The 70,870-nt window shown below is 49.1% G+C and overlaps 1 protein-coding gene and 1 long non-coding RNA gene across 6 annotated transcripts; one reads left to right on the top strand and one right to left on the bottom strand.

Moving 5' to 3' along the window:
- Positions 1-31,551: 31,551 nt before the first annotated feature.
- Positions 31,552-46,544, top strand: TSKU (tsukushi, small leucine rich proteoglycan). Of its 5 annotated transcripts, none has more exons than XM_032259137.1 (4): positions 31,613-31,711; positions 35,571-35,699; positions 36,458-36,619; positions 44,002-46,544. In XM_032259137.1, exons 2-4 carry the CDS (start codon positions 35,588-35,590, stop codon positions 45,075-45,077), a joined length of 1,350 nt encoding a protein of 449 aa, XP_032115028.1. In that variant the 5' UTR covers positions 31,613-31,711; positions 35,571-35,587; the 3' UTR covers positions 45,078-46,544. The 5 variants fall into 5 exon arrangements, 4 of the variants coding, with proteins under 4 accessions (XP_032115030.1, XP_032115028.1, XP_032115027.1 ...); XM_032259136.1 differs by lacking the exon at positions 31,613-31,711 and adding an exon at positions 31,821-35,291; XM_032259138.1 differs by lacking the exons at positions 31,613-31,711; positions 36,458-36,619 and adding an exon at positions 31,821-35,291.
- Positions 46,545-57,846: 11,302 nt separating this feature from the next.
- On the bottom strand, positions 57,847-62,907 carry LOC116537098. Its single transcript, XR_004262952.1, has 2 exons — positions 62,575-62,907; positions 57,847-58,351 (listed from the first exon to the last, which is right to left on the bottom strand). It is a non-coding gene; the product is annotated as an uncharacterized LOC116537098 (long non-coding RNA).
- Between the last annotated feature and the right edge of the window lie 7,963 nt (positions 62,908-70,870).

Here is a 70,870-nt window from a genome sequence, read left to right on the forward strand (position 1 = left end):
CCACATGGCCCTTCTGTTCCAGGCAGCTTTCCTGGCTACTACATGGTCCTTGTGGTAGGCAGAAAAAATATCCCCCTTTCCCAAGATATATTCACTTCCTAATCCCCAGAACCTGTTAGTGCTGTTATTGCCTTATATGACAAAGAGGAATATTGCCTTTTAGAGCAAAATATGTGATTAAGACAAAGATCTTGACAACAACAGCTTGTCATGTGTTATCTGGATGGGTCCTAAATGCAATCGCATGTGCTCTTACAAGAGGCAAAGGGAGATCAGATGAACTCTCAGGGAAGGCCATGTAAAGATGGAATGAAGAAGGATGCAGGAAAGGTTCTCTCCTCGAGCCCCTGGAGGTAGCGTGGCTCTGCTGACACCGTCACTTCGGCTCCCTGAACTGATTTCAGCCTTCTGGGCTCCGGACAGGAGAAAACACATTTCTGTTGTTTTATGCCACTCAGTTTGTTGCAATTTGTTACCACAGGAAATTGATACAGCTGCACATTGGCATATAGTGATTGTTTCTGGGTGCGTGTAAACAAAGGAGGGGCACCTGGGATGGGGGCTCTCCATCACTCCCCACAATCCCCCCACAACCAAGGCTCTCCATCACTCCCCACAATCCCCTGGGGCCAGGACTCCCTCTCCTGTCCCAGACCCTCTCCAGGGGTATGGGACATATTGTGAAGCTCTCAGGCCCATCTGCCAGGACTTCTCTCAGGCATCTGTGCTCTGAGAGTCAGAGCCCTAGCAGGCTGTCAAGTGCCCTGGCCCCTCCCAGGCTCTGATGAGGGGGAGGGCACAAGTCCTGCCTGCTCTGGGAGTCCCCAGCACCCCTCAGTCTCCGTCTCAGTGTGGCTGGTTCCCACACACTATCTTCCTGGGACAAAACTGGGGAAGGCAGGTGGGGCATGACCCCTCCTTAGCACCCACAGTTCCTTGCAACTCTCCCTTCCCTTCATCAGAATATTTTCTGGCTGGTCTGGAAGCTGGGTTGTTTAACTTTTCACCACTTCTTCCAAATGCGTGGCTTACACTCAAACACGCAAAAACAAAGGCCTTTATTGTTGGGGTTCCACCATGGCATGAGGTCATGGTCCCTGATAGCCAGGGTGAGAGGGAAGGTCCTGGGTTAAAGAAACTCTGGAGGGTGCTGGGCGTGGTGACTCACACCTGTAATCCCAGCAGTTTGGGAGGCCAAGGCAGGCAGATCATGAGGTCAGGAGTTCGAGACCAGCCTGGCCAACATGGTGACACCCCGTCTCTACTAAAAATACAAAAAGTTAGCCAGCGGTGGTAGCAGGCGCCTGTAATCCCAGCTACTTGGGAGGCTGAGGCAGGAGAATCACTTAAACCTGGGAGGCAGAGGTGGCAGTGAGCCAAGACCACGCACTGTACTCCAGCCTGGACAACAGAACAAGACTCTGTCTCAAAAAAAAAAAAAAGAAAGAAACTCTGGAGGAGGAGAACAATATTTAATTGTTAAATCTTTTTTCTAACTATGCACACGCACACCACACACACACACACACACACAGACACAGACACACACACACACACAGACACACACACACACATACACACACACACAGACACACACACACACACACACACACACACACATACCTTTGTATATGATTGGAGAGAAATACTTATAGAAGTGCTTAGCTTTGGTTCACAAACATTTTCTTCATGATCCCATTCCTGTACATTTCCCGAAATACCTAATATTAACATGTATTATTTTTGTAATTGAGGAAAAATTGTTATTTTAAAGGATTCGTTTAAAGGACATAACATTTAAAACAAAATTTTTAAGTAGGCATGAAAGAAACAAGTGAAAGGATAAAGCTGGAATTGCCTAAAGACCAATGCGTTTGCCACGGGGCGAGCACACGCTTCGCTTCCCACCTCCCAGCAGCCCGTAAGCATGAGAAACGCAGCCACAGTGCTCATGAGATTGAAACAGACCAACTGCTCAGAAGGACTGCTATTCTTAGGCCCAAAAGCAGACAGACATTTCTGCCAAGGATCTGTTAGACACATAGTATTAGTCTACTTTTTAAAGAGGAAAGTGAAACTGAGTAGTGAGATGATTTGCCCAGAGATGCAGCTATAGAGAGGGGCAACTGGGATTGGCACCCGCAGAATAGCCACGAGGAGTGATCCTTTTAGAACCTGTCACTCCATGTCTCTTCCCTGCTGAAAATCTCCAATGGCGCAAGTCACTCACGGCAAAAGCCAAAGTCCTTACCATGGCCTATAAAGCCCCAGTGAACCCACGGTAACAAACGCCCTGACCTCATGCCCGAATGCTCTCCTGTTCCCCGCCTCCCACAACAAGCCAGGTGGCCTGCCTTAGAGCCTTTGTCCTGCCTGCTCCTTGGCTAGAAACATACTCCCCACACACATCTGGACAGTGAACTCCACGCCCTTCAAGGCCTGGCCCAACTGTCCTCCTAAGGAGGCCTGCACTGACCAACCAATTTAAAATTGTCACCCACCCCTTCGCCCCACACACCCTCTCACACTGCTCTATTTTTATCCATAGTGCTGTCATCTTCTAACATTCACTGGTTTGCTCTTTGTCATCTGCTCCCTCTGCTAGAAAACAAGCCCCACGGAGACAGGATTTGTCACTGATGTCACCTAAGTGCCATAGACAGAACCTGACACATAGTAGATGCTCACTAAGTTTTTGTTGAGTGATTGAGTGATGCACAGAGTATGCTCCCCACATTCCCTGGCACATGGGGACGCTCAGAGACTGCGGCCCTATTTAGCTTGTGAAGGTCAAGGTCGGGGCCACACCCCTTTGCATGTGTTAGGGTAGATGGGTCAGGTCCTGTGTTGGGTACTGGGGATCAAAATAACCTGGTGCTCAAGGACTTCCCTTTCTGATAGGCAACACGCGCCAACTAACGTAACAGAAAGCAAGACAATTGTTTCATTGGAGTAAAAGGTATCACCATAAGGAGATAATTTATATGCTACAATCATGCCGGGCACTTTTGTATAAGTTTTCTCACCAAATGCTCAAAGGACCCACAGGTAGGTACAAACAGCACCATATGCAAGCAAGTGAACTGAGGCTCATTGAGTCAGGGAACCTGCCCAAGCTCAGGTCAGTGTGGGTGTCATTCTGGCCTGGGGGATCTTGGGGAGTTGCAGTAGAGCTAGCTGAAGGCTAGGTGAGGAGTTAACAGAAAGAGAAGGCGGACCGCACAGCCCAGGTGGCAGGGATGGCGGAACCAAGGCACAGATGCAGTAACCTGTGAGATGTGCTTAAGGGCAGCCGGAATCAGGAAAGGGCAGGTCTGTCTGCTACGCTGCCTGGACCCACGCTCACGTGGGACAAGAGTCTGGTGCGCAGCCTGGGGAAGAATGTGCCCAGGCTCAGTGCCGAGATAGGGGTTAAGCCTGCAGTCCTGGAGCCAGCCTTCTCCTCGGCCTAGGCCCTCATTGGCAGGATTGGCCCTCTGTCCCTAGCCCCCTCGGGCCTGCTTCAGGCTGTAGCATCCCCAGGTTTGCATCGCTGGCTCCTCAGCAGTCACCCTAGCCACTTGGTCCAGAATCTGCAATAGTAAGTTGGGTATGCTGGCTCATACCTGTAATCTCAGTGCTTTGAGAGGCCGAAGCAGGAGGATCACTTGGGCCCAGGAGTTCAAGACCAGCCCAGGCAACAAAGTAAGAGACATCCATCTGAAAAAAATAATAATAATTTTCTGAGTGTGGTGGTATGTACTTGTAATCCTTGAGCTAAGGAGGTTGAGGCTTCAGTGAGCTATGATTGTACCACTGCAGTCGAGCCTGCGTGACAGAGGAAACCCTGTCTTTTAAAACAATGTGCAAAAAAATTTCCAGGCACCTTCACTCAGTCTGCTGTGGGCTTGAGGGCCGTGAAAAAGCAAGCCCAGACCTTTTTCCACGCTCCTTAGCTGTTTGGTCTTAAGTGGGGCCACTCTCTCAGCAATTTGTGACTCTTAATTTTTTTTTTAAGTCTTGCACTAGGATGATCATAATTTATATAAGGGTGAATGTGTATTGAGCACTGACTGTGCACTTTCACATTCTTTATTCAATTTCATTCTCCTGACAAGTTTGCAAATTAAGTTTTATGTCTCCATTTTCCTGAGAATCTGTGATATACGCAAAGCCACAGGTGATCAGTGATTGAGATTCAGTCATTCACCATTTCATTCCTCATTCCTTCATTTGTTCACTCTTTGTTTAGTTCTTTTAAGCATCTCCGTGGCCAGCCACAGAAGGCATGGATGGGATTTGAGCACGGATCCCCTGATTCCTGGCTTATTCCTTTGTCAGGCACTCAGATTCCCTCCCGAGCAACATTTATCATGAGCCTTCAGTGTTGCAGGTTTTATCCATGTCTTAACATGTAATTTCCCTAACAGTGTACCAGGAGGGAATGTGCTGTCCCGTTTTACGGGGAGACAACAGAAGCTGAGAAAAAAGAAGTCGTTTGTCTGAAGCCACCCATTGACGAGGGGCAGAGCCCAGGATCCAACAGGGCTGAATCTAACCTATTGATTCCCACCTCAGGGTTCACATTCCATCCCATTCTTCCTTTCTCTGCCTTGCCCTCTCATGCCTGGGTTCTCTTATTCCCTCGGGCTGGGTTCTGGGATCTCAACGGTCTCAGCGGAAGCAGCAGGATATCTAACAGTCCAGCTCCCAGCAGGCTCTGCGGGAGAAAGGCAGCAGAGGAAGGCAGTCCCCAGTGTGTGTGTGTTTGGGAGTGGGGGCATCAGTGCAGACCCTGTTCTGGGGGCTGCTCCCTGGCCAGGCGCTGGAGCAGTCAGGGACTGGAAGGGACTAGGCTACTTCATGAAGGTAGGGATGGGGCATCTCCAGGCCGGCAAAGCTCAAGTGACCTTGGCCATGGGGGTCACAGCCAGTTCCTTCTCTCCCTCAGGAAGGCAGCACTGGGATGTTGTGGGTGCAGTACACTCCCCTGACTGTCCTGGGCACACACCCGACAGAGGTGTGTGGAGGAGGTGGGGTGGGAGAGGAGATTTAGGCTGGCCAGGGCTGGGGTGGGCCTGGTTTGGAGAAACGACCACCCATCAGCCAGGCTTGGGGAGGGGAAGGCCGGGAAGGAGGAGGCTGGAGAGGGGAGAGAAGGACGTAGAGAAACAAAGACAAGGAGAGAGGGCAGGAGTGGGAGACACAGGTACTGGGAGCAAGTAGAGACAGAGATGAGAAAGAAAAGGCAACAAAGACAAAGCCAGAGACGCACAACCACAGCCTGAAAGACAGAGCCACATGGATAAAAGGAGAGAACAGAGAGGGAAGCAAGGGGTCAGAGGGCCCCGACCACGCAGAGAAGGACGCGAGAGGGACATCCCTGGGGGAAGGGAGAGGCCTTGGGCAGCTCCTCCGCTGGACTGGGCTGCCTGCCTGCTGGACTCCGGGAAGGAGGCAGTGACCGCACCCATCTGGAAGCTGTCAGGTCCCTTGAGGATGAGGGCGTGAGGAGGAAGCCAGACATGAGCTACGTCTAGAGAGAGGAAGCAGCGGGACTTAAGAAAGGTGTGAGTGGGCAGAGGGGACAGGGAGGTTGCAGTAGCTGGGCTCTCCAGTCTGGAATTTTTCAGTGGGGAAAAGAGCAACGGTCTGGCAGTTTGGGGCTCTTCCGCAGAAGGGCTGGGCTGGGTGGTTGGTCAGAGAGAAGGCCAGCTCCCCAACCCCACCTCTGTACAGATGGAAAGCAGAGCCCTAGAGAGGGGAAGTGATGGGCCCAAGGTCACAGTTTTCAGGACTTCTCACTCATTCATTCATTTATGCACTCACAGATTCAGCAAACATCAGCTGAGCACCCACCAAATGCCCAGTACTGTGCTAGGTTCTAAGGGAACATAGATGAGCATTCGATGGTCTCTGCCCCGGACCCCACAGTCTGTGGGAAAGGCGGGCTCAACTACACAGTGTGCCAAGTGCCACCATGCAGGGAAGCTCAGAGCTGTGAAGGTCAGTCTGAGGGTTCAAAGCCAACTCCCTGAAGATGGATGCCAGGGCTAAACTGAACCAACCAGGAGGAGCAGGGAGGGAGGGCATGCCAGGCCAGAAAGGCCAAATGACCAAAGTGGTCACACTGGTGGGGGGAGTCACAAAATTCACTTTACTCTCCAGTGCACAGGGAAGCTGTGATTTTATGTGTTACTAATCTGACTTTCCTCCCAAACTCCTCCCTAACCCTGGGTTAGCAGGAAGAAGTTACATATTGCCATCTAATTTGGTTGAAAGTTTGGTCTGATCTGATAATTTAAACTGTCTAGGTAAAGTCAGTCTGTCTTGTATAAAAGCACCCTGTCCCTCAGGTTGCTTCCCCTTCTGCCTGCCTCCCAGCTGTGTGGGAGCGTCAGGGGTGCGTGGGGAGAGGGGCCTTAGTGAGAGCAGCCAGGCAGGCAGATTGTCCTGAACAGGACCACTTTGGAAGAAGAATTGTCTTAGGCCACTCATAAAATACACTAACACTAATGACAGCTGATGAGCTAAAAAAAAAAATCACAAAAATGTTTTACGAAAGTTTACGAATTTGTGTTGGGCGGCATTCAAAGCCCATGGCCCATGGGCCACAGGTTGGACAAGCTTGTAACAGAGTCTGTCAGATGGCCTCTAAAAAGGCTATGCCAGTTTATATGACCAACTCTCATCAACATTGGCTATCATCAATATTTTTCAAGATTTGTCAATGTTATGGGTGAAAACTAATTTCTGATTTGTGTTCCTTTTATTTATTCACTTATTTATTTATCTGTTTATTTATTTAGTAGAGATGAAGTCTCATCATGTTGCTCAGGCTGGCCTTAAACGCATGGGCTCAAGCAATCCTCCCACATTGGCCTTCTAAAGTGCTGGGATTACAGGCATGAGCCACCATGCCCTGCTCGTATTCCTTTTAAACTTCCATTCCCCTGATGACCAGCAAGGAGGGCATCTTTGCATGTATAAATGCTTTTTATTTCTTTTGTGATTTTTCTATTCAAACACTTTGCCCAGTTTTCTATTTGGTCCATCATTTCTTATTGCTGTTTCTATTTTCCGGACATTGATCTCTTCCTATATATGTGGCAAATATTTCTCTTGATTTGTCATGTATGTCTTAACATTCTGTCTCTTATTACAAGAAAAGTTCCTAATTGATATGTGGTCAAATGTAGCTTAACTTAATTCTTTAGGGCCACTGTGTTTTTTTTCTAAATTAAAATTAAAGTTTGCTCAGATCACCAGCCTTACCTCTCCTGGGGTGAGACCATGTGAGTTGTCTCCCACACAGTGGGAAAGGGACTTATTTCCACTTTCCCAGTCCGTGAGGCAGCACCGGTGTCCCAGGAACCCTTGTGGCCATCACTCCTAGCCACCAGCAGCACCGCATGGAAACTTGGCCCTGCCAGCTGAAGCAGGGCCCTCTGCCAGGCCATCGAGGTCCCCTGGGGAATCATCCCACTACCTCCATGCCAAACTCAGATAAGGGTGCACTTGGGCTCCTTGCCTGGCAGCTCTGCCTGCATGGCCCCTGGCCGTGGGTGGTCCTGGCCGGGTGGAGGCTGGCGCCACCATTCTCTCAACGATAAGACTTTCTGTTCCCTCTTCTTCTCTAGGTCGGCTCAGGGGCCTGGCAGCTTTTCCTTTCAGCCCACAAAACACTTTAATTACACTCTAATTACACTCCCATTCCTGCCCACACTGCTGTCCCCACCCAGGCATGGCTTTTCTCCACGCTTCCTTGCCCACCCCATTCAAAGGGTGGCTGTGTTTCCCACGAGTTGAGAAGAACACAAATCCTCCTGCAGCAGCCTCGCCCCTTGTCAGCCCCTCGTACCCTGACAGCTTAAGCATATGGTGCTGCAGCAATTAGGGGGAATCTCGTTCTCATTTTTCATTCCCAGGCAACCCCAGAGTCCAAGATGCAGGTTGCTTCCAGAGTCTACTTTCTCAAGAACCCTGACCCAACCCTGTTCCTCCAGGGGCCCCTCACTCTCCTAGGACTGTGGGGGCAGGGCCTCCCCTGCAGCAACATTATAAGGAAGACCACATTCAGGAATTCCAAGGTCATTTTCTGTCTATTACGCTTCTCATTAAATAAAATAAAATACAATTTAATTTCTTATGGGCCCCCCTTCTTGGAGGGCACCCATTGCTCATCTGAATTTTAGAGAACCACTAAAGTACATGTAACCATTCAGAACAGCACTCATCCTAAGAAAGAAAGTGCTCTCTAAGAAGCCACTACGCCTGAAATGCCACCATATGTATACACCATTCCACCATGGAAAACGTTGCCTTTTCAGGCTCTTCCTGTGAAATGCAGGCATATTTAGCTCCTCATGCTATCATATGAATGAGCCTATCACTGGGTTCCCTTGTGACAAGAAAGCCCATGGCAACCAGACGGCCCAGGTTTCCCAGGGACATCCTGATCCTAAATATTAAAACATTGCATTAACCAATATCTATATCACTGAAGTGTGTGCTCCCTATACAGCATCCTGTTCTTTTCAAGGAAATGATTTGTTGACTGTGTGACTGCATATGGCTTCATTTCTACGTGTTGCTGACCCCAACCCTGTCACAGGCTATGAGCTCGTGCTGGAGGTATAAGAGATACAAGATACCTTCAAGTACAAAAGACAGCACCTTCAAGATGGCGTTCTCAGCCATGGGGGCGGGGTGGCAGGTGAGCGACACATAGCCAGCAGAGGAGCAGACACCGGAACAGAGGTTCCAGCCGAGCGCTATGGAGCCAGCTGAGGTGGTAACTCATGGTCTGGGGAGCTGAGAATGCCCTGAGGCATCTCTGGGTGTAGCCATGTGGAATAGACTGGCAAGGGTATTGTAGACAGAAGGAACAGCTGTGCTAAAGCCCAGAGGCTGGAAACAGCATCTCGCTTTCAGGTGGCAAACACCTTGGTACTGTGAGGGCTGGAAAAGGGGTGGGTGGAGTGAGGGGAGGGCGGCAAGGCAGCGGCCAGGTCACGAAGGGTCTTGTATTTACCAGTCTAGAAAGGAGTTTGTAGGTTTCATCTTGAATGCAGTCAAGACTCATCGAAGATTTTATTTATTGCTTTAGTTTAGCTTTTTATTGAAGTATAATACACATACAGAAAAATTCACCTATCATAAGTATGCCTCTTGGTAAATTTTCACAGGGAATATCCCTATGGAACCAACATCCAGATCAAAATCTTTAAGGCGTCCAGCACCCAGAAGCCCCCACAGCTCCCTGCCAGTTGCTATGTGCCCCCAAGGCTGACCACTATCCTGCCTCCTAGGACCACAGGTTTGTTTTGCCTGGTTTTTGAACTGTATAAAAGCAGGTGTACATTATGAACTCTGTTGTGTCTTTTCTGTTGTTCGACAGGACGTCTGTGAGATTCCTCAATATTGCAGCTATCTCAGTAGCTTGTAACACTCCATTGTGTGAATCCGCCACTCTCTGTTGATGGGCATTGGGTGGTCTCCAATTCCTGGCTATTATGCATAGTGCTATGAATGTTCTTGCATATGCTTTTAGGACGCATTTATACACATGTCCGTTGGGTATATTCGCAAGAGTAGACTTGCTGGGTTGGACAGGGTGTGCATGTTCAACTTGAATACGAGACGCCAAATCATTCCCTCAAGTGTTTGTAGATGGAGGGTTTTGAGCAGGGAGGTGGTAGGAGCCGGCCTGGGTCTCGACAGTCCCTCTCTGCACAGGCTGAGTGTAAGGGGCACAGGGACATCCCAGTGAAGCTCTCCCAAGGCTAGTGAGAGGTGGATCTGGGGCTGGGGAGCCAGGGAGCTTGGCAGCATGGCTCTAGTCTGGAGGGGGTGGAGAGCTTGTGGAATGAGGAAGGCAGGGTCTAGGGTGAGGATGGAAAAGGAGGAGCCCTCAGAGGCAACTAGAGGTGCAGCCTAGAGAAGAGGGAAGACCTGGCAAGGGAAGAGGAGGCAAGTCACATGGGTGCCAAGGGGAGCATCTGAAGGCAGAGGCAGGCCTAGAGCACCAGAAGCACTAAGAGGGCCAATGAGTCAAGACTGAGCAGGAGGTGTTCACTAGATTTGACAAGGGGGCTATGGGAACCTGAAGGAAAGCATGGTCAATGGGTTTGGTGTATGTGCCAGGCAACAACAGGACAAAGTAAGGAAGAGACGGGGGATGAGCTTTAGGAATTCAGCACTGAGGTTGGAAGCATGGTTTGGTGCTACTGAAGTCAGCCCACCTGACTCCCTCCCCAGCACCCTCCCATCCCCCAGGTGCAGCAGGAGCAGTTCTGCCATTCCCACTAACAAAGGCCTCCCATGGCCAGTGCATCGTGGAGGAGGAGAGTAGGGTGGAGACTCAAGGAGATTAAAAGGGCCAGGCAATTCTCTCTACTCTTCCATTGTTTATCTGAAGCTTAAGGGTGATTAGAGAGTATAGAAATGGGAGTAGCTTCACGGGATAAGAATGAAAACAAAGAACTCCCCAAGGACTGTTTCCAACACAAAGCGACTTTGGTCACTGTCCAGGTCCTTTCTTCCCTGGGGACACCCTGCCCTTTACCCTCCCTGGGTGTGGCTCTCTCATACCAAGAAGACCTACATCCTAACCCTAAGGATGCCAACCACAGCAGAGGATGCAGCCAGCCTTGTGTTAAATGGTTCCCACACAGCTTCTCATTTAATTCTTATTACAGTCTGAGGAAGATAGAATTGCGTATCATTACCCCTATTTTATAGGTGAGAAAACTGAGACTCAGGGAAGTAAAATGACTTGCTCAAGATTACCCCACCCAGAAGGCTGCAGACACTGACCCCAAAGCCTATGTGCTTCTGCCAGCAAGTCAGCCTCCCCAGCACCCAGGCTCTTAGAATCTGGGAGTCATAATGTGGCCACCTTCTCTATCCTTTGGGAAAACCCAGATCTACCTCTTTTCTCTCCACTTCCCTAACGAAGGACTTTGTTTTGTATTAGGGAACGATGGTGCCACCGCAAGAGGGTAGAATTTTCTACCAGCTGCACAACCATGGGCAAGTCATTCCTGCTCTCCCAGCTTGTTTTCTCCCCTGTAAAATGGGGATAATAATTTAACCTCTCAGGGCAAAGGTGAAGAGTAACTGAGCTGTACATCAGGGCCCGAGTGCAGGTGTCTAAGAGTCAGCGGTCTACCCCTGAGTTCTGTTCCTTCCCCACTCCTGTTTCCATGCTTTGTCCTCCCCTCTCCCTTTCTCACCAGAGACATGGCCCTCTGCATTGACAGATCCAGGGATGGTCTTTGCTGTGAGATCTGAGTAAGGTCTCATGTTTGCTTTGGGTCACCTAGATCTCCCCAGCTTCTGACAGCTTCTGCTCACCTTTCAGCCTGAGGAGCTCCTTCCCCAAGACACCAACAAACCCTGCAAAAAAAAAAAAAGATGAAAAACAAAAACAAGGCCGAGAGTCTGTTGGCTCAGAGCCACTGAACTGGCCTACCAATAGGCTAACTGTTGGGATCCTCATTGGAGTGCACACCCTGACTCAGAGGCTAATAAGTGTGTAGCACTTGCTGGGTCTTCATTCAAACTTACCTGACTTAATTTCATGAAGTTCCTTGTGTGGGCACACACATGCACACATCCTCACACAGAAGCCCTGCTCACACTTGCACTCCCAGCCCAGGCCACAGTCACACATGCCCATAGCCAAGAATATACGGCCCAACTCAACCTGCTAGCCAGTGAGCTGGGGGGTGTAGGGGCAGCAGGTGAGCAAGATGCAGAACTCTGTTAAGTGGGAAATATCATGGTCCTGCACACATAGGGGTCTGTTTTTAGCCCCCACTCCAAAAGAAGAGTGAAGCTTCCAGCCAGAAGGGGCTAGATCTCTTTCTGTCATGGGAGGTAGCATCCACTGGAGAAGGTGATGCTACCCAGAACTTTGCCTGGGCTCCAAACTAGGAGCTGGGGGCTCCCCAGGTCTAGAAATCCCCAGTAGGATTGTCTCACTCTACCCACACTCCACAACGCTGGTCATTCTCAACCCTGTTTCTTGGAAGGAGAAATTGGCTCATGATCAGAAGTTCCAGAATTCACTACAGGAAGTGGCCATTGAATGAGAGGAAAGACCCCTGGTTAAATGAGCCAAGAATTCTACATTCTGATTCCCACTCCAATGGGCATGGGATGTAGGGTTAGACAGACCTGGGTTCAACTCCAGTTCTGCTGTTTAAAAGCTGTCTTGTTTCTGGCGAGTTACTTACTTCACTGAGCCCTGGTTTCTTCTTTTGGGAAAGGGATTATAGTATCTGCCTCAACAGGTTCTTGTGAGAGGAATCGGTAGGGCTGATACTCAGCAGGCATGCCAAGATTCTAACTTACTGCTTGGTAAATAGCCATGACTCAGAGCCCCTTGAGTGACCCTGCTACGCAGCCCAACATCCCGCTACCTTCCCACCATGATTCAGCAGCCAAAGGGTTAATATCTAGCCCCTCAGAAGGTCCCCAAGATCCTGGCAACCCTTCTGATTCGTTGGTGCCCATACTGAACTAAACGGGTGCCAGTAAATGCTCTGTAAACTACAAAGTGCTGGTTAACCCCCGATCCACGTTTCCAGCTCCAGTCTGTCTCCTGGAGGCTCTTCACCCACCTCCTGGCCCCTCCACCTGCGTACCTCATGCACATGGCACTCTCATGACTCCCAAGCTGAATCAAGTTTCTCCAGTTAAACTCATCCCAGGGATTGCCTCCACCTCTGCCCAGCTGCTCCAGGCAGACAAGCCTGGGAGACCCCTTTGTTACCCAGTCTCTTCTCTATCTGGCAATCCTGTTTCCTCTATGTCCCCCAGCTCTGTCCCTCCTTCCTGCCCCCACCTACCTGGTGCCTTCATCATTTCTCTGCTAAATCACAACCACAACCTTCTCACTGGCCTCTGGAGCCCAGTGTGTCCTTCCACATCATTTTCACACTATAGACAGAATCGCCTTCCAAAAGCGGAGTCTCTCATTGGGCCCTCAGTGAAATGTCAGCCAACATTGACATCCCTCAGTAATGATTGTTGGAGGTTTGGTTCCTGGGGAAGGACACTCTGAGATGAAGATTTGCTTGCAGGAAGTGTATTGGGGGAGTACTTTCAAGGTCTATACCTGGCAGGAAGTGACTGAAGCAGAACTGTGCAGAGGGATAGATTGGGTTGCAGTGCAGACCCCGCAAAGGCCTCAGCCAGCCCTTCAGGAAGCCATGGAGCTGGAAAGACTCTTCATCGTTGTCCCAAGTTGGGGCAAGGGGCCTGGGTCTTTATACCCCCATGTGAACCAGCCTCTGGATGCAGGCTGGCCCTGGAGGGACCATGGCATTAGGTGAGGCAGCGATGGCGGTGGTGGGAGGAGTCTCAACTGCAGGCTGCCTGCCATCAGCACTCTCAGCGGCTGAGGGGTGGGGGTAGGAGGCACAGGCATCAGCAGCACATCACAGTGCCTGCTACAGAGATGTCTTGGCTCAAGCAGATCCTCAGGAATGTTTGCCACATGATGAAAAGAATAACTCTTCATTGCCTTCGGGACATATTTTGAATGTCTGGTGTCTCACACAGGCTCCTCATGATCTGCCCCAACATCCTCTCCATTCTGCCTTCCTCTCCCCCCACCCCACTCGCACACAACTTTCTAACCATATTGTGCTTCTTGCAGTTTCCCAAGCTCACCATGCGATTTCACACCTCTCTGCTTTTGCACGTGTTATTTCATCTTCCTGGACTGCTTTAAATGGAAAAAAAGAAATCCTATTCTCTTCTTCCAGCCAATTCCTGCTCCTGTATCAAGACTCCATCTAAGCTCTGCCTCCCCTAGGAAACCTTCTATTAATTCCTCCAAGGTTGGTGCTCCCACCTCACGCAGAGCACAGCCATTGGGTGCTAATCTGCCCCCTCACTCCTCCAGGCTGAGATCCACAGGGCCTGGTTACTCTGTTACTTAGGATGCATTTGTGCTGGAAGAAGAAGTCTTGGGGGAGGGCAAGGGAGAAGCAATGGCCAGTGTGAAGCCTGGAAGCATGGAAGTACCCAGTGTGTGGGAGAAGGCTGCGCAGCATCTCTGACTGTTCAACACAACGGTGTCGTCATCCTTCTCCCCTCACTGCCATCATCACCATCATCATTCTTGTCATCAAGGCCACACTTTTGAGTGTTGACTATGTACCAGGCTCTGTGCCAAGGGTTTTAGACACACTTCCCTTTAATCCTTATTTTATCCTCACTATTAATAACCTCTAAAAGTAAGTACTATTATTATCACTATTTTACACATAAGAAACCAAAGTTCAGGCAGGTTAAGAGCTCTGCCCAAGGTCACACAGCTGGTTAATGATCTGTGTGAACCAAGAACATTCTCTGTTCACCACCCCGTCAGGGAGCTGGGCCACGCTGATCTCATCCCTTTCTAAGCCTCCCACCCATCACTGTCTGCCTGTCTAAGGAAACTCCTTTCTAAATGAAAGGACACAGCACTGAGAAAATGTGGGGTGGGTCCAGCTGGAGCAGCCGGGAGACCTGGGAGGGGTGGGGAGAACGTTCAGACCACATTTGCCCTTCTAGATCTGACTGAGACAGGGTTTGATTCAGCTCCAGCTACTGTATATTGCTTAGAGATTTTGTTTCCTCTTCGTACCTGCAAATAGGGAATCTGAAGTCCCAAAAGGGAAGGGCCCCATCCAAGGTCACACTGACCATCAGGGGTCAACTGAACCTACAGCTTAGACTCTGGGCTCCCAGCCTAGGGCCTTGCTGACTGCTAGGCTAACTGCAGCAAAGGCTATTTTTAAGGAATAATTTGAGGGTGTTGGGAAGAGTTCCTCCTCTCCACACAAGGGTGTACCTCCCCAGGCTGCCAGTGATACCTGGAATCCCTCCAGAACGCACAGGTCATGAACCCTGGGTTCAGGCCCACCGTCTCCTCTCCATCGTCCCTGGGACCCTCCTGCCCAGGCTCCCTCGCCATAGGAAATGCACAAATAGCCAGGCGCTGGCTCTGAGGGGCCTGTGGAAGGAGGCTGGCCCCAAATCTGGCCATGCTGGGGACAGAGAGACAAAGAGGGAGAAGAGCCGAGTGAGAGGCTTGTAGCCATATTGATTTTAATCAGGCTCCATGCATGCTAACTGTGTGACCTCTGGGAAGATATCTGATTGCTGTGGGCCTCAGTTTTCTCAGCTACAACCTGGGGATGAGAGTTACTGTCTGGCAGGGTTGTTGCAGGGATTCAGAGAAGTAGATATTGATGGGATTTGTTTAGGCAGCAGGGCTGGGTGCCCACAAGGGGCTATCGGTGGCAGCTGGGATTATTCTTGAGTCTGGAGTTGGACAGAGCTCCTGGAATTTATGCTTCTCCAGTCCTTGCTGGACGAAGCTGATTCATCCCTGACCCTGGAGTCCAGCATGAGGCCTGGCCAGGATGCCCAGTACCTAAGGTCTATGGAACTGTATGGAGTTCTGTGCTGGCAGAACTGATCCCAGCAGTTGGGCGATGTAGGAAGAAAGGTACAGTGTGAGGGAGACCTTCCTGCTACCTGAAGGTGGAAGGACACCATGGAGCTGTGGGGAGTTCTCTGAAAGTTTTCAAGCAGAAGCTGGGTGGATATTGAGCAATAATGCCATCACCGAGAATCACGTAGATTCATTGAAGTTATGCGCCTGGGGAGAATGTCTAAGTTGGAAGGCCTCTCACAGGTCCTAAAGTCCAATCCCTCAACATATACACGAGGAGACAGGCCCAAAAAGGGAACAGACCTGCCTAAGATGAGCCACTGCCAGATCCAGGATGAGGAGTAGGACTCCTGTCTCTGCAGAGAGAGGACTGGTGCTATCATAACCATTTTATAAAAGGGAAGGCTGAGGTCTGGGGAGAGGTACATCTTGCTGAGGTCACGAAGAGTGAGAGACCAGAATCTATCTCTCTGATTTTATGGTTGCCCCGTGGCTGCCTGGCTGGAGCAGGACCAGAAGCTCGATTCTACTCCCAGAAAGGCTGGAATGAATCCTTCCTGGGCCCTTCCTGGGGCCATTGAGCGGTGTCTCCTGGCTGGAAAAGATACCAAAGCTCACATTAGCTCTGACATCTTCGAAAGCACCAGGTCCCAGAGGAGGGGCCTGCCAGGTGCTGACAGCCTGCCCACTGTGCATCTGAGGAGGAACCTGGGCTCAGAAAAGGAGGTGGCTGCTCCAAGATCCCATGGCCACCGTGGCCAGGAGCTGGACTCTCTCAGGAGAGGGACAGAAACAGAGAGAGACGGAGACAGAGACGCCAGCTCAGACAGGAGAATGTGCTCACCTGGCAAAGTGGGAGCAGTAAGGAGGAAACATCTCCATCACTTGGCAAATGCAGGCAGCCCCTGCGCAGCCCGAGCTCTCAACAGTCAGGGAGCCTTTGAGCACTCGGAGAGAAACAGCCTGGATTTGCTGCGTTCCGGGAGAGCCCCACTGTTCTCCGAGGAAGGAGGGTTCCCACCACCAGCCTCTACCTTCCCAGTCACTGCATTCAGTGAGAACAGCAGACACTTCTAACTCCACACAGCCTTCCTGCCTTCCTGCCTTTGCAAGTGCTGCTCTCTCTGCCTGGATGCAGAACCTCCCTTGTCCCCCTGACTTTTCCTTGCCTTGTCCTTCTCAGATGATGCTTCTCTGAGGCTTCCCAGGTTGCCTGAGCCAGCCTGGCCTACTCCCTGAAGCAGATCAGATGCCATCTGCCCTGGCCTCCCCAGCCAGAGTGCCTCTTTCCCTCTGTCACAGTGCAGGTCACATCCTTGGTCACTGTGTCTGTGTCTGCCTCTGGCACCAGAGGGGAAGCCTCTATCAAGCAGGGTTGGGCTCTAACCTAAGGTAACATCCCCAATTGCAGCAAAGGGCTGACTGCAGAGGATCCACGACTTTCAGCCCTCCCTCCCTTCCTTCCTTTCTTCCTGCCACAAATACTGACTAAACTCCTGTGGTGTGCCAGGCACTGTTCTAGGTGCAGGAGCTAGAGCAGTCAACAACACAAAGCAGTGAGTGAACAAAGTCCCTGCTGTGTGACCGCCATTCTAGGAGGGGATGAGGAAGCAGATAATAGTGAAAATGTAATCAAGAATCAAGAGAAGTTTGGGTGGTGACAGGTGCTATAAAGAAAGTAAAACCTCGGGGCGTGGTGGCTCACGCCTGTAATCCTAGCACTTTGGGAGGCTGAGGTGGGCAGATCACGAGGTCAGGAGTTTGAGACCAGCCTGACCAACATGGTGAAACCCCATTTCTACTAAAAATACAAAAAATAGCCTGGCGTGGTGGCACACACCTGTAATCCCAGCTATTCAGGAGGCTGAGGCAAGAGAATCACTTGAACCCGGGAGGCAGAGGTTACAGTGAGCCGAGATTGTGCCACTGCACTCCAGCCTGGGCAACAGAGTGAGACTTTGTCTCAAAACAACAACAACAAAAGAAAGTAAAACCATTTTTATTGAACTCAGAACTTCAGACAGGGAAACCAGGGGTTGAGACATGTACAGTGGGCAGGAAGTGGGGCATGTTAAGCTCCAGACCCTCCAGACCCCTCTGTTACCTTCTATCTCAAGGGCTGCCACGCACTGGGGGAGGCAGACACGTGGGAAGAAAGCCTTGGGGTTCCTTCCCCTGGAAGTGCCAGACGTTTCTCCCACCCACAGATGTACTTTCTGGCTCTCCAGGAATTTGATTCAGCAACAGTAACTTAGCAGTTGCTTGTGAAAGTCACAAGAACAGCCTTGAGAGTTCCAGGGGTGGAGATGGCTTCTACCTCTCACTGAGCCTCCCAGCAGCCTGGTGAGGTGGGCATGATTAGTTCCCCATTGAAGGAGGGCCCACGGTCCCATGTTGGTCACTGGCCTGGCTGAGATTTGAGCCCGGGTCAGTTGACTGCTGGGCCCATGGGCCCCCCGCCACTCCGCATAGCCTCCCAAAGCCTTGGAGGGCAAGCAAGTGGTCCAGCCACAGCCAGAGCCTGGACACCAAGGTCCTAAGCCCAGCACAGGTGAACTGAATGGGAGTCCCTCAACTCCTCTGGGCCTCAGTTTCTCTCCGAGGGTAGCTGTGAGCATCAGATAAAGTGCAGCATGCACACACTGTGGAAAATGCCCCAATGTACCTGTAGCCCCTGCACCCCGAGGCTCCTCCCCTCCAGCCCTCTGTGCCTGGCCAAGTTGGTCAGTCACTCACGGCAGGTGTGCTGCTGAACATAGGCAGAGGTGAAGCAGCTATGAACTATGCTCACCTCACAGTCTGGCACAGAAAGCTGTGAACTCTGCTCAACTCTAAGGATGGGGTGGGGCTGAGGGCAGGATTGCCCGTCTGGGAAAAGAGGAGGGCAGGATCTAGGGTCAGGTGTCCTGGGTCCACCTGCTGAGGCAGGATGACTCAGTAACATTCCCACTACTCTCCCCTGAGACAGCCAGCCTCTGTTCCCAAGCCTGGAGATGAGGCAAAGCCAGCATTTGCTGAGGGCCTACTATGTGCCCATGCTTTGTTGGGTGTTACTGAGTCTACTATGTGACGCACAGAAAGTTAAGTCACCAGCTTGATGTTGCATGAGTGTATTAGTTTGCTGGGGCTGCCATAACAAAGTACCAGAGACTCAGTGGCTTAAACACCAGACACGTGTTTCCTCGTAGTTCCAGAGGCTGGAAGTTGGAGATGGAGGTTTCAGCAGGGCTGGCTTCTGGAGGCCCCTGTCCTCGGCTATCGATGGCCATCTCCATGTTCACAGGGTGTTCTCTAAGTGTGTCTATGTCTAGATTTCGTCTCCTTATCAGGACAATGGTCATAGTGGATTAGGGCCCATCCTGCTGACCTCATCTTCATGAAATTATTATTCACCGTGAGCCTCTATGTAAGTGAAGCAATTCGGAACACAGGCTGTGAAACCAGAGGGCCTGGATTTGGGTGTCAGCTCCATCACTTACTAGCTCTGTGAACTGAGAAAGTTGCTGAATGTCTCCATGCCTCAGTTTCCCCCTCTGTAAAATGGGGCTGATAACAGTCGCGTCTTCCACATAGAATGACGAGGATTAAATGAGTTAAGGTGAGAACCCTATTTTGCCCATTGTGAGCTTCAGCTAAGTTGTTAACTTTACGCTTTATTTTCTGGGGCCACTGCCACACACATGCCAACAGCACAAAAACTAACTGCGTGTGGCAGCTCTGCCTCTCTCTCACTGTGCGGTCTCGGACAACCAGTTTCCCTCCCTGAGCTTCAGTAAATGTAGATGTAAAATGGGGGTAGGAGCTCCACCTCCCAGGGTCACTCCGAGCATCAGATGTGACCACAGCATAAACACTGGGGAGTGTTCTAGGAGTGATTCATCCCTGTGATGAGCCCAGAAATGAAAAGGAAAGCATGCCGGCGAAGCATCATGTTTCCATTCTGGTGCAAGGTCTGTCCTGCAGCTCCAAAAGGAGGACTTAGAGCTGGCTAGGGCGGGAGGCAAGGCCTCAGCTCAGTCATGAGCAGTTCACTGACCCTGGCTGCTAACCCGGGGCTGAAGCATCTCTTCTTTGCAAAATCGTTCCTGGAATGTCTTCTCAGGGAGCACAAAGCTGGTGAACTTTTTTCACCCCTGGCAGGGCATCTGGCTCTGGTCATGTGGTAGCCTTAGGCACAAGCTGACACAACTGTGCTCGGCCTGATCGTGCCCTTACCCTCTCTTCTCTCTTCTGCCCTCACCCACCTCCTCCTGCCCCCTCTATCCTCTGCTTTCCGTCTGTTCGACTAGACCACCCCACCTCTTCTCTTCACTGCCTGGTTTTGAGGACACACCCAGCTCCCGGGTCTGCCACTGGAGACCCCTAGGATTTCAGCCTTTGGGGAGAAGGGGGGGGGCATGTGAGCATTGGAGACAGCCAAAGCTAAAGCTTACAGGATGGAAAGTGCTGCTTTGTTTTGGGCCTGTCACCTAGTAGGGGTGACCATTGGCTGTGGCTGGAGGAGGCAGATGTGTGGTGGGCAGCGAGACTGGATAGGCAGATGGAACCTCACTTTGTGGTCCACAAGGACATGAAGAGGCGGAGGCTAGAAGGGGCTGGGTCAAAGCCCTTTTGGTCAGCATTTTTCATGGAACCAGGTCTCACTCGAAGGGTACAGCATGGCCCAACAGCATGGCACAGAGGACCTCCCAGAAAAGCAGAGGACAGGCCGGTGAGGGTGCTCAGGGGCTCTCAAGTCCAAGAGCCTGAGGTGCAACTCTGTCTTGCCACTCACAAGCCATACAGCCTTGGTCAAAGCATTCTTCCTCTCTGAACCTCAGTTTCCCCATCTATAAATCAGGCTAATAATTGCACCCACCTTGTTGTGAGTACTCACCAAGGTGGCAGTAGTGACATTTTGCACAGCCAACAGCAGAAGCTCTGTAAATATTAACCCCTTCCCCATCACCTGCAGGTCTCAGCCCGAAGGGCAGCTATGTGAACTGAGTCACCCCTGTTATTCGCCAAGGTTTACTAAACACCTGTCTCCATAATTATTGCTATAAGATATCGTTATCAATAAATACTAAGCAACTACTATGTATCCAGAATCACATTAATCACTTTACATAAATGATTTTGTTAAAGCCTTTCCACTAACTTGCAAGGTAACAAAACAGTGTTTCTTCATTTTACAGAAAAGTAAATAGTCTTTAAGGGACTCACCAGGAAGTGGCACAGCCAAGATTTAAACCATATCAGAGGTCACAGCTGGAGATAAGATCTGCAGTTCAGGAAGCAACTGAATTCCAGGGGAGCAAAATTCAGGGGAGCGGGGAGTGGTCCTAGAAAACTTCCCATTGTAAACTGTTAGTGGGATGTGAAATCAATTTATAGGGGCATGACCACCATTGCTATTCCTAATGGAACAGAACAGAGTAAATAGGAAAACACCAGTGCATCTTACACACAGCAAGGGTAAGTACTGTCTGCCAAACTTGTGTTTTATATATGCATGTTTCCCCAGTCGTGTGATAACATGCCTGCCTTACTATGGACTAACTTTTAAAACAAATCTGAAAATCTCTTAACTTCTCTTGCTCAGGGCCAGGACTGATTCTAATGTGCTCTGCGAGTAACCTTCTGTGGGGTAACATTCTAAAGTTCTGTTTGTCTTGGGACAGAAGGTAATAAATTGAGCACACAGCCCTTTGCACGCAATAATGTAATCACACACCAACTCAAGCATGATAACAAAGTTCCCTGGAGTTCACTGGCCCTCAGAACGTTTTGACCTAGTCAAGAGGCTTCTGGGTCATGGTAACATCTTCCCCAAGGTGGGGGGGGGCAGGGGGATGGTCAGAAGGACTTTGTCAGCTGAAATCATCCTGCAAATACGTTGGTATTAGTAAGATGTTCTTGCTTGGGTCATTTGCTGGCAAAAACAGAACTGCCCTGACTTCCAGTTGGGGGCTCTGTGTCTGGTATGGTGCTAAGACACAGGGAGATGAGCAAGGGAGAATCGGCAGGGTCTGTGTGATTGGCAAGAGCCGATAGGCTGAAGGGAGGGAGGGAGACCAGCAAAGGATGGACGGAGCGGGGAAGGGATGAGTCTGCAGGCCTGTGTGGGGACCGTGGGGAAGGCAAGAGTTGCCAGGCCTCTGGGAGGAGACCAACAGACTAACAGGAGGACACAAAGACCCCCAGCGCCTGTCCTCCCTCACCGTGTCCCCAACACCAGGACTCCCTCAGATGAGTACAGTATCTGACAATGGAGAGACCAGCTGTGGCTCCCACGAATGTGGCACTAAGGCCCGTCGCCTCAGCCCACCCACAAGACCCCATGTCCCGAGACTTGCTCCCCTTCTTTCAGACCCATCCCTCCCTGGGCTCCTCATCCCCTGTACCCAGCCACATTGAACCACTTATGGCTCCACATCCTCCAGTATGGTCTTTGATCATGCTTCTCCTTCTGCCTAGAAGGCCCTTAACTTCTTCTTCAAGCCCACATTCCCAGCCCTGTGCCCAGTAGGATTCTCTCAACCAGGCCTTCCCTCAGGACACTTTCCCTGATGGCTCTGGCCAGCACCGGGACCCTCTCTGCTCCAAATGCTCTGCACAGATTTCTAGCAGGCACCAAAACTCTTCAGGACCTAAGGTAGGTCTGTGTAAGTGTGCCCACCCCTACTGTAGGCTCCTGGAGCCCAGTGCAAGATTCAACATGTGTCAGAGGCTCGGCAGGTGAACATTTGTTGGATGGATGGATGGATGGATGGATGGGGAGTAAAGACAGTAGGACTCATGGATGGAATGATGGGATGGGTGAGAGGGAATACATAGCGATGTATGCCATGTGGAGAAGTAAACAGAGCTCTTGAGCAGGAGTCTAACAGCTTTCCTGTGACTGTGGACAAGTCACTCTCTCTCTCTGCACCTCATTCTCCCACCTGTAAAATGAAAAAGGTGTTGGGGTTAAATACCTGCTTTCCAATCCCCAAGGCTCTCCAGCTCCCATGCTGGTTTCATGGTGGCTGGAGCATCAAATCCTGTCAGCACATGCAAGTCAGCTTAGCTCCTGGATGCAGGAATAGGGACAGAGGTCTCAGGGTCAGAGGTTTCGGGTCAGAGGCAACCTGGAAGCAAAGCTAGGGAAGGGCAGTGCCTCTAGTGTAGACCTGGCCTCCTGGAAGGAGACCAGCTCTGGCAGCTGCTCAGGAGACAATTTGTTCCTGGCCTCATCCCACCACCACCAAACTAGGAAATTTGGAGGGAGGGCTTGGGAGATTTGACCTCACATCCTACAGCCTCTTTACAGGCCACAATCTCCCTCCCAGAGAGTGGACCAGAGATCCATGTGTGGCTCCAACTAAAGGAGCCTACCTCTCTACTGCGTCCCCTCCCCCAGCCAAGGGCCAAAGCCACCTTCCATTTTCATCTCTTTGTGCCTTCGAAGCCTCCCACATCCCACACTGTGCTCTCCTGGGCCCTACAATCTAGCTCTTGCCTCAGTTTTCCTGTCCAGTTTTTTTGTTGCTCAGCTTTTTTTAGTTGTGGTAACATGTCATATAAAATTTGCTGTCTTAACTATTTTAAGTGTGCAGTTCAGTGGTATTAAATACATTCATAATGTTATGCAACCACCACCACTACCATCCAGCTCCGGAATTCTTTCATCTTGTAAAACTGAAACTCTTTACCCATGAAGTATATGTCTATTAGATCTGCTTGGTCTATTCCTTACTTATCTTCTGTCTGGTTGTTCTATCCATTTTTGAGAGTAGAGTATTGAAATCTCCATTATTATAGAACTGTTTATGTCTTCCTTCAATTCTGTCAGTTTTTTGCTTATATTTTGATGGTCTGTTATTAGGCGTGTAAATGCTGATAATATCTTCTTGCTCTATTGAAACTTTTTTTTTTTTCCTAAGACAGGGTCTCACTCTGTCACCCAGGCTGGAGTGCAGTGGTATGATTTTGGTTCACTGCAACCTCCATTTCCTGGGCTTGAGTGATCTTCCAGCCTCAGCCTCTGGAGTAGCTGGAACTACAGGCATGAGCCACCATGCCCAGCTAATTTTTGTATTTTTTTGTAGAGACAGGATTTTGCCGTGTTGCCCAGGTTGGCCTCAAACTCCTGAGCTCAAAGCAATCCACCTGCCTTGGCCTCCCAAAGTGTTGGGATTACGGGCATGAGTCGCTGCACCCAGCTGAACCTCTTATATAATGTCCTTCTTTGTCTCTTGCAAACTTTGTGTAAAGTCTATTTTGTCTGATATTAATACAGTCAGTTCTGCTCTCTTTTGGTTACTATTTGCTTGAAATATATTTTTCCATCTTTTCACTTTCAATCTATTTGTGTTCTTACAAGTATCTAAAATGTCTCTTGCAGAGAAGATAGCTGAATTGCTCACTTTTATCCATTCTGCCTATCTCTGTCTTGATTAGAAGGTTTAGTTCATTTACAATTGAAGTAATTACCGATAAGGAGGCATTTGCTTCTATTATTTGCTGTTTGTCTTCTGTATGCCTTATAGAGGTTTTATTGTTGTTGTTGTTGTTTTGTTTTGTTTTTTTGAGATGGAGTTTTGCTCTTGTTGCCCAGGCTGGAGTGCAGTGGCATGATCTCAGCTCACTGCAACCTCTACCTCCTGGGTTCAAGCGATTCTCCTGCTTCAGCCTCCCTAGTAGCTGGGATTACAGGTGCCTGCCACAACTCCTGGTTAATTGTGTTTTTAGTTTGAACTCCTGACCTTAGGTGATCTACTCGCCTTGGCCTCCCAAAGTGCTGGGGTTACAGGCATGAGCCACTGCGCCTGGCCCATAGAAGTTTTGTATACTTTCTCCAACAGTGTCCTCTTTTGTGTTTTGTTTTGTTTTTTGTAATAAGACATTTCAATTCTTTTCTCATTTCCTTCTATATATTCCATAGCTTTTTCGTCATTGTTAACATGGGGATTATAGTTAACATCCTAAAGTTATAACACTCTAATTTGAATCTATACCAACTTCAATAACATACACAAACTCTGTTTATTTTATTTTTTAGAGACAGGATCTCACTATATTGACCAGACTGGTATTTAAATCCTGACCTCAAGCGATCCTCCCATCTCAGCCTCCCAAAGTGCTGGGATTAGAGGCGTGAGCCACTGTGCCCAGCCCACAAATTCTGTTTCTTTAACAATTCTATCCCCACACCTTTTGGTTGTTGTTGTCACAGAATTATATCTTTATTCATCATGTGCCCAAAACCACAAACTAATAATTCTTTTAAATAATTACCCTCTGAAATTATGTAGAAAACAAAAAGTGAAGTTATAAACCAGTGTTACAATAATACTGGCTTTTGTAATTACCCACATATTTATCTTTATTGAGAACTTCATTTCTTCAAATGTCTTTGGGTCCCTGTCTAGTGTCCTTTTATTTCACCTGCAGGACTCCCTTAAGTAGTTATTGCAGAAGAGGTCTTGTGGTAAAGTCTTTCATCTTTTGTTTATCTGGGAATGTCTTAATTTCTTCCTCACTTTTAAAGGATGGTTTTGCCAAATATAGGATTCTTGATTGACAGGTTTTTCTTCTAACCATATCATCCCACTGTCTTCTGGCCTCCAAAATTTCTGATGAGAAATCTGCTGATGGTCTTTTTGAGGATCACTTGTATATGATAAGTCACTTCTCTCTTGCTGCTTTCAAGATTCTGAGTCTTTGGCTTTTGACAGTTTGGTTATAATGAGTCTCAGCATGAGTCTGAGTTTATTTGACTTGGAGTTTGCTGAGTTTCTTGGATATTTACATCTTTCATCTAATTTCAGATATTTTCAGCCATTATTTCTTCAAATATTCTCCCTGCTCCTTTCTTTCTCTTCTTCTAAGACTCCTGCAATGTGTATTTTGGTCCATTTGATGGTATCCCAAAGGTTCCTTAGGTTCTGTTCATGTTTCTTCAATCTTTTTTCTTTATGTTCCTTAAACTCGACCATTTTTATTACCCTATCTTCAAATTGTGGATCCTTTCTTTTGCTTCCTCAAATCTGCCTGAATCCCTCTAGTAAACTTTTCATTTCAGTTATTGTTCTTTATGGTTCCAGAATTTCTATTTGGTTTCTTTTTAGGTTTTCTCTCTCTTTTTTGATCCATTTTGTTCATACATCATTTTCTTGACTTTATCTACATCTTCTTTCAGTTTTTTTAGTATATTTAAAAGAGTTGTTTTGAAATCTTTTTCTAGCAGATCTGTTGTCAGGTCTTTTTCAGGGACAGTTTCTGTTTATTTATTTGTTTTCCTTTTAATGGGCCACAGTTTCCTGTTTCTGTGTATGCTTTGTGTTGAAAACTGAACATCTGACTCTAATGATGTGGTAGCTCTGGAAATCCAATTCTCTTGTTTCCCTAGAGTTTGCTGGGTTTTGTTATTGTTTATCTATGGATGTTGTAGGCTGTTTCTGTGCTCAGGATCAGCTTGAGGTATAAACTGTTACTGTTTTTCTGTTGATATTGTGGACTGTCTCTGTCAAACGTCAGCTTGCAGTGTAAACTCAAGATCTTCTGGAGTCTTCTCTGAGCCTGAACATTTTTCCCTTAACATATGTGGTCACTTTCTAACTTTTCCTGTATATACAGTTGCTTTTAAATGTTCTAGTTTTTAATATCTGGCTCCCAAAGGGGAAACAGAGAAAAATAAAGGAGAGGGAAGGGCACAAGCCCTTTAAATCCTTCGGCAGTCCCTTCAGCGGAGGAGGACAGTCTTGCAACAACAGGGGAGATGCAACAACAATGGCCACCTGCTTCTGTGTCTGTATTTCTTTGATTAGAAGCAACAATCAGTGATCAGAGCTCAGATACCCAGTATTCATTACAGGGTCCTTTTTGTCCACCCTGGCTCTCACAAGCTGTGTGCAGGTTGCTGCTGGAAAACACACAATTGCTTAACACGGGGCTGTAACTGCTTTCATGTTAACAGCTGAAATTGACTGAAATCAAGCACAACTTACTGTCCCAGACTTCCCTTGGAAGTTTCATGCCTTCAATAGACTTCAGTGCTCCAAAACAGTTACATCAGGCAGATTCTGCCAGTGCAATTGTTGTCTAGGTGGGAAGATGGATTCCTGATGCTTTCTACTCTGCCATCTACCCAGAATCCTCTTCTCTGTCCAGCTTTACAAACATTTTTCCTATGTTGTAAATTATAAGAGAAGTAGCCAACATTCATCAAATACTGACATAGCACTGTGTTACTACATTCCAGGCAGTGTTATACACATGCTATACAGATAATTCATTTAATCCTTATAGCAACATTTGATGTAGGGACTATAGTTTTCCTCATTTTACAGACAGTAAGCCAAGATTGGGGGGGGTGGGGGACGGTTAAGAACTTGCCCACTTTGAAGCCAGGATTCAAACCTGAGGTTTGGCTCCAAAGTCTGCACCTTGCTATAATAAATGAATGGGTGAACAAATGAACAATCTTGTTCATTACAGAGGTATCCTCAGTATTCCCTGGCATCACAGAGGAAGGACCCTAATAGTAGAATTATGGGTTGGGGAGGTCAGGGAAGGCCTCCTGGAAGAAGCGATACCTGAGCTGAATTTTGAATAATAAGAGATGGGGCAGGGCAAGGGGCACTTCTGTGGGCGCAAAGAAAAGCAAAGACCCAGAGGTGGTAAGGAACTGCCAGAAGCCACAGGAAACCACAACAGCTGGGGATGTTGGAGCATCAGGCTGAGGCAGGAGGCAGGGCTGAAGAGACAGCTGTACTGAGGCACAGACCAAGCGTTTCTAGGCTCAAAGGAAGAGAACCTGCGGGAAATGGAAATGTCTTTGTTCAGGGTGGCAGGGCTTGGGTGGCAGGGCTTGGAGGACAGCGAAAACTGCAGCTGCTAGATTGAACTGAGAAAAGCATCCCAGGCAGGGGAAAAAGCATGGAGGTGGAAGAGTGGGAGAGAAATATTTAGGGAAGCATTTGATTTGGCAGGATGGGAGAAGCGTCTGTCATGCATTGACTGCTGAGACACCAGCAAAGCCCAGGCACAAAATTCCACCCTGCAGAGGAATGGCTGGAGTTCTGTCCGTGCACCAGTTTTCAGCCCCAGCTGCAATCCTGGATAAGTCACTTCTGAGCTCAGTTTCTACATCTGTAAAGTGGAGGGGAAATTCAACCACCTAAGAAGCCTGCTCAGGGGTTTAATGAGAACATGTGTGGAAAGTCTTCCAACTCCAAGGTATTCTGTCCTGTCCCAAAGTCCTTGTACCAATATCAGAATCACCAGAGGAACTTTTAGAAAAATAACCTGCCACATGCCACATCTACAGAGTCAGGTTCAGGGGGTGGGGGCGGAGACTCATCCTTTTTCTTCCAGCTCTTCTTTTCTGCTATTTCCACACATGGTCCTGATGCTCTATTAACTTAAGACCTGCCAGCTTCTGACAGTTGAAAAGAAGAAAATGCAGCAAGATAAATAGAGATCCTGGAGGCTCAAGGAGATACATTGGATCTGAAGGGTTTTCTGGACAGGGCTTGACAGCTATAATGGACAGAAAATGAAAGACCTTTCTCAAAACATGGGAAATGGGACCTTTCTCAAAACGAAAGGACGAATAGTGTCTTTTGACCTCCACTCAAGAGCACTTCAAGAAAAGAGATCTTCCACAGATCACCTCCAGCCGCAGTATGGCTATTCAGGTAAGTCAATTAAAATCACACCACAGCCAGACACTGTGTAATCCCAGCACTTTGGGAGGCCAAGGCAGGAGGACTGCTTGAGCCCAAGAGTTCGAGATCAGCCTGGGCAAGATGCTAAGACCCCCGTCTCTACAAATAATTTAAAAATTATCAAAGCACAGTGGTGGTGTGCCTGTAGTCCCAGCTACTCAGGAGGCTGAGGTAGGAGGATGCCTCGAGCCCAGGAATTCAAGGCAGCAGTGAACTATGATTGCACCACTGTGCTCCAGCCTGGGTGACAGAGTAAGACTTCTTCTCTAGATAAATAAATAAAAGCATACTGCACCCTACAGCTTATAACACATTTGCACCTGTACTAATTCATTTGATCACCCCAATATCCCTGGGAGGTAGGGCTTATTTTACAGGTAAGGAAACTGAGGCTTAGGGGAGGAAATGACTTACCCAAAGTCCATAGCTAGCCAGGGATAGAGTAACAATTTGCACCTGGGATCCTTAGATTCCCAGGCCTTTCTGCTATACCACCTCTGCTCTTTGTGGAGATTATAAGGCAAGAGAAAGAGCACTGGAGCCCTAACTGTTGTTCTAGCTCTGCAGAGAACTTGCTATGTAACCCCAGACAGATCTCTTGCCCTTTCTGGGCCTCACCACTATCCCTCTGGTGTGGTTGTTTGGATGACATCATGATCTTAAAAGTATCCAGCACAGTCCCTGACATGTCACAGTGGCCAAGATGATCACAAGAAGGGGAAGAGAATGGTGAAAATGATGGTGCTTATATACAAAGGGCATGGCAACATCATAGACAGAGGGGCCAAATTTGCCAGTGAGAGGGCTTCCTGGGGCAAGGACACTGAACAGACTTGATGAATGGAGACGGTCCACCTCCCTTCCCTTATTTCTAGGTGACTAGGGGCTACAGCTTGGGATGTGTAAGAGGGGTGGCCAGAACTGATGCTGGAGAGTTAAGGTGAGGTGGGGGCATATCACATAGGCTTGGAATGCCATGCCAACCGTTTAGCTGTTGCCATTGAAAGGCTTTAAGCAGGCAAATGTCATGATCCATTTTGCAGATTTGCAGTTTAGAAAGGGCACTCTTGCTAGAATGTGGGAAGCAGGCAGGAGAAGAAAGTCTAGAGGCACAGAGATTCTCAGCTGAAGGCACAGTGGGGTAAAGTTCATGGAGATCCCCCAGCTGAAGCACGGAGGGCCACCTTCCCCTAAGGGGAGATCAAGGGAAATGATGAATGTGGAAGTCTTCAGAAACTGCCGCCAGCTATCAGCCAAAGTGTGAAGGGTTGTTGATCACTTTTATGTTAAATGTGAGGGCTGGAGCCTCCAGCCCGCTGGCTAGACCCTGCACACACAATGCAGTGGGAGTTAGCATCCCTGAGTTCCCAGGAAATGGGTCCTTTCACCTCCAGGTCTCAGATGCTGAACTTGAGACTCACTAAACAATTCCACATGGAGCGGAGGATGGAAATCCTTCCTCCAGAGCAAGGTGGGGATGCCATTCCTTCAAAAGAATGTCCCCCTATGGGAGGGGTGGAAGCAGCAAGAATACAAGCTAGACAAGCCAGAGAGTCTGGAGGTCATTCCCAGGCACCCTCCCCTCCCAAGCCTGCTGGGCTTTCTAACTTCTACCCAATCCCTGATGGAAGACCTTTAGCAGCCGCACAAAGAAGCTTCCTGTGAGCCAGAATAATGCTTCACCTAAATTACCTTGTTTATTCCTCACAACAACCTCTTCTATAGTTGCAGAAACTGAGTCTCAGAGAGGTTAGGTAACTTGCCTAAAGTTACCCAGAGCTGGTAAGTAACAGGGCTGGAACATGAATCCTGTCCAAGCTTGGCCCTCACCGGATGCTGATTGCAGGTCTCTCTTCCATCAAGGGTGGGGGAAGGGGGACCTTTAGAGAGGGGAGGGAATGGGAGAGTGGGAAATGGGAGGGGTCTGGCTCCTCCCTATGGGCCCCAGAGGGTGTGGAGTGGAGTCCCTGCAGCCCTTTTAAGCCCAACAGTGAGGAAGACACTGGATGCCAAATGGCCCATGGTGCTATCTCAAAGACTCATGAGGAGTCTGAGCTAGATGATCACAGCAGGCCTCCTAGTTGTGGAAGCTGGGATTCTAATCAGGAGAGGACGATGAATGGAGAGGAGGGAGGGGAGCTCTCCCTGCCTCCAAGCATAATAGACCAGACTCCCAGCCTTTTCTCTGCACCTCCCTAACTGGCAGGGTTCACAGGTCTCAGCCCAAGGGCATTTCCAAGACCATAAAATGGCTCTGAGTGCAGGGAGGACCTGCAAGACCAGTTTGTTTTCTGGGCAGCAGATTTGATTTTGCTGCCCTGAGGCCTGGGGTAATGGCCTCTACTCCTACCTCACCATCTCCCTAGTGTTTTCCTTCTTCCCAAGGTACACAAATGTGCATGCACACACAGACCCAAGCAACTCCTTTTTTTCTATGAATAAAAAAAAGTAATAAGGAAAGAAAAACCAAACAGACGGGGTGTGTTGACAAGTCCGAGCCACTGCAGAGGGTGACACTGCCCAATCTCTGCACCCTGGGGCCCTCTCCGAAGTCTTGGAGAAGCTCCAGGGAGGTCCAGGGCCCAAGACCAAAGCCTCTATGAACTCCTCCACCTGTGAACTGCCCCTCCCAAGGTAGGTATTGTCTGGGTGTGTAGACTGGAAGCCACACACCCACCCAACTCTCTCCTCCTAGGGAATGCATCCACCAGGTCATTTCTCCTGCAAACCCTCCTTTTAAAGTGTCTTGGATGCTTTCCTGCCCTTTTTAGCATAAAGAGGGGTTAGAACCGAGGAGCTGCAGCAGGGGGAATAGACTGAATCTGCTGCCTACTCACTCGCCAGTTTCCCTTCTTAGAACTCTAACCAGAAGTCAATGGTTCGCTCCATAAAAGAAAAACTCAGATCTGTTGACTTTCTCTCTCCTCTCCTGCCAGCCTTTCTGCCTGAGCCGGGCTCTCTCTTCTCCGTGGATTCGTCTTTCACCAAGCCTTTCTCTGCTTCAGATTCTTGGTTTCTGGCTCACTGTCGTCCCTGAACCTCTTTCATTCTTTAAAAAAAAAAAAAAAAAAAAAAATGAGGAGGGGCGGTGAACAAGCAAAGAGGAAACCCTCACCCACCCACCCAATCTCTTTCTTACTAGCAACTAATTCCCTCTCTTTCTCCACACACATGTACTCCGGCGACTTCCAGATGTTCCGACCGTGCGGCCATCTGCTTAGATTGCTGGGGCGCGCAGGGGGAGGGGGCAAGGATCCGGGATGCAGGAAGCTGCGAGCAAAGCCGACTGGAGGGGGCGGGAGCTACGCACTTTTGAGACGCTCCCTAGGGTGGAACCCGGGCTCCGCGCGGGCTCCGCGGGCGGGGCGCGCTCTGAGAGAGGCTGGCACTTTGGCGACATTCCCTGAGCCGCCCCGCGGCCGGCCCTGGCCGCCACCCGGCGCCCGGGCAGGGGGGGAGCCCGGCTGCGGGCGGGGACCAGGGGGCGGGCCGCGCCGAGCGGAGAAAAGCGCCGGCCTGAGGGCCCGCGGCCGGGCCGCCGGGGTGAGCGTGCCGAGGCGGTGGCGGCGCCGGCTTCCAGGTGGGTGCGGGTCCCCCGGCGGCGCGGGAGTCCGCGCTGTGGGCGAAGGTCCCGAGCCTCGACCTCGTCCTCGCCGCCCCTTTAGCGGGCGGGGGCGCCGAGCGCAGGGGCGGGGCTGGGTCCCGCCGAGGCCCCTCAACTTTCGCCGGACGCCTGGGGCTGGGCGGGAGCGGGGAACGCCGACCCAGGGGAGAGGGCGTTCGGGAGACAAAGGCTCCGCTCCCGGGCGGTGGGCGCGCGGGCCGGCGCCCCTGGGGTCTTTGTGCGGACACGTGCATCTCACGTTTGTGGGTCTTTGTGGATTTGCGGTCGGGGACGCGCCGCTGCCGGTGCCTTTGTGTGTCCGTGGCTTTGCGTGGCTGCTCGGCACCCGTGTCCACGTTTGCGGGTCTGCGTTTGGCTGAGGGTGTCAGTGGGCGCATCCCTTGTGTCCGCGTACGTGGTCGGTGCCTGCCGACGTGTCTGGGCTGGGTGTCCGCGGAGGGTGTGCGCGCCGAGAGGCTGACGCCGCCCCCACCTCCCCGCTACCCCGCTGTCCACCCGGGCCCCTGACTTGGCTCCAAACTTTTCTCCCGGTTCCTCGGGCAACAGCCCCCGTCCTCCCCACCGCAGCTCGGCCGGGGGCGCAGGCAGGCCTTCCCTCGTCCTCCCCCTCCCCCTCTCCCTCCTGAGGTCCCACGACCGCGAGGGGCTGCAATGGGATTGGTGGTCCAGGGATCGGCAGCGCCTGGGGACTGGCCGGGCCGGGCCGGGCCAGGCCGGGGCTGGGCAGAGAGTGCGGACTCCCCCGCAGATCCCCGCGGGAAGGAGGAGGTGAGCGATGGGGTCCCGGGCTCGGGGTTGAAGAGAGGAAGGGACTGGGCGGCTGGCGCTGCCCTCCCTGCGCTTCTTGGAAAGAGTGTGACCCAGAGAGATATGTCTGTTAGTTGGGGAGACCGGCCCCGCTTTGAGACCCGCTCTCCGTTTGCAGCCCACCCCCAGAGTAGGGGGACCAGCCCTTTGACGTGGTAGGTGAGAGGGCAACCGCCAGTCCAGATCTGGGCATGCCCGCGGCTTCGGCTCGCAGTGGGAGCTGGGGACAGTGGGAGCCTTGCACACTTAGGTTTCAACTGGGACGGCCACTGGCCCACTGCACGGCGCTGGCAAGTTGCTCAGCTTTGCAGAGGCGCGGTCACTCTGGTACTGACAGGGCCAGAACTCCCTCACGGCTCGGGGTGTGCGATGGGAATTACCAACGCTGCTGGAGCCGGGCGGAGAGCAGCACCCGCCCACGCTAGGGTCGTCGAGGAGGTGACTCAGGACCTTCGATCCTTTTTTCATCCTTGTGCGCTCTGCCCTTCGGATAAGTCTAGACTTGCAGCGCCGGACTGACGGGAAAGGAGGGGCGGAGAGCGTCAGGAGCCTACTGAACTTTTGAGCCTAAGTCGCAGAGATAACCCTAAACACCCTCTTCCCCACCGCTCACTCCAGTCTTTAACCTAGAACTTTGTCGGATGCTGCAGACATGATGGGAGGGCACAGGCCGCTAACCTGGGAAAGCAAAAGCCGTGGGCATTTTCCTTTCCCTCTCTGGCCTCAGTTTCCCTTCTGGTAGGGGAGGTATTAATAGCCTCTCCTGTTCTGCTGACTGCTTCAGATCCCAGAACCTAGAAACACTTTGATGTTTAACCTACACCCCCATTCTGACCTGACCTATTCCGAGGCACTACTTTGCTTCCCAGGAAAGCTGCAAGGGCCATCGACCACCAGCCTTCCACTTACCCTTCCTCCAGCATCAGGTTGAAAGACAAAAGCTAATAAATGAGTCAAAAATGGAGTGAAGGGAGGGGGTTGACCTTTTCTCCTCTTACCTTTTAAATGACAGTTTGTGGATGGTAGAGTCCAAATTAGATTTCTTCTTAATCATAACTCCTGGGTCAACACAGGGGATGCACTTAAGAGTTCTTGCATCCTTTTGAAGAGCAAAGCTGGCTTGGGCACTAAGGATAATTCCTAAAGAGGGCTGGGTCCTCCCTGAAAGTCCCCTGGTGGAAACAAGTCCTAAGAGAGGTTCTGTGGGAATAATCGCAGATGGAGGGGCCTGACCGGAGGTTACTCCTGCTCACGGTTTTGAAGTCAGTGGTACACAGGGGAGACAGGAAGCGTCTCCCACAAGAGGAGCAGCATTTGCAGGACCTATGCATGAAAACAGCATAGGTGGTCAGCATGGTGGATTGTCAGATGCAAGGTCTTGAGGGTGGTGAATTGGAATTGAACTTGAGGCTGGGAAGGAAGGCAGAGGCCAAATCACCAAGGCCTTGAATGCCAGGCTGAGAAGCTATATTTGAGCCTGTAGGCAATGGAGAGCTCCTGGAGGGTTTAAACAGGCCCAGCAGGGTGGGGTTGGTGATTTATGAAACCCTTCTCTGGCTTGTGGGTGGTGCTGGAGGCTGAGACCAATCTAGAGGCTGAGTGCTCCAGCCTCTTAGAGTCAAAAGGACCTGGATTTTACACTCACTCTGCTGCTTCCTACCTCTGTGGCCTGGGACAAGTAATTTACTTAAAATGTGAGGATAGTAATTCCTGCTTCACTGATCTGGTGCATTAAATAAGATAATGAATTACATGTGCAAATAAATGAAAAGTGGTTTGTAGTGTGTGTTACATTGTGCCAACATTCGTTGGATTGCACGAACAATAGAAGGCAGGGACAGCTTTGACTCTGGTCCTAAACCTGATTTCACCAGTGGGCAGAGCCCTAAGCATCCTGCAAGATTGCACCAATTGTTATGTTTCCCACAAAGCAGAAGGACGCTTCTGTCCATGACATTTCATTGATCTGACTTCTCCCCTTCATGTGGCCAGGCCTCATGCAGGCAAGGAGGTAGACACAGATACATAAATGGCCACAGAAGTGGGCCAGTACCTTGACAGGGGCAGCCCAAGAGCCATGGGAGCTCACAGTGTGGGTGGCCTTTCCTGGATGAGGGGCAGATTGGACTGGGAAAACCTCACAGAAGAGGTGGCTTTTTTAATCAAACATGCGAGAGTTTGCTGGTAGACAGAGGGTATCTTTGTTTTCATCAGAGGGAACAGCCTGTGCAAAAAGGCAGGTGGCTCTAGAAGAGTCAGGCCTCTGGACTAGAAAGCTGTCTCTGTGGGATGGGTTTAAAGAAGGAGCTGTGGTAGGGTTCCAGTCTTCTGTTGGGAAGTGCATTCTGGTACCCAGCATGGCTGGCAGTTGGAGGCAGGGCCAGGGGTGAGGCTGTTGCAGCAGGCCTCCTGAGCCCGACCTGGACAGGTGGAGGACTGCCCAGCTTAGGGATGAGGGAGAGGGAAGACAGTGACCCCACCTGCCCAGGGGGAGCTGCAGATTTCATGCTCAGCCCTCGTTCTGTCACAGGTAACACAGCAGCTTCTGCCTGCTCTGACCTCTGTGACCTTTCCAGCTAACCCTTCTTAGTCTTTTGGGAGTGGCTGGTCAGCACCTTGTTAGCCACACTGGGACCCTGGTTGGTGCAGGAGAGAGGATCCAAGGCCTCTGGGATGAATTGTGGAATCCTCTCCATCTTCAGCCCCTGCCTTGCCTCAGGATTTGTGGGTATCACAGCTCCTTTTTTTCCCTCTGGTCCCTGAAATCACCCACTGGGGACAGGAACCAACATTCAGTGAATACCAGTGTGTGCCAGGCTGGGTCTAGGTCTTCACTTTGCCTCATGTAATCATCACTGCGACCCATTGGGACCAGCACTAGGATTATCTCCATGTTACAAATGAGGACTCAGAGGGGTGAGGGCACAGGCAAGCCTCAGCAGTGAAGGCCCTGTAGAGTTGGAACCCAGACTGCCTAGCTACAAAACTCCTGTCCTTTGCCCCATAGCGCCTCTTCCTGTGTCCATGTACGCTGCCTCAGGTTGTTGGGAACTTGAAAATCTTCAGGAAGAAGGCATTGGAATGAGAAAATCATATTGGGAACCTTGCCCATCTCCCCATAGATTATCCTCCTGGGGTAAGTTGCTAGGCTTACAGATCCCTGGGATCATGTTATGGAGGAGGCCAGGTACTGAATGTCAGAATACCTGGGTCCTGGGTCCAGCCCCAGTCCTCTCTGGCTATGTAACTCTGGATGGATCACAGAACCTCTCTGGGCTTCTTGACACAGCTCTGGGCTTACAAACCTCTGGGCTTCTTTACACAGCTGTAAAGTAGATACGATGCCATCTAACCTGCTGATCCTGCAGGGTGACTAAACAGATGGTAGTTGAGGAAGCAAGGGAGAGGGTGAGAGGTGTCCTTTGGTGGGGTGGCAGTATTCTAGGTGCCTGGTGCATCTTTACAGGGTGTCTGCTCTGTACCAGGCTCGGCGCTTAGCTCCAAGGGCATAAAACGGTACCTAATCCCATCCCTGCCCACAGTAGGTCAGACAAGTAAACATGTAAGTACAGTCCAGCATGACCAGGTCTAAGCTGTCTTGCTCGTGTACTCATTTGTAAGTTAAGGCAGAGTGGATTTGGAGCTAAGACATCTGGGGTTGAGTCCTGGGTCCTCTCCTTCCCAGCTGAATAACATCCATTTCCTTGTCTGCAAAGAAGGGACGTAATCCCCAGAGTCAAGGCCATGGTGAGGCAGAAGTGAGATGCTGGCGGAGAGCACATGGTAGGCTGCTGTGTTTGTCCAGATGTGCTGCATTAGTGGGTCTGTTGCAAGAGCCGGCCCTTGGGGCTCCAGGAGTCTGGCCTTGAAATTCTTTCTGCCTCACGTTTCCAGAGCTGACAAGGTGGTTGGAGGGCAGGACGTTTCTGAACCGTCCACCTGGGGATTTCCTTGGCATCAGCCTGAGTGAGCTGAGTGAGCTCATGACTGAGGGAAGTGGGGTGAGAGGCTGCGTGGCGTTGAGGAACAGCTGGTTGAGACAAAGGCTGGTGTTAGGTGGGTTCTGGGGCCCTGTGCCAACAGCGCCCTGTGGAAGTTGTCGAGGGTGGCAGAGGGAGCTGCAAGATGTTACAGACCAGAGATGCCGTAGTGCAGCACCAGGGGCAGACAGCTGGGCCCAGGTGGATTCAAGCTTGAACCCAACACCCAGAAAGCTCTCCTTGGAGAAGAGAGTTCAAAGCTTTACCAGCAGACACCAGGGAAGTGCCTGGAGAATGTTAGCACAGGCAGTCTTGGACCTGCTGTGCTCCTGGCGCTGCACTGGGAACTTGAGTGGGGAGGAACATGAAGAATCACATGACGACTGCCTTCAGAAGGCTTAGCAAATCACTGTCACTGTCTGCCACACGTTGAGTACTAGTATGGCAGATAGTGAATGGAATCTTTGCCATTCTGTCATTTACTCCTTTCAACAACCCTGTGTTCTTAGCCCTGTTGAGGACCCTCGGAGCAGGTCACATACTTACCCAAAGCTAGTAGGTACAGAGCTAGGTTCACACCTGGTCTGGGTCTTGCAGTTGACCCGTTCATCCTGCTCTTCCTCCATGCACCCTCTAGGCCTGGCCCTGATCCCAGGTGGGGGAAAGAACACAGAGGTGAAGTAGGCAGGCCACTGCCCCAAGCTGCTCACACATCAAGTAGGCAAACAGCAGGTAACTCACGGCAGAGAATTTACTGAAGGAGGCCTGTGGGTAGCCTGTGGGGTGAGAGGCCAGGAGCGAGGGTGGCCCGGGGCCCAAGTGGACAGAACAGGCTTTGTTCTACTGGGAGCAGGCCAGGGGTAGGCGGGATGGATGCATGCAGTTCTGGCAGTCATGTGAGGCATCAGGTCCCAGGTCCTGGGCCCTGCTCTGCCGTTCCTTGCTATCACTGCCATTCCGTGCTGTCACTGTCACTCTCTGGGCCCCAATTGCCCATGATTCCTAAGGGGCCTTCCAGTCTCAGGCCCTGGAATTCTCCAAGTTTGGAGATGTGTTAGCAGAGGCTGAGAGTTGTTCAGAGTCCATTAAAGTGAAGGCTGTTCCCATTCTGGCTATCAAGGAGAGTTTCAAATCTCGAAAGGGGGCTGGGGACAGGTGGGAAGGGGAGAAGACAGTGGTGACAGCTTGCAGGTGCCTCATGCATGGGAGAACTTGATTTCTGTGGGTAAAAAGCAGAACCCAAGAGGTTTCTGATAAGGGGAGTGATGTGGCCAAAGCTGTGTGAGAGGTGTCTCATAGCAGTGTGTATGGTGTCACCTGGGGAGACCTCCCTGGAGCCGGTTGAGGCCATACCATTTACTCTTTGACCTTGCAGGCCATCAGCAAACCTAGAGTCACTGTGGACCTGGCCCTGTGGGCCCAACAATGCATGATTCATGGTCCCTGCACTGGAAGGCCTTATAGTATATCCCCCAAACCACTATGGATGCAGTTTCTAAGCCCTTGTTTTCCTGTTCTTGTGTTATATAATCTGGTCAATCAGTGGTTATCTTTTACCTTCAGGTCAGGGTTTGGAAAAAAGTATTGAATCTTGGTCCAAAGATCCCTTTCTCCCTCAGCCTTCTTTGGTGGCTACCTGTCTTCGTTTCTGTTTCTCCTGGGGGTAGCTACAGTACAGGTTCCAGAGGGAGGCAGTGTGAATACTGTTACACAGATCAGATAACCAAGGCTCAAAGAAATAAAGAAAACAGGGAAGGTCACACAGATAGTGGCAGCTCTGGGACTAGAGCCCCAGTCTCCTGGGTCCAAAGCTGGTGTTAGTGATCTTGTTTTAAGTTGGCCTTCTGTTCTCATTGCTGGTCTGTAAGCCCCATGAGGACAGGGACCCTATTATCTATCCCAACCCCCCTGCCCCCCACACTCACTCCCCCCTGGCCTAGCCTAGTGCTTTGAATATACTTAGTAGAAATTTAGTCCATGCTTTTGTTAAACTTTAAAATCCTGCAACTCTGGAGTTGGATTATCTAAACTGAACCTCTTACTGTGAAGCTGGAGAAACTGAGGTACAGAAAGGGGAAGAGACTTGTCCAGAGATGAGATGAGGACAGTCCATGGCAGAGCAGGCACTGAGACCTAGGGCTCCTGACAGTCCTGTAGGACTTCTCTCGTCACCATGCACAGTTGCACTGTCACCTCCCTGTCAGTGATCCAGAGTGTGGGGAGGGAGGTAGTGGGTGACTGTGTCTGGGGGGGCTTCGTCTACCATTGGCTGCACATCTGTTAGTGTCCTGGAGCTGTGCTAGGCATTTCACACGAGTGATCTCTAGCTCTTGCCGCAACTCCTTGAGGAAGGGATTGTTAACTCCATTTTAACTCCCCATGACATCTGATATGGATTGGCTGTGCCCCCACCCAATCTCAGCTTGAGTTGTGTCTCCCAGAATTCCCATGTGTTGTGGGAGGGACCCAGTGGGAGGTAATTGAATGGAGGAAGCTTTTGCTTCCTCCTCATTCTCTCCTGCCACCGCCATTTAAGAAATACCTTTTGTCCTCCACCATGATTGTGAGATCTTCTCCAACCACGTAGAACTGTTAAGTCCAATTAAATCTTTCTATTGTTTATTGCCCAGTCTCAGGTATGTCTTTATCAGTAGCATGAAAATGAACTAATACAGTAAATTGGTACCAGTAGAGTGGGTGTTGCTGAAAAGATACCTGAAAATCTGGAATCAACTTTGGAACTGGGTAACAGGCAGAGGTTGAAACAGTTTGAAGGGCTCAGAAGAAGATAGGAAAATGTGGGAAAGTTTGGAACTTCCTAGAGATTTGTCAAATGGCTTTGCCCAAAATGCTGACAGCAATATGGACAATAAAGTCCAGGCTGAGGTGGTCTCAGATGGAAATGACGAACTTTTTGGGAACTGGAACAAAGGTGACTCTTGTTATGTTTTACCAAAGAGACTGTCAGCAATTTTCCTCTGCCCTAGAGATTTACGGAACTTTGAACTTGAGAGAGATGATTTAGGGTATCTGGTGGAAGAAATTTCTAAGCAGCAAAGCATTCAAGATGTGACCTGGGTGCTGTTAAAAGCATTCCGTTTTATAAGGGAAGCAGAGCATAAAAGTTTGGGAAATATGCAGCTTGATGATGCGTTAGAAAAGAAAGTCAAGTTTTCTGAGGAAACATTTAAGCCAGCTGCAGGAATTTGCATAAGTCACATGGAGCTGAATGTTAATTCCCAAGACAATGGGAGAAAATGTCTCCAGGGCATGTCAGAGTTCTTCAGGGCAGTCCTTCTCATCACAGGCCTGGAGGCGTAGGAGGAAAAAATGGTTTCATGGGCCTGGCCCAGGGTCTCAATGCTGCACGCAGCCTAGGGACTTGGTGTCCTGCATCCCAGATATTCCAGCCATGACTAAAAGGGGCCAAGGTACAGCTCAGGCCATAGCTTCAGAGAGTGGAAGCCCCAAGCCTTGGCAGGTTCCAGAACCATCATTCAGTGGCCCTGGGCAGGTGACCCAATCTCTGAGCATCCACAGAAGGGAATAATTGTTCATTTTACAAAATCCAAAGTGTAGCTTTTGTTCATTTTACCAAACCCAAACCAAAGCTCAATACCACTTGGCAGCTTTCATGTGGTGTTGAGCCTGTGGGTGCACAGAAGTCAAGAATTGAGGTTTAGGAACCTCTGCCTAGATTTCAGAAGATGCATGGAAATGCCTGGATGCCCAGGCAAAAGTTTGCTGCAGGGGCGGGGCCCTCATGGAGAACCTCTGCTAGGGCACTGCAGAAGGGATATGTGGGGTCAGAGTCCTTATTGGGACACTGCCTAGTGGAGCTGTGAGAAAAAGAGGACCATCATCCAGACCCCAGAATGGCAGATCCACCAACAGCTCACACCCTGTGCCTGGAAAAGCTGCAGACACCTAACACCAGCCCGTGAAAGCAGCCAGGAGGGAGGCTGTACCCTGCAAAGTCACGGGGGCAGAGCTGCCCAAGACCATGGGAACCCACCTCTTGCATCAGCGTGACCCAGGTGCGAGACATGGAGTCAAAGGAGATCATTTTAGAACTTTAAGATTGGGCTGCCCTGCTGGATTTTGGACTTGCTGGGGCCTGTAGCCCCTTTGTTTTGGCTAATTTCTTCCATTTGGAACGCCTGTATTTATTTACCCAATGCCTGTACCCCCATTGTATCTAGGAAGTAACTAACTTGCTTTTGATTTTACAGGCTCATAGGCAGAAGGGACTTGTCTCAGATGAGACATTGGACTGTGGACTTTGGGTTAATGCTGAAATGAGTTAAGACTTGGGGGACTGTTGGGAAGGCATGATTGGTTTTGAAATGTGAGGACATGAGATTTGGGAGGGAACATGTGTGGAATGATATGGTTTGACTCTGCCCCCACCCAAATCTCAACTAGAATTGCATCTCCCAGAATTCCCACGTGCTGTTGGAAGGGCCCAGTGGGAGGTAATTGAACCATAGGGGGCCGGTCTTTCTCAAGCTATTCTCATGATAGTGAGTAAGTCTCACAAGATTGGATGGGTTTATCAGGGGTTTCTTTTGCTTCCTCTTCATTCTTTCTTGCTGCCGCCATGTAAGAAATGTCTTTTGCCCTCTGCCATGATTGTTAGACTTTTCCCAGCCATGTGGAACTGTTAAGTCCAATGAAACCTCTTTCTTTTGTAAATTGCCCAGTCTTGGGTATGTCTTTATCAGCAGCGTGAAAGCAGACTAATACAACTTTCCAGAATTGCACAGTGTTAACAAGTCACTCCTGCTAAGGATGGTCAGCCACCTTCCTTTTCCAACCCTCAGTTCCTCTGCTGTCAAATGGGGATGAGACTGCTGGCTCACAGAGTGACTGTGCGGACTGAATGAAAGCATGTGTGTCCAGCACTAGCAGAGATTGAGGGCTAGCCCTGACTGTCACTGTCGGCACTTCCCACTGCGAATGCCCAGCCCTGGCCCAGCACAGAGCAGGGACCCTGGGAGAGGTGTACACTGTACAGAGCTGAGCAGGGAGTCTAGTCCAGTGCCCTGGGAGCATCTGCAGGCAGTTACCTAGGTAGCTCCTGCCTCTTTACTACCATTGCCTCAGTTCCGCATCTTCTGGCCACTTGGTGATGACTGCCCTGTACATGTGCACAGCCCTTCACAGTTTGCAGTGAGGGCTAATCAACTTAGGTGAAGAGGGCAGGGTTGAAATTGCCACCCTGTAGTGCAGAGGATGAGGCTGAGGCCTAAAAGGGGCAGCAAGAGGTCCCCTCTGGCAGGTCGGCATTTGGGCTGTGTTTGAGCTGCTGGTTACATAAGTGGGATCTCATAAGAGGCCATTTGGCATTTCACAGACCCCTTGTATAATCACCTCTGGGAATCAAAGGGTAATCTCGGGGCCTTTGTGGTATTTGTTTAAACCCCAGGAAGGGTGGGTATGAGCAGATCAGCTTAGCAAGGGAGGTGGGGCTTTTGGTGGTAATGAGCCCTGCGGTGAGGAACTCACCCAGGGGAACAAAGGGGGCCTGAAGCAACTTAATATTTTCCTTTTGGTTCCAGACATTGGAACACTCTGTCCTGCCTCAGCTGGGACCATGCCCAGGATGCACCTGGGCTGGATTTAATCCTCAAATTGGCCGCTACAAAAGAAAGGGGTGGAAGAGGAGGGGCCCACATGGGGAGGGGAGCAGGGGAGAAGAGCCCCACTTTTCCCTGCCCCTGGGCAAAGCCAGAGTGCAGATCAAGTGGCTAGCCCTTTAAAGTTTCATGCAGGGCTGGTAATACAATCCTGCTACTCCCTCCCCACCCACCCTCCAGTGTGGAAGGTGGGCAGGTCCCTGGCCCATCTCCTCCCCCTCTCCCACCCGCTTCCTGAAGGCCAGAGGGAGGGATGGGCAGGCCAGGGGGCCCAGAGCGGGGCCACCCAGATGAAGAGCCCTGCTGGAAGGAAGCTTAGTGCCTTCTGTTTCCCAGGCTGCAGGATGCCTTGCAGGGCAGCAGTCACCACAGACTATCCAATTGGTCCACTTAGACACTCCCACTGCCCAACTTGTCCTCATGCTGGCACCACTGAGCACAACCATTCCAGCAACTACAGTGGACGTGAACACAGCCTTTGAATCCAACAGCTGTGGGTGGCGTGATCATTAGATGTGACAACATGTATGTAGTTCCTGGCATCTGTGGCAGCCACCATTTTAATTGTACAGAGGGAGACAGATCTGGGGAGGGAAAATGGCTCACGCCATAGCATGTGCCAGTGGGAAAAGCCCCTCCGGCCTCTCCACCAGCTACTTTTCCAGTCCCGCTGGAGGCAACACATGTGAATAGAGGAATTGGAGTGTGCCAGGCCTGGGTCCCATTCCTGCCCTGCATTTTACTAGTTTGGGGTAAAGCCCTTTTTCTCTCTGATCCTCTGTTTCTTCATCTGCATAATGAGAGAAACAGCCTAACTGCCTGCCTAAGGTTAAAGGAAGCACCAAAGAGGTGTCGTAGCTTAATCTGTGGGCAAGGGGCAAGGTAAGGGGGAAAGGGGCTCGGGACACGTGTCCCCAGAACCCATCTGGGAGTCTAGATACCCAGGTTGGACACCAGGGTGCCCGATGAGAAGGGAAGATCCTGCCTCTGGACAACAGGCTAGGGGGATGGGGCCGGTGGAGTAGGGGTGCAAGGGGGCAGTCACTGCAGGCCCCATTGCAGGGAGAGAGCCTTGGTCTTGAAGGCTGGAGTGTGGGTCTCAGGCCTGGCTTAGCCCTGGCCAGACCACAGCAGTGGGTCATGCTTTCTCTGTCAGTATCCCCTTGAGTGCCACTCCACTTGGCTGTGTGGCTGTGCAAAAGTATCTTAACCCAAGGCCCAGTCCCTCTTGGTAAAACAAAGAGAGAATTTTCTGCCTGGCAAGGTGGTTGTGAGGGTCAGATGCAACCGTGCTGTGGGGCAGCCAGAACAGCGGCCGATGCATAACACTTGCTCAGCAGACAACGGGCACCTGGGCACACCCTACCCTCAGCCCTGTGGACAAGCTTCTCCCCCGGGGCCTGGGTCCAAACCAACCCAGAGACTCTGGACTATCAGAGCTGGAGAGGCCAGCCTGAAAAACCATCTAGACCAGTGGGTTTCATACTGGGTTCCTAACACCCTAGGCAGGGATAGTGGGCAGAAGTAGAGGGCTGTAGGTCCTCCTCACTTCAGCCAGACCAGGCCTGCCTTCATCTGCTGCTTCTAGTTGAAAATTCACCACCTGGCCTCACTCTCATTACCAGATGGAGAGGCAGAGGCCAGAGAGGCATGGGGACTAGGAACTCTGGGGAGGAGTGTTCAGGAAGCATTCCAGGAGGTCAGGGACTGTGACATCTTCCAGCGGTATCTAGACTGAGCTCATGTCTGGGCTCATGTCCTGTAAGGTGGGTTTAGACTTTCTGGTGCATTCAGTCCTCATTTGTGGCTCTCTTTCTAGCCCCCACCATGCCGTGGCCCCTGCTGCTGCTGCTGCTGCTGGCCGTGAGTAGGGCCCAGACAACACGGCCATGCTTTCCCGGGTGCCAGTGCGAGGTGGAGACCTTCGGCCTTTTCGACAGCTTCAGCCTGACTCGGGTGGATTGCAGCGGCCTGGGCCCCCACATCGTGCCGGTGCCCATTCCTCTGGACACAGCCCACCTGGACCTGTCCTCTAACCGGCTGGAGATGGTGAACGAGTCAGTGTTGGCGGGGCCGGGCTACACGACGCTGGCTGGCCTGGATCTCAGCCACAACCTGCTCACCAGCATCTCACCCACTGCCTTCTCCCGCCTTCGCTACCTGGAGTCACTGGACCTCAGCCACAATGGCCTGACGGCCCTGCCAGCTGAGAGCTTCACCAGCTCACCCCTGAGCGACGTGAACCTTAGCCACAACTGGCTCCGGGAGGTCTCAGTGTCCGCCTTCACGACCCACAGTCAGGGCCGGGCATTACATGTGGACCTCTCCCACAACCTCATTCACCGCCTCGTGCCCCACCCCAGGAGTGCCGGCCTGCCCATGCCTACCATTCAGAGCCTGAACCTGTCCTGGAACCAGCTCCATGCAGTACCCAACCTCCGAGACTTGCCCCTGCGCTACCTGAGCCTGGATGGGAACCCTCTGGCTGTCCTTGGTCCGGGTGCCTTTGCGGGGCTGGCAGGCCTTACACACCTGTCTCTGGCCAGCCTGCAGGGGCTCCCCGAGTTGGCGCCCTATGGCTTCCAGGAGCTTCCAGGCCTGCAGGTCCTGGACCTGTCAGGCAACCCCAAGCTCAACTGGGCAGGAGCTGATGTGTTCTCAGGCCTGGGCTCCCTCCAGGAGCTGGACCTTTCGGATACAAACCTGGTCCCCCTGCCTGAGGCGTTGCTCCTCCGCCTCCCGGCACTGCAGAGCATCAGTGTGAGCCAGGATGTGCGGTGCCGGCGCGTGGTACGGGAGGGTGCCTACCCCCGGAGGCCTGGCTCCAGCCCCAAGGTGACCTTGCACTGCGTAGACACCCGGGAATCTGCTGCCAAGGGCCCCAACATCTTGTGACGAATGGTGTGGCCTGGGGCCACGTAACAGACTGCTGTCCTGGGCTGCCTCAGGTCCAGAGTAACTTAAGTTCAATGTGCCGACACAAGTGGGGAGCCCACAGGCCTATGTGGTGGCGTCAGCGCAGGAGTCATGGACCGAGGAGAGACTTTGGACCTGGGACTCACACCCAGGAACAAAGTCTCGCCCCTTTGTCTACGTTGCTCCCCCAAACCATGAGCAGAGGGACTTCAATGCCAAACCAGACTCTGGTCCCCTCCTGCTTCCCTTCCTCACTTATCCCCCAAGTGCCTTCCCTCATGCCTGGGCCAGCCTGACCCTCGACAGGCAGAGGGTGGGTAAGACCCCCCACTGCAGGGCAGAGTTCAGGTCCACTGGGCTGAGTGTCCCCTTGGGCCCATGGCCCGGTCACTCAGGGGCATGAGTTTCTTTTCTGACACAGCCCTTTCTTTGCCATGGGCCCCTCATGAGGCCCACTTCATCCTTTTCTATTTCCCTGGAACCTTATGGTAGAAGAAATTGCAAAGAATCAAGTCCACCCTCCTCATGTGACAGATGGGGAAACTGAGGCCTCGAGAAGGAAAAAGTCTAATATGAGTTCTTATGGGGCAGTGGCATGACTGGAGCACAGCCTCCTTCCTCCCAGTCCCAGCCCATTGCACTTTCTTGTCTCCTCTAATAAGCCCTCCCCTCCTCACCTGGGCTCCTCTTGCTGCCCTTGCCCTTTCCCCATTAGCCCAGGAGTAGCAGCAGCAGGACAGGCAAGAGCCCCACCAGTGGGATTCTGGGCCTGGCGACCAGCTGTGTGGCATGGGCTAAGTCACTCTCCTTTGGTGCCTCTGGTAGCTTAGGGCACATCAGATCCAGCCTAGCCAGTTTCTCACCCTGGGTTGGGGTCCCCCAGCATCCAGACTGGAAACCTACCCGTTTTCCCGAGTATCCTCGAGATGCTCCCCCAAGGAGCTGCCGCAGTTCCGGAAAGTACCTGGCCAGGAGCTCTGACGGGCCTCCTGGATTCAGTCCCCACTGGCGACAGCCCTTCTTACCCTCCCAGGAATGCCGTGAAAGGAGGCAGGGTCTCCCCCACCCATGTTCTCTACTCCCAGGGTAGCATCTCAGCTTCCCAGCCCTGGGCTCTTTGCTTAGTCTTCATTTTATAAAAGTTGTTGCCTTTTTAATGGACTGTCACTTTCAACCCGCATCCCCCACCCCTGCTGGCAGGAGATGGAGACATGTCATTTGTAAAAGAAGAAAAAGGTTGCATTTGTTCACTTTTGTAATATCGTCCTGGGCCTGTGTTGGTGGTGTTGGGGGAAGCTGGGCATCAGTAGCCTCGTGGGCATCAGGGGCTGGCCCCACAGAGACCCCACAGGGCAGTGAGCTCTGTCTTCTCCCACCTGCCTAGCCCAGCATCTGTCTGACTGGTCCTTGACTTAATAAATACTATAAAGAGTTCTTTGCTTCACTCAACTAATGTCCACTGGCAATCCCTGGGCCGGGCTCTGGGACCACAAAGATGAATCAGGTGAGGCCCTGCCCTGGGCAGCTTCCCCGAAAAGTCTGATAATCTCAGGATTTGGGGAGTAAGGTGAGATAAGGGAGGGAGTTCCTGCATCCTGCTCACCTCTTTCATCTCCCCCCACCCTGTGCCACTGTTCCTGCCCCCCCCACTCCAGCCATAGCCATGAGCTTGCCAGGCAGGCCCTTGCACCCCTGTTCTCTTGCTCAGGCGTTAGCATGGGGCCTTGCCCTGGCCCTCACCCCTGTCTCTCAGCCTCCTTCCCTCCCTGACATTTCAGCTGCTATGGTTCCCCAGCTCCTGTCTGCACACTTCCTCTGACAGATCACACTTGGAGCTCATCTGGGTGGCACCGCTGTCACCAAGTTCCTCCTCCTAACTGGCCAGTCCACAGGGAATGTCTGCTGTCATCACCCACGACAGGCTTTTCCTGATACCTCCTCTGTGCCCAGAACATTCAGGCCATAGGCACTGGTGGGGAGCTTGCCCATTTTGTAATCAGGCCTCCCCAGGGAGAAGTATCAACCTAGGCTGGCACCCAGCACTCAAGGTGGAAAAGAGCTCAGGGTGGCCCTGGGCGGTGTCAGGGAGAGGGAGGTCAGCACTTCCAGGCGGCCATCTTGTGCCATGCACAGTAACTCGGTTCTCTAGGAATGCTCGTTTCTTCTTCATACAGTCCTGGGGAGGGAGAGAGTTTCTATTTTCTGTTTCTCTTTCTTTCATTTCTTCCTTTTTCTTTCTTTCTTTCTTTTTTTTTTTTGATAGGGTCTAGCTCTGTCCCCCAGGCTGGAGGCTGGAGTGTAGTGGCACAATCTTGGCTCACTGCAGCCTCAACCTCCCAGCCCAAGCCATCTTCCCACCTTAGCCTCCCGAGTAGCTGGGACTAGAGGCACCACCATGCCCAGTTAATTTTTTAATTTTTAAATTATGTTGCCCAGGTTGCTCTTGCTCTTGGTCTTGAATTCTTGAGCCCAAGTGATCCTCCTGCCTCAGCCTCCCAAAGTGCTGGAAGTACAGGCATGAGCCATCGGGCGGGCCTTGAGGGAGATATTTTCATCCCTATTTTCCAGGCTCAGAGAGGTAAAGTGAACTAGCCAAAATCACACAATTGGTTAGTGATGAATCCAAGGTTTCAACTCTTTTCTGTGAATTCCAAAACGGATTCTTTGCACTAATTTTCGTGATTGCGTAAGATTCGAAGGTCCTCACCCGGGGCGTCAGGGTTCCTGGAGGGCGGAGTCGGGCAGGGCGAGGGTAGTCTGGCGGGCAGGGAGGGACTGGCCGCAGGAAGCAAACAGCGAAGCCCACTTTGGCCTCCAGCCGCGCCTGGCTACCGGCTCCGCTGGGACCCGGGGTGTCTGGCCATACGCGACCACGAGGTGGCGCTGCGGGCCGGGAGCCTCTGCACTGGGAGAGGGGGGCCGCGCGGAATCCCGGGTCGCCGAGGCCGGTTGGGGTTTCCGCTCTCCTGGCTGGCGGGAGGCCGGGGCTGCGGGTGCAGGTTCCCCACCGGGAAGGACGAGCCCACGCAGCTTGGTGGCATCCGCGCCTGTGCTTTCACTGGGTCTTCACCCTGCCCCGTTTTGCAGAGGAGGAAGCTGACCTCGGGCGGAGGTGAGCTGCCCCAGAGCTCATTCCCGAGGAGGCGCCCTCGGCCTTCGCAGCCTTCCGCACGCTTTGGCCCTGTCTTTAAGGCCTTTTGTTCACTGCGCTCCCGCAAGGACTCCTTCCGCAAGCGCATGCGGGGACTTAGGAAGACACTGGCTCATTGGGTGAAAGTACCGTGAGCCCTACCTGCATCTGAAGCCTCTCCAGTCCCAGGGAATGTGGGGGAGGTGAGAACAAGCCGGACTGTGGGACCCGGGCCTCACCCTGACCTCCCTCTCCCCCACACTGCCCATAGGCTAATAGGACCTTGCCCATCAATGTTGAGTGTTCCTTGTTGGCTAACGTTCAGCAGGATGCAAATGTCGGTTGATATCTAATGTTTATGAATAACAGCCTCCACCAATGACCAACATCCACAAAGGGAAAACGTCTTTTGGAAGTAATGTCCACTGTATATTGTCAATGCCCAGTGTTCACTAGTAGCTAATTGCAATTATACTTGCTCTGTGCATCAATACCCAATGTCAGTCCATAGCTCAGCTTCTAACGGCAGCAAATGTCTATCCAGTTAAGTCACATGCCCTGTGTTTATTCTTCTCTTTATTTATTTAAGTACTAGTGGTTCTGTCTACAAGGATTATTGTGTTTGTGGAGCTTGGAGGGAAATTCCTCCTGTGTTTATTTTTTAATTCTCAAAGTTATTTATTATTTTCTTTCGCATATCCATTAAATAGTCAAACTACTCTGCTTGGAGGTACAAACACATTTATGTTTCTTTTTTCTTTTCCTTCCCTCCCTCCCTCCCTCCTCTTTCTTTCCTTCCTTCTTTCGTTCTCTTTCCTTCCTTCCTTTCTACCCTCCTTCTTTCCTTCCTTCCTTCTTTCCTTCTTTCTTCTTGTCTCATTCTGTCACCCAGGCTAGAATGCAGTGGCGTGATCATAGCTCACTGTAGCCAATCTCCCATGCACAAGCAAGCCTCCTGCCTCAGCCTCCCAATAGCTGGGACTATAGGCATGCATCACTGTGCTCAGTTAATTTTTTAATTTTTAGGAGACAGGGTCTCGTTTTGTTGCCCAGGCTGGTCTTGAACTCCTGAGCTCAAGAAATCCTCTCACCTCAGCCTTTCAAAGTGTTGGGATTACATGAGTGAACCACTGTGCCCTGCCATGTTTCTTGATGTATGCACACATGTACATGTAATATGTTAATAATTATATAAGTGATACAGGAAGACACAGAAATAATTATATATATGATACAGGAAGACACAGAAAAAGAGAAACTGATCTGATACCAGAAGTAGCAACTCAGGAACAATTTTCTAATTCGCTGAGTTAAAGAAACAGCAACTTTTTCAAAGCGAAGTGATGAATGGAAGTGCCAGCCCTCCTGCTCAGGCCAAGAAAGGCTAAGAGCCCTGCTTTTGGCTGAAAAAGGCCAGGTTCCCTAATCAGGTGAGGGCCTGAGGCAGGGACTCCTTAGGGCAGTGTAACTCGCAGCCAAGGCATAGGCTTCAAAGGGAGGCTGCCTGGGCTCAAGCCCAGTCCTGCCACTGGCAGCTGGGTGTCCCGGGGTGAGCCGCTCAGCGCCTTGTTCAGCCTCAGCTCCACATCTGTAAATGGAGGCCTAGTAGCTACCTCACAGGGCAACTGTGGAAAATAAGCCAAGGCACCTACAACCCTTAGAGCAGTGCCCTGTGTGTGATAATGTTCATAGAAATCATACTGTTTCTCTTTCTTTTGAACATTCTTCTTTTAGTCAAACTTATAAGCCTTCTGTGGCTCAAAATATTCTCAAGCAGGGTTCCTTCGGTGGCCGTCAGCTCCCAGCGGGTGATATCATGGAAGTTGTTACGTTTAGGAATTTGTTGAAAAAGACGTCCTGCCCTGTGCCCCGGTACATTTCCACACCGCCCAGCCACACAGCCGCCTTCTGGCCCAACAGTCTTAAAGACACAGTGCTTAGGAAATGTCCTCACATCCCTTTCCTGAGGCAGGTTTGCCACTGTTTCCCCAGGCCTGGCAGTCACAGACGGCAGCCACTGACCTGCTGTGATTTGAGAGATGGAGAGAAAACCTTCCACTCTTCTTACTCTCCCTGATAGCCTCAGTCTCTGCCTGCAATTCCACCATTTCCCTTTGGCTTAAAGCGATGATTGTTGTCTAAAGCCCCTCCTAGATAGGCAAGAACTCAGGACACCAAGAGCGTGATCAGGGGTAGAGATCAGGTGAGATGTCTGGGTTGGATGCAGGAGTGGGGCATTTACTAACTAATGGGGTGTGAGGGGCACCTGGGCATGCTCTCTAAATGTGTTATACCCTAAAAAAATGTTTTTAAGGCGGTGGGTTGATACAACAGTCATTAAGCCCATGATGCTAGAGGCAAGATTCTGAGATCTCTAGATCCCTAGAGATCCCTGCTGAAGGGCAGGGCCTTTATTCACATATATGCCGCCTTCTGTGATAGCCTTTATATTCCAGACTCCAGTGAATCCATGCCTCTGGGGATTTATGCCCTTGTATTTGTGCTCCTCTTGAATCTGGGCTGGCCTGTGACTTTAATCTGTGCAATGCAGAAGTGGTTCAATGCCAATTCTAAGACTACAAAGAGAAAGAAAAGTTCAACCTCCCAATAGCCCAGCGGATTCCAGACCCCAGCTACGCCACCAGCTTCATGCCCATGAGTGCCCACGACACACCCAGCAGAACCAACCAGCCCATCCCAGCTTTGGTTGCAGAATCTTGAGTAAATAAAATGGCTGCTGTTCTAAGCTATCGTGCTTTGGAGTGGTTTCTTATACGCAATAGATGTCTGAAAGAAGCAAAGCCACAGCCTTCACCTCCCCCGGCTCCATCCCCCGACTCCTCCCCACTTGCTAACCCCGCTGGAGCCCTAGGACATGGGCAGCTGAAGATGCAGAAAAGATGCCAAATGAAAAAGCCACCCTCCTTGATAACAGCCCAGCTGAGGGGAGCAGGCGGAGAGGGGCAGGTGAAGGCAGCACGCTGCCTGGTGTCTGAAAACGCATGAGCGGCTGCCCTGAGCGCATCTCCTTACATTCTTGTCTCAAGACCACCCAGCAGGCGCAGCTCCTCCCAGTAACCTCGCACTCTCCTCCTGGACCTCTCCCCAGACCCCCGACAGACCCACCCCCCTCTCTTGGACTCTCCATGGGTCCCTTCTCCCACCTGCCATTGGGATCAGGAAGAATAAAGACCTGAACTCACTGTCATGGTTTTTTTGTTTGAGACAGAGTTTCACTCTTGCTGCCCAGGCTGGAATGCAACTGCATGATCTTAGCTCACTGCAGCCTCTGTTTCCCTGGTTCAAGAGATTCTCCTGTCTCTGCCTCCCAAGTAGCTGAGATTACAGGCGCCCACCACCATGCCCATTTATTTTTGTATTTTTAGTAGAGACAGGATTTCACCATGTTGGCCAGGCAGTTCTCAAACTCATGACCACAGGTGATCTACCCATCTCGGCCTCCCAAAGTGCTGGGATTATAGGTGTGAGCCACCAAGCCTGGCTGTCCTGTTTCCTTCAGACCTAGGGACTCCCAGGAGGGGAACTGAGGCTGAATGAGGCCTGTCACTGGTTAGGGGCAGGTGAGAGCTGCTCAGAGGGGAGGAAGTAGAGGGCACAGACCAGCAGTCCCAGGGGACCCTGGGAAAGGCATAGCTTTTGGGCGCGTCCTGCAGACGATGGGCAAAGCCATACTTAGCACAAGCTTTAAATACTCTCCCCACACACGGACACAAACATTGTCATCCTGGACTTGCCCCACCCGCTGGTAACATTCAACATCCTGCTCAGACATGCGAAGCTGGTGGGGAGGGGACAGAATGGGTGCGTGGTGGGCACGTGGGAGTGGGTCCAGGTTCTCAGCAGACCTCAGGAGTAACGACACAGATGTCCCTTTGCTAACATGTTCTAAAGAAAGGTGACGTCAAGGGTAGAGAGGAGGGGGGGAGGAATGAATGCTTCCCTGTCCTCACACCCACCAGCCTAATTAACTCCCACTCATCCTTCCTGCCTCAGCTGCCATGCCACCTCCTCTGGGAAGCCCTCTCTGACCACCTCCCTCCATCCTACCACAGGCAAAGTTCCTGTGTGCTCCTCTTCTGTGCCAGCCCAGTACCTGGTCTTCCTTTCAGAGTGATACTCATCGCATTTGTTTTGTGTTTATTTTTCCAGCTTCCACTCTTCCCCAGAGGCAGGAACTCTTCCTGCCTTGCTCCCCATAGGGTCTGCATCATCTAGGCTGGCGCCCAGCACATAGTTGGTTGTCAATTCATGTCTATAGGATTAACAAATGGATCTGTTATATCCATTTTACTGAGGGTGAAATGAAGGACCAGAGAGTAAGTGGCCTTTCCAAGGTGCACAGCAAGCTTGTGGAAGGAACCACAACGAAACCAGCTCTTGAGACTTCCAGCATTTGTTCTAGTTCCTCTGCAAGGGAAGCCTCCATTCCGTACTCCCTCTTCTTCCTGTCTGTCCTCACAGGAAGCAGGCGGGTGCACAGACAGGCCTGGAGCTGGGCTGGAGTCCCCTGTGAGGTTCCACCTCTGCCTCTCCAGCTCCTTGGCCAGGACACACTTCTGCTCCGACTCCTGCTGGCAACTAAGTCTGTGCCCCACCTCACCCAGCCCACCACAGCCCTGCTGCCTGTGGGGGGCAAGTCCCACCTTTGAGTCTGCTCTCTTCCCCAGCCGTAAGACCAGTCAACAGAGGAGATCCCAAGACTTCTTCATTAGGGGAGGGTGCCCTGTGAAGACGGCAGAGGCTGAGGCCTGCTCCGTGCTGCCTGCAGCATGGCTCAAAACACAAGCCTTCACCGAGCATCAGAAAGGCCCAGAAATCTAAGTTTTTCCCAAATGTTCCAGAATTTGACTTCAACATCACATGCTTTTAGAACTTCCCCGTGTGTGTGCAGTAGGAGTAGGAAGTCATAGTTTTCAGTTTTTCAAAACAAGCAAACCCAGATGACCTTACTGCATAATCAGGTTTGGGCCACATTTTAAAGTTGACATGGATCTTCCATTTCATACCATACCTCACTTGCTCTTCACAGCCTTCCTGTGAGGACAGCAGGGCAGGGATTGGCATCAGCCCATTTCACAGCCAGGGAAAATAATGTCCAGAGAGTAGGTGGCAGGACCTGGGACTTCTACTCAGAGGTCCTGTCCCAAACTCTGTCTGCTTCCTGTTCTCCACAGAGTGATCTGAGTTGAAAGGAAAAAGAAAGAGAAAGAAAGAAGGAAGGAAAGGAAGGAAGGAAGGAAGGGAGGGAGGGAGGGAGGGAGGGAGGGAAGGAGGAAGGGAAGGACAAAAGAAAAAGAAACAGAAAGAAAGAAGAAAAAAGGAAGAAAGAAAAGGAAGGAAGGAAGGGAGAGAAAAGGAGGGAGGGAGGAAGCAAGGGAGAGGAGGAGGGCGGGAGGGAGGGAGGGAGGAAAGAAGAGGCCAGATGCGGTGGGCCACGCCTATAATCCCAGCACTTCGGAAGACTGAGGTTGGAGGATTGCTTGAGCTCAGGAGTTTGAGACTAGCCTGGGCAACATGGTGAAACCCCATCTCTACCAAAAATACAAAAAAGTAGCTGGGCATGGTGGCGCACACCTATAGTCCCAGCTACCCTGAAGGCTGAGGTGGAAGAATTGCTGGAACCCGGGAGGTGGAGGTTGTGGCAATCTTCATGCCACTGGAGAGAAGGAAGGAAGGAAGGATGGCAGGAAGGAAGGAAGGGAGGAAGGGAGAAGGAAGGAAGGGAGGGAGGAGGGGAGGGAGGAAGGGAGAAAGGGAGGAAGGAAGGGAGAAAGGGAGGAAGGAAGGGAAGGAGGAAGGAGGGAGGAAGGCAGGAGTGAGGGAGGGAGGGAGGGAGGGAAAGAGAGAGAAGGAAGAAAAGAAAGAAGGAAAAAAGGCTGCATATAGTAACTTGGTTGATAGACCTGCCAAGGGAGCCTGCTTAGCCCTGGCAGGGGACTAAGCCGTTTGGTGGGAAGCCCTTTCTCTAGGGGATGGGGTGAGAGATGACAAGAATAATAAAACTCGGAGACAAAGCCAACAGCATGCTGCGTGACTCAAAGGATTAGTTCAGCCCAAGGAGTAGGCCCCTGGGTCTCAGCATGCAGGATTCGTCCCCACAGACACGTGAAAGCCGGGTGTTTGGCAGAGACACCACAGTTCTACCCATGGGGCACCCAGAGATGGACCAGAGCCAGCCCCGGCCCCAGTGGCTTTCCACATGGGACAGCCAGATGACTGCAATACAAGGTGGCAAGTGACTGCATAGGCAGGGCACAAACTTGAGTTCCCATCGGACAAGAGGGGCAAACTAGGGGAAACCTTGCTAGAATGGAGTTGTGGACAGGGATTCCAGGTCTCCTTGTCAAGGAGTTTGCGCCCACCAGAGGGCGCTGCTTAGGCACTCCCGTTCCTTTCTCCCTGCCCCGCACCCGCTTGATTCTCTATGCGGCGGGGGTGGGGGTTGGTGGGGGGGGGGGGGGTGGCGTCGGGGGCGGTGGGTGGCGGTGGCGGTGAGAGGGGCCCCCACAAGAGGAAAGCAGAGGGCAAACTCAGACACAGAAGTCTGAGGAGCAGCGGTTTTCAGCAGCCACCAAGGAGTTGCCTTTACCTTCACATCTTCCCCTCTGATAAAATAACTTTCAACCTGGTGTTTTATAGAATTTAAAAATAATGTTTATTCAGTAGCCCAGGTCTGATGGCTCACACCTGTAATCCCAGCACTTTGGGAGGCTGAGATGGGAGAATCACTTTAGTCCAGGAGTTCCAGACCAGCCTGGGCAACAGAGTGTGACCCTGTCTCTAAAATAAATAAATAAATGATTTTAAAAAGTAAAATAAAGTTCAATAAATAGTTTAGAGGGTCTCCTGTGTCCAGGACCGGGGACAAGGTCTGGGGAAAGAGCCATGACCACAGACCACCTTGGTCTTTGTGGTCATGGAGGTGGCCGTCTCTGAGGAGGGCCAACAGTAAACTGGTGGCTGGGCATCTAAGTAAGTGAGGAGCTGGCCGATGCTATGAAGAGGGCACATGGGAGCACAGTGGAGATTTTGGGGGGTGCCAGCAGAGGTGGTAAGGGTGGGCGCCACTCTCACGATTGAGCTGAGACCTCAACGAAGGGAGGAAGCCAACCCTGCAGGGACCTGAGGAACCTTTTCCAAGAGAGGAAATCTCAGTGCAAAGACTTCAAGGAGTGAGTGAGCTTGGCTTGCTCAGCAGGACGCGCAGCTGGCAGCAGCTTGAGGGGAGAATTGAGAGCATCAAGGCTGGCTGGATAAGCAACTGTCAGGGCTGCGGGCTTTACTCCAGTCGCAGCAGGAAGCCAGTTAGAGGCCTTTACGTGGAGGTGACATGGGTTCTGGATTGCCCTGACTGTGAGTGCCAGAGCAGAAGCAGACAGATCCATTAGGAGGTCCTTGCCATAAACCAGGAGGGAGATGAGAGTGGCTTGATGGTAGCAGGGGAGATAGGAAGAAAAGTAGGAATTTGGTTATATTTTGCAATAAAAATAAAACTTGCTGATGAAATGACAGGTTATTTGGTGCCAGGCACTGAGATGTACACATTGTGTCTGTGTATTGACTTATTAATTCTCACTATATTATAAAGCTGTTTTACAGAGGAGAAAACTGAAGCTCAGGGAGGTTAAGTAATTTTCCCAAGGTCCTGCGGCCAACAAGTGACAGATTCTACTTTTTTGTTTGTTTGTTTGTTTTGAGACAGAGTCTCTCTCTGTCGCTCAGATTGGAGTGCAATGGCGTGATCTTGGCTCACTGCAACCTCTACCTCTCACGTTCAAGCAATTCTCATGCCTCAGCCTCCCAAGTAGCTGGGACTACAGGTGCATGTCACCATGCCTGGCTAAGTTTTGTATTAGTAGAGACAGGATTTCACCGTGTTGGCCAGGCTGATTTCAAACTCCTGACCTCAAGTGATCCACCCACCTCAGCCTCCCAAAGCTCTGGGATTACAGGCGTGAGCCACCATGCCCAGCCTAGATTCTACATTTAAAAACAAGTCTGTCTGATTCCAGAGCCCATAAATACACTGTTCGATGCAGAGAATGGAAAGCACAAGATCAGCCATACAGAATCAGAAATGGAATCTGAGCATGCTAGTCCAACAACATTGACGCAGGCTCCAGCCCAGACTGGAGACTTGTCTCAACTTGTTCGGTTGTCCTTTTGGCCAAGGGCCACTGCCCTGGGATCTAGAAGCTCATCAGAGAAAGCACCCAAGAGCCCAAGTCTGCATTCTCCCCCTCCTTGGGGAACCTGCTCATGGTCACCCAGCCTAGTCCTCTGACCTTCCTGTTCAGGCATCCTACCTGTCCCCCCAGGGCCCTGCTCAGCACAGGGTAAAATCAAGAACATGGTGTGGCCACTGCTCATGTCAGATGAGGGCACGGCATATTCCCCTCCTGAGTCCTTGGCTTTTTTGACACGGAGCTCAGAGCTTTAACTAAAAATACTTGATTATGAGGCCAGGTGTGGTAGCTCATGCCTGTAATCCCAGCACTCCGGGAGACTGAGGTGGGTAGATTACTTGAGATCAGGAGTTCAAGAGCAGCCTGGCCAACATGGTAAAACGCCGTCTCTACTAAGAAAAACAAAAATTATAGTTAGGCATGGTGTCACACACCTGTAATCCCAGCTTTTTGGAAGGCTGAGGCAGGAGAATTGTTTGAACCTGGGAGGCAGAGGTTGCAGTGAGCCTAGGTCACACCACTGCATTCCAGCCTGCACGACAGAGCAAGACTCCATCTCAAAAAAAAAAAAAAAAATTATTATGTATGTGGAGGCACCCAGGCCTAAAGGTAGGTCAGCAGGAAAGGTTTTGCCCCTCAAACTGGGGTGGCAGAGAGCTGGGGTACCTTGAATTCAATCACTCCTACCATGTTCAAGTTGCGGCACAGAAGTGTGGGGACATGAACGCTGTTTACAACCCATTTCCAACAAGCTCAGAGCCTGCTGAAAGAGTTACCAAGGTAATCAGCTAGATCCCCATCACAGGGCCTGGCACACTGAGGGGTTCCTTCCTCCGCTCCAGAGGCTGGGGTTCAGGGAGCACATCCCAGGACGTGGCCCTGTGTGGTTTTGACTGGTCAGTACTGGTGTGATGCTAGTCCGTCAATCCTTTGGCATTCTCTGCCCCCTATTCGATAGGTCTAATCCATCCCAAATTAGGATTGGGTCATTATTTCATTAGCACTCAGCAGGGGGCGCTGATGAAACAGTTTAAACTAATGCAAAGTGTAGCCAGAAATGATAGAGGAAAAGAAACTAAAAGTAACAACTATAAAGTGAGTAATTCCTGTCTACCATCTGAATGGCAGGTAATGTTTGAAAGCAATTGGATGTCCCAGATATGTTTGATCTTCACAAAAACCTAGTGAGGAAGTTGCATTGTTAGCATTGTCCTTTCCTTGTACAAATGAGGACAAAGAGGAAAGGAGAACCCTGACCCTATCCCTGTCCCCTGGCCTGGTGAAAGCAGGGCACTGGGAAGGCACCAGGAAGGAAGCCAGGAGGTGGGAGTGTTACTGGTGGAGGGTGTCCAGGTTCTTGGCGTCTTGAACAAAGAATTAGACAAAACACACAAACAAAGCAAAAAGAATGAAGCAACAAAAGCAGGGATTTATTGAAAATAAAAGTACACCCCACAGGGTGGGAGCAGGCCCAGGTATAGGGTTCAAGAACCCCATTACATAATTTTCTGGGGTTAAATGCCCTCTAGAGGTTTCCATTGCTAACTCGGTGTACGCCCTGTGCAAATGAATAGGATATTCCCTGTCATAGCTGAAGTGTTTCATTTGATTCAGTTCTAGGAAGTCAGTGTGAATTGGCCTTAGGTCCCCTGCCTCCAGACCATATTCTCCTGCCTCACTTCCCCCCTGAGAGATGTGACCCCATAAATCTTTATAGGAAGCAGAGGAACAGATGGTCTTTCTTCTGTAACCACTTCTTGCTGGCTTAGGGCGTAGTCCCTATCAACTGAGGATCATGGAACACTTGCCCTGCTCTGGTTAGTGGAGGCAGGGTAGTTCTTTGATGACCAGGGCAGTCTCTTCACTTGGAACTGGCTGGAAGCCACGTTGCATCACCATCTGAAGCTTGATGGTCTCTAAGTAAGAGGAAATGCATTTGGTTAAAAGATTTAATGGGAACTTCAGGGAGAAGATACCCATGCTGTCAGGAATGTGTGTTATAGACATTTGCAGGAGAAAAACAAAACCTGGTCTGTGATCTGTTCTAGGATCTATGTGTTTCCGTAAGGCCTTAGCAAAAGCGACTCCATTTTGGTTTGGTTTGATCTGTTGGGGCCTAATGCATAAGCTCAGTCTAAAACAATGGCCCCCAGTAATTTTGTTTAAAAAAATTACCCCTTTGTGGTCAGGTTCTCGGGGAGCATGTGACCAAAACTTGGAGCCTTAGCACCACGCTCAGTTACCATCATTTTTGGTTTCCTGTCTCAGCACGTCATTCACAGGTTACAGCGTCCTCATGGTTGCACATTTCTTTCAGCTCTTGTCATTTCAGTTGAAGAAAGACCATCTGACATTCTAGGGATGGCTACAGGCAAACATTTAAAACATTTGAAAGAATACAGTGCACCAGGGAGACTATAATCATGACTATCAGGAGGATAATACCAAGAGTTTGGAGTATGCTCCTTACCAGGGTTCCCATAAACCAAACCTCCTGAAATTAAATAGATTAAAGAATGAGCTACATGAAGAATCTACTCACTGAACTAAGCAGTCTCCTTCAATCTGCTACAGCTGAATCTCTATAATACCTAATATTTCTCCATAGGCTATAAGGGCCCGCAGCTGCACAGATACTTCTCTGTTCAGCCAGTTCTATCATAACCTTCACAAGGGAATTTAAACTCTGTTGTGTATCTGTAGACTGTACAGTAGAGTTTGCTATAGAGCCTATCATGAGGGATACATCTGTAATCATTGCTTATTTTACTCCAAACCATGGAAAAAGGACCTAACTAATAATTCTCCTCTAGAAGAATGAAGGCTTCCTGGCAATGTTCTCTTTAACACCTGATGTGCATTAAGGAGTGAACCAATGTTCTGTTTCTGATTGATTTATGAGTTCCATTAAAGTTTCTTGCCTACATTGGACTTCCACCTTTTATCTGTCAAAGTACAAGGTTATCTATCTATGTATAAGACTGACTACGAATTCCTTCACAAATAAACATGTACCCCATAAGTGCACATAACAGACCCCTTTGCCACTTCTGTTGTTCATAGAGGCATAAGTAAGAAAAATATTCAAAGTTAAGAGTCTCATGATAGTACAGAAGTCTTGATTCATGATCTTGGGGAAAGCTGTTCACATCAAGGACGCCATCTTTTTCTGGTGAGAAATTTCCCTAGTTAGCTTTACCTTAAGGGTTCCAATGCGTGTACAGTTCCAAGAGTGTGAAGGGACCATTCTCAGTTGTGATATTATAAACCCAAAGTTTAAGATCCCAAAGTTTTGCTGTAGTGTGGATGACAAGGACAGTCTTTCTGTGATGTTCTCAGAAGACCCAAACCATAAAAAGCTTTCTTTACCTGGTGAAAATACACCATAGCATAGTAATCTACTTTTATAACATCAGTCCTCTTGCATGGGAAAGCTTTTATACAACCAGAAAACATGTATTGAAAATAACAATTGAGGCCAGGTACAGTGGCTCATGCCTGTAATCCCTGCACTTTGGAAGGCTGAGGTGGGCTGATAGCTTGAGACCAGCAGTTTCAGAGGAGCCTGGCTAACATGGTAAAACCTTGTCTCTACTAAAAATGCAAAAATTAGTTGGGTGGCACATGCCCGTAATCCCAGCTACTTGGAGGCTAAGGCAGGAGAATCCCTTGAGCCTGGGAGGCAGAGGTTGCAGTGAGCAGAGATCATGCTACTGCACTCCAGCCTGTGTGGCAGAGAGAGACTCGAGACCGCCTCAAAAAAAAAAAAAAGAAAAAGAAAAAGAAAAAAAAAATTGAATGAAATCCCCTTATAAAATGTTTAAATGACCCATCAGGTGATCAAATGTACCTGAAGCTTTGATTGTTTTCCCAAGAATATGGGACCGAACATTGGTTATAAACTATTTTAGCAATTTGTAAGTCACCACACCAATATATTCAATTTGGATCATTTTATCTTTTCCACGATGAGTTGCGAAATGCAGAACTTTTAATAATAAAAGCTTGAAGGACTCAGGAAGGACAAGGTGGTCATTCTGGTTCTCAATGAGTTCATGCTTAATTAACATTAGACTTATATCCTCTTGAATATCAGTTGTTTCTTCAAATTAGGTGAATAGCACCGGTAGCTAATGGGTTATCATAGATAGTTTGACTTAGACCATGGAGTTCATTCAAATTGTATATCTAAACAATTTCAGTATCAGCTGGTTTAACATGAAAATCTGACAAAATGTTTTCTTGGTATTTAATTAATTTTTTGTCCTACTTGGGTTAGTAACTTTGTACAAGGCAGTTTGGTTATTTCTGTGGTTTACAATCAGTTAACATAATAACTATAATTATGATTGATAACATATACTCAGACATATTAGAATTTTAGAAATCCCATATAATTTTGGAATATATATTAATATTTCAAGCACATAATTTTTTATAAGATTTTTTATAAATCTTCCACAACTTGTTCAAACCTTTAGCTTTATCTTAACTCAAAATAATTCTTTAACACTTTATGCACACACACACACACACAAATCCACATTCCCATGCCTTCTTATAATATTTTACCAAAAACATATTTTACCCTTCCTACATACCTTGCATGTAAAACAGTTTCTTCAGTAGTCTCAATTACATGTTACAACGTTAACTTTTAGCAACTTTTGCTTTTAGTGAAAACTTTGGTAAGCTTAGGATTTTAATTATGTATAAGGTGTGGAGCCTAACACCCACACAGAAGTGCTAGTAAGGTCTGACTCTTTCCAGTGTCTAACTACATATGTCCCAGGCCTTACCTAACTGTAAAGCAGGCAAGTTTTACAATCAAGAGTCATGGTGGCATTTGATGACACATTTAGGTGACTCAATCACCTTTAAATTTTACAACATTTCTTGCATAAATTCTCTTTCATAAATTCTTTCATGACATAGAAAGACCATGTATGACTTGCTTGGACTTCCTGACTTGACCTAAATATCCCTCTTTTAAAGAACCAATTATTTTACTTTAGGACAAGAATTTACCATATAAGATCCTTTCATATATATAATATGAATATATAAAATTTCTTTACAACCTTCTTTGCATAGCTAGGGAGCATAGCTAATTTCACACATCCCCAGGCCTTATCTAAAATCTAATGGTTCAAAATAAATTGAACAATTTTTAAAAGTCAAAGAAACAGTTTATGACCTAAAGCAAACCTAATATCTGACCTGCATAATTTAAGCCAAATGTTTACATTTTTGAAGATATTTTTATTTTACCAATAATCTTTAAAACTGTCTTTGTTTCCCAAAGATTACTTAAGTCACATGAACTAAATAAAAGGCATTGGATGGCTGGGCATGGAGGCTTACACCTGTAATCCCAGCATTTTGGGAAGCCAAGGAGGGTGGATCACCTGAGGTCATGAGTTTGAGACCAGCCTGAACAATATGGTAAAACTCCATCTCTACTCAAATTACCAAATTAGCCAGGCACCATGGCTCATGCTTGAGTAGTCCTAGCTACTCATGAGGCTGAGACAGGAAAGTCACTTGAATCCAGGAGGTGGAGGTTACGGTGAGGCAATATTGTGCCACCGCACTTCAGCCTGGGTGACAGAGTGAGACTCCATCTCAAAAAACATAAAAATTAAAAGGCATTACACTTTTTGCTTTTCTGACAAAATATGTAAACTCTTATTATTAAACCTATTAATTAAAGCTCTGTTATATTACACACAAACACATATAAATACACAGACAGACAGAAGATAAAGGACTTATTCCCTAAGCCAAGAATTGAACCCTAAACCCAGGCCACCATTGTGAAAAGAGAAAGCATAGCCATGTGGTCGCAAGGTCAACCTCTCAAGGATGTGACTGATCAGTTTGCTGGGATGCCTTGAATAGTGAGCCTATGGGATCTTAGGCACACATTTTATCCTAAGGTACCCCTCTTTATAACAGAACAATACAGAAAGACACATAAAGTGCACCAGATTTATTACAGCTTAAGACCAGCCTCACAATTCTTTTTGTGTAATCAAAACTTTACAAAGCAGATAAACAGTAACTTTTACCATTCATTTAACCAGTTTGCACAGAGAGAGACTGAGAGGCCAGAGTCTGATTGGTAAGAAATTCTTACCCTTTTGCCTGCATGTCAGACTTCTGACTTCTTTCTCCCTGAGCAGCCTTAGGGGTCCTGCTTAACTGTATGCAAACAAACACATAGCTGTGAATTAAGAATATTCACAAATAGGTAACAAATTTTGAAATAAATAGGCAGAGAGAGAAATATGAGTCAAATTCTATTTATGAAAGTATACTCAACACACTTAACATATCAGGAAGCCTAACTCTAAAAAGTTAGTTTAAGGTTAAAAAGTGGTGTGTTCCATTAATTCCTGCAAACTCAACAAAGGTAGCCTAGGAATTTCAGATAAATGGAACCAATGATGTCTTCCTAGAAACACATAGGAAACAAAATATCCACAAAATCAAATAAAAGCCTTCCATTCGAAACTAAATAAATCATGGTTTTATATATATGCATACACAAGCAAAGCCAAAGGAGAATAAACAGCAAACAAAGGAAAATTAGAAGCAAAAACAAATTAGCAGGAAACCAACCCTGAATTTTTCCTATTCAATCTACCCTGGAGGCTACAGTGTTATCCAGAGCCCCCCCAAAACCAAAAAAAGAATATTTTATTCCTGATACACAATTCAGTATCCTTAACTTCACCAATATCATCATACGTCTTGTGCAATCAAGAAATTCACTTTAGGCACATGACCACTCCAATATCAGCACTATCCATGCAAAACAGTAAACAGTGTGAAGCAATGCAAGCATGTGTGTGAAATTTGGCTCCACACTAAATCCAGCTTCATACTTAACTATATTTAGAGAAAGAATTGCCAAACTGCCAATGCATTTCTTTAAAATATTTATTTTAATCAAGACTAAGAGCCTTAACTATGAAAATGTTAATTAGCCAAATGTCTTCAATTCTCTATCAGATTTTAAAGAATATTTTATTATCTAAACATATCCACATCTTTCTTCCTTACTTACTAGTTCTTTACTACATTGTTTCATAAATAACCTTTTCAAATCTGTAATTTGAATCACCATTTAGATAACTTCTGAATTACACAAAATTAATCTTTTTCTCACTAATAGCATTATCCTTCTGACACATATTGTATACAGAATTATGTGTTAACTAGAATTCTTATCCTTAGTAACCTAAAACTTTGGTGAAACTGGCCCTTAGCCAGTTGAGTAGGAAAAGGGGAGAATTTCGCCTAAGAAAAGAAAGTTTAAGTCACCTGAAACTCATGTGAGTTCGCCCTGAGCTGCACCACATGTAGGGATCAGGGACCACAACTGGAAAAGATAAAAAATTGTTCTTCAGAGTAGCCCCGGCCAGAAGCTTGCAGTTGCCTCTGTGTTTAGGTGCTAACCAAGGGCCCCAAATTGGAAAGGAAAAGAGAGAGAGAGAGAGAGAAAATGAGAGAGAGAACGAGAGAGAGACTCCCCTGTACAGAGCAGAAAGGAAAGGAGAAAGGAGAAAAATAAATCCCAAACTTTGGGCTTATCTCCTGGCTGGTTCACCAAAATATGTTACCAGTTGATGGTGTTCAGGCTCTTGACGTCTTGAACAAAGAATTGGACAAAACACACAAACAAAGCAAGGAAAAAATGAAGCAACAAAAGCAGAGATTCATTGAAAATGAAAGTACACCTTACAGGGTGGGAGCGGGCCCAAGCATAGGGCTCAAGGGCCCCATTACAGAATATTCTGGGGTTTAAATACCCTTTAGAGGTTTCCATTGGATACTTGCTGTATGCCCTGTGTAAATGGAGAGGATGTTTCCTGTCCTAGCTGAAGTGTTTCCATTTGATTTGGTTCTAGAAAGTCAGCATGAATCAGCCTTAGGTTCCCTGCCTCCAGACCCTATTCTGTCTCAGAAGCACAGAGGAGCATCAGGGACCCAAAATACCCCTGTGGCTGCCCCCATACTGGTCCTTAGTAACCAAAGAAATACACATTTAAATACTAAGGATTTTGTTTTGTTTGATATGTAGGAGGCAGTCCCTAGCTTGGAGAAGAACAGGCTGTTTCATACCCAGCTTGAAACACAGCATTGGCACAAACCTTGCTGAAGAGCAATTTGGCAATCTGTTCCCTATGCCCTAAAAATTGCCTCAGCAATTCCACTTCTGTAATACTTTTCTTAGGAAACAATCATGGATATGTAAAAGATTTAGCTACAGTAATACTTATTTTGCTACTTACAAGAACAAAAATATTGAAGACATTCTAAAGATTCATCAGTGGCATGGCTATAAGTAACTTATAACATGTCTCAGGACAGAATATTGGCAGCCATTAAAAATTCAGTTGCATGGCCAGGTGAGGTGGCTCACAACTGTAATCCCAGCACTTTGGGAGGTGGAGGCAGGAGGATTTCTTGAGCCTAGGAGTTAGAGACCAGCCTGGGCAGTACCGTGAGACCCCATCTCAAAAAAAAAAAGAGAAAAAAAAATTAAGCTGCACATAGGCAAAAACAATTTTAAAAACCTTTGATTCACAGCTCACATCTTATAAAAAAATTAACTAAAAATGGATCACAGACCTAAATGTAAAACAAAATGATACAACTTTTAGGATAAAAGTAGGAGAAAAATCTTTAAATTCAAGGATTAGGCAAAGGGATGTTTCGATTTCATATCAAAAGCAGACTCCACAAATGAAAAAAATTGATAAATTGGACCTCATCAAAATTTAAAAGTTTGTTTTGTAAAAGAACCTGTGAAGAAGATGAAAAATTAAAGTACAGGCTGGGTTAAAATACTTGCAAACCACATATCCAACAAAGAACTTAAATGTAGTATGTATAAAGAATTCTCAAAACTCAGCAGTAAAAAGAACAAAATCTCAATCAGAATATGGGCAAACAAACATGAACAGACATTCCACCAAATAAAATATGCAAAAGGTAAATAAGCACATTAAAAGATGTTCCACATAATTGGCCATCAGTGAAATGCAAATTAAAACCACAGTGATATAACACTACATACTTACCATAGCGGCTAAAATATAGTGACAACACCAAACGCTGGCAAGAATGGAGGAAGTGGATCACTTGTGCATAGCTGGTGGGAATGCAAAGGGCACAGCCATTCTGGAACACAGTCTGATAATTTGTATAAACAACACACTCATCATACAACTTGGCAGTCACACTCTTGGGCATTAATCCTAGAGAGATGAAGACATATTTACACAAAACCTGGACACAAATCTTCATGATAGTCATCTGTAATGGTCAAAATGTGGAAACAATGCTGATGCTCTCCAACAGGTGAAAGGTATACAAACCATAGACTATCCATACCATAAAATCCTGCATAGCAATAGAAAGAACACATTACTGACACTTGAAAAGGCTTCAAAGAAATTATGAAATGTATCCAATTCCAAAATGTTGCATACCATATGACTCTAAGAATATATATTATATATTAACATTAATATTATATAATATCATATATTAATGTTATATATAAATAGTATGTAATATTATTAATAATATAGTAATATTGAAATAATATTCTTGGAATCATATAGTATGTTACAAAGAATTGTATATAGTCAAAGAAATATATACTTTTGTGTATTTTTTACATAATAGCATAATCGAAGAAATATACTATATGATCCTTACACACTGTAAGAATGGTATGTAACATTCCAATCATACATACCATATAATCAAGAATATATAATATTCTTTAATTTTTTTTTGATTCAGGGTCTTGCTCTGTCACTCAGGCTGGAGTATAGTGGCACGATCTCCACTCACTGCAGCCTCCGCCCCTCCTCCCATATCTGCTGATATGACTAATGACTAGTCCCGCCTGGACACTGCGGGGACACACGGCACCCATCCCTCTTTCAGGAGAAGGAGGTGGGAGGGAGACATAGGAGACATCTCAGTGCCAAGCCTCCTCAACACACACACACACACAGAGGAGCTTGCATGCACTCATCCTCACACCTCACTGCCCAGGAACGACTTCCAGGCCTCCCAAAGCCCTCAGATCCCACCAGGAATTTCAGCTCTGCTCTTGTAGCCCTAAGGGAAATGAGTCAGTGGGAGGAGCTGAGGAAAGCAAAGAGAGGAAGGAGGGAGGCAGTTAGGTCTCCCACAGGAGTTCTGAGGTGACTTTGTGCGGGTCACTTCTCCTCTTGGAACCTCAGCTTCCTCATTTGCCAATCAGGGTGTGGGTCCCTACCCTAAACCACAGGGAGGCCACCGTGAGGATCCAGTAAGATCAGGAATAGAAAATGCTTAGAAAAATCAGGAACCTGGGTCAGAGAGCAGAGGGTGGTACAAGGGCTATTGCTGTATAAAAGTGATCTGAGATCTTCCTTCCTTCCCTTCTCATTCATTCGTTCATTCATGCCTCCTGTCTTGGCCAGGCCCTGAACTAGGCACTAAAGATAGAGAGATGAGTCAGCCAGGGTAGTACCCTCAGGAGTATCTGTGGTGGTAGTGATGTGGGGTGGGGAGGGGAGAAATGGAATCAATTCAGTCTTCAGGACATAGGGGAGGCTTTATGGAGAAAGTGACCTGGGGCTGGGATTTGAAGAAGGAATAAGAGTTTGCCCTGATGAACAAGACAGGGAAGGGTGTAGCAGACTTACAAAGCAAAGGCATAGATATGAAAAAGCACCTCCCCCTCACAGTGCCTGACAGATTCCAGGAAGAGCTTTCTAAAGATCCGTGCAAAGATGGAGAAAGACTTCTAGGAAAGGAAGGGCATGTGAAGGAGCCAGCTTTGTTTGGAATGCTCTGGGGAGTCAGCATTACATGGAGAACGGAGAGGCTGGAATACAAGGCCTTTTGGGTTTTCTTAGGTCCAAGCTCTGAATTAACCCTGATTAGAAAGAAAACATAAGGCTGCTATGCCTCTGCACCCAAGAGGTAATGCCACATCTCAGAACTAAAGAGAAATCTTGAGCTGGGTACAGCAGCTCACACCTGTAATCCCTGCACTTTGGGAAGTTGCAGTGGGAGGATTGCTTGAGCCCAGGAGTTTGAGACTAGCCTGGGCAACATAGGGAGACTCTGTCTCTACCAAAAAGAAAAAAAATTAGCCAGGTGTGATGGCACATGCCTGTAGTGCCAGCTACTCAGGAGGCTAAGGTGGGAGGATTGCTTGAGCCTGGGAGGTGGATGCTGCAGTGAACCATGATGGTATCACTGCACTCCAGCCTGGGTGACAGAGTGAGGCCCTGTCTCAAAAAAAAAATAAAAGAAAAATCTTGAGCCGTGGTCACACTATTACCAAACTCACAAGTAAGGTTTGCATGCTCTGGCAGGCAACCTCAAACACACACAGCCTTTCCTGCCAGGGGCCTGAGGGCTTTCATCTTCCCATAATGAAGTCTTAGCATCCCATTCTGAGTTTCTTCAGGGAGAGCCTGGGCTCCAGGCCCGTAGCCTGAGTAAAAACCTGTTAAAGCATATGTGGGCTGGGTGTGGGCCACATGGAAAGGCCAAGATGAAAGGCCAGTGCCTGCACTCCCAGCTGCAGAGGCAGCCCAGCCAGCATCCTGACCTCTGAGGACTCCCAACTAACACTCAGTGATACAGAGGTTTTTTTTCTCCTTCTGATGCCTACTAATCAATTTCTCCCCAACTCTTCTGAGATCTGCCACCTGAAAACACAGGTCCAGTGATCCCCATTAAGCACTATTCTCCACCCCTGTCAAGACTGGGAGCTTTCGGCTTCCTTCTCTCCCCTCAAGGACAGTAGCTGAGTAAACTGAATATCATCCTGGTTCAAGCTGACTCAGAATGGAGAGGGAGAGGAATTTGGAGGATGATCTCTAGGAAGCCAGGCCTTTGTGATGGTCCAGAGACAGTAGCTGAGGACTGAGCTGGGCTGAGGATTGGGAAAGGAAGAGAGACCACAAGACTCTGTGACTGACTGGATGTGGAAGTAAGAGATAGGGAGGGGTGCAGACCAAAAGTAAAATTCTAAGTCTCCCAACTGACTGAATGGACCCCCATCTTGGCCAAGGGGACCCTCCAAAAGCCTGAAAAACTAGTTCAGGCCATGACAGGAAGAGGGAAGTGTGACATATCTCCTTATAATCACTCCCTTTGGAATTTAGGCACAGCTGACCAATGTCAGTATTAAAACAGAGATCATAAGACTGACAAAACAGACTATTTGTAGCAATGAGATACCAAATTCCAACCTAGCTCTGGTATAGCATCATATGACAGTAGGCCCTGGCAGAAATCTAAGTATTTTAGCCCAAAATATATTTCTTTGACATGTCCTGAAATGACCCTGCAAAGCTGGTCTCTTGCTGGGGAGATGTGCATTCTGTGGAGAATCTCCTTCCCTTACTTAGGTCTTTTCCAGGGAGTCTAACACCTTTTAAGATTCCATAAGAGATATTTATCATCTACCGCTACTTAGAGGCTTCATCTATGTGACAAGAACATAGCAAGAACCTTGGCTTCCAATCCCCCTTATCTCAATGAGAGCCTCTTTTTCTGCTGACTTCAATTCTTTAGGAAAAGCTCAACTCTCAGCCAATTGCCAATCAGGAAATCTTTAAATCCACCTATGACCTGTAAGCTTCCCCGGCTCAGAGATGCCCCAACTTTCTGGGCCGAATCAATGTATACCTTCCAAGTGTCGATTTATGTCTTTGTAACTTCTGTCTCCCTAAAATGCATAATATAAAACCAAGCTGTAACCTATCTGCCTTGGGCATGTGTTCTCAGGACTTCCCAAGGCTGTGTCATGGGTCACGGTCCTTAACCTTGGCAAAATAAACCTCTGAGTTGATTGAAACCTGTCTCAGATATGTTTTGGTTCACAGGGGTCAGGGTGGACTCCGGAATTTTGGCTTGGCTGGCTGTAGGTGGTAGAGACACAGAAAAAAAAAAAAATCAGGGAGGAGGTATATAAAATAAGTCAGGAAATACGTAGGAAATGATCATCATCTCTTTTAAAAATTCACTTTTGCATAGTAAAAAAGAAAAAATAAATTATAAATAATTTAAGTGTCAATAGAAGGCTGGGTGCGCTGGCTCATGCCTTTATCCCAGCACTTTGAGATGGCATGGTGGGCTGATTACTTGAGGTCAGGAGCTTAAGACCAGCCTGGCCAATATGGTGAAACTCTGTCTCTACTCAAAATACAAAAATAGCCAACCACAGTGGCTCACGCCTGTAATCCTAGCACTTTGGGAGGCGAAGGCGGGTGGATCACCTGAGGTCAGGAGTTCGAGACCAGCCTGACCAACATGGAGAAACCTCGTCTCCACTAAAAATACAAAATTAGTCAGGTATGGTGACACATGCCTGTAATCCCAGCTACTCGGGAGGCTGAGACAGATGAATTGCTTGAACCCAGAAGGTGGAGGTTGCAGTCAGCCAAGATCGTGCCACTTCACCTCAGCCTGGGTGACAGAGCAAGATCTTGTCTCAAAAAGAAAAAAAAAATTGAGTCAATAGAAAGGTAAGTTAGGTATACTGTTACATCCATACTAGGCAATACTATGAAATATACCTATATTTGTAAAGATATATGTATATGTCTACATATGAATTTTAAAAAACTGAAATAATAAAGGCCAAAATGTTAAAAGGAATCATTGGTGATTTTTACTATGTTCTTTATATATTTTCCTCATTCTTTTCTAAGGAGTAACAACAAATATTATGTCCTCTGTGAGTAAGAAGTTGTGGAGTCTGAGCTGACAGTCCTTGAGGCAATGACAAAGCTTCTGAAGGTCCTCCTGCCCCCGGTGTGTGTCCCCATCCTATATGTGCTGTCCTGTCAGGAAGCAGCCCCTTGGCCCCAAGCAGCAGCTGAGCATTCATGTTTCCAGATTCTGAGAGGCACAATCCTGCTTGATTCTTGGGTTTTGGTCCAGACAGGTCAGGGGCAGCAAAAGATTGCATCAGGACCTGTGGCCTAGGATGGCCCAGGAAGCTCACTGCTGTATTTGTAAAGATAGATGTCTATGTCTATATAAGAATGTTTAAAAATGGAAATAATAAAGACCAAAATGTTAAAAGGAATCACTGGCAATTTTTACTATTTTCTTTGTGTACTGTCCTTGTGCTTTTCTAAGGACTAACAGCAATCATTACTTACCTATGTCCTCTGCGAGGAACAAGAGGGATTCTTCAATGGGATTTAATGGGCTCATGTGAGCCTTCCAAGAACTGGATGCACAAAACATAAATTACCATGTTTTGTACCTCACTGGGTACAGTGAGGTCAACTGGTCAAGGCCAAAAGTCTGGAAGAGGAAAAGGCAAAAGCAAAGGTGATGTTGAGCTGGCCCAGGAGCACATGGTAGATGTTCAGTAAAAACATATTGGATGA

The sequence above is a fragment of the Sapajus apella genome, unplaced genomic scaffold, assembly GCF_009761245.1.
Source record: "Sapajus apella isolate SASKATOON/1434 unplaced genomic scaffold, GSC_monkey_1.0 scaffold106, whole genome shotgun sequence".
NCBI lineage: Eukaryota > Metazoa > Chordata > Mammalia > Primates > Cebidae > Sapajus > Sapajus apella.

Bases quoted from the DNA above. Each gene is read 5' to 3' on its own strand.
- TSKU (XM_032259136.1), top strand. From the start codon at position 35,237: ATGAATTGTGGAATCCTCTCCATCTTCAGCCCCTGCCTTGCCTCAGGA. The intron at 35,700-36,457 runs GTAAGTTGCTAG...TCACGTTTCCAG, and splicing joins CCATAGATTATCCTCCTGGG to AGCTGACAAGGTGGTTGGAG. The intron at 36,620-44,001 runs GTGGGTTCTGGG...CTCTCTTTCTAG, and splicing joins GAGACAAAGGCTGGTGTTAG to CCCCCACCATGCCGTGGCCC.